Source organism: Eriocheir sinensis, chromosome 3, assembly GCF_024679095.1.
Source record: "Eriocheir sinensis breed Jianghai 21 chromosome 3, ASM2467909v1, whole genome shotgun sequence".
Lineage (NCBI taxonomy): Eukaryota > Metazoa > Arthropoda > Malacostraca > Decapoda > Varunidae > Eriocheir > Eriocheir sinensis.
The window spans coordinates 10,708,265-10,772,352 of record NC_066511.1 but is presented as its reverse complement, the minus strand read 5'-3'; the positions used below and the strand labels follow the sequence as shown (position 1 = coordinate 10,772,352).

Genomic DNA, 64,088 nt, shown 5'->3' with positions numbered 1-64,088 from the left:
TACAACCAAGTAACCAAACTTTCCTTTCCTCAGGTGTTCCAATAGGTAAGGCACTTACCGACATCCTGCCAAAGAAAATTAAGATTTGAGTTAGTGAACTTTGCCGCGACCTAAACTTGAAATTAGATGAGCAGATTATCCCTACGACCCCACCGTGCCCCGAGGAGCCGATGATGATGTCCAGGACTCAGGTTAGACGAAATTGCGTCAGACGGTGTCCTCTGTGATTAGCCGGAATTTTCCATGAAGCCTAGATCACAGGGTTTTTTTTCCCTTTGGGAGTGAAAGGAAAGATACAACCACCGCTGGCAAGGATCAACATCACATGACAAATACGGTCAGCTCAGAGGAAATACCAATCTCTTTCTCTATCTTTTTTTCCTCTCTCCTTCGTTTGCTCTCACACCGGAATACCAAGAAGAGAGAGAGAGAGAGAGAGAGAGAGAGAGAGAGAGAGAGAGAGAGAGAGAGAGAGAGAGAGAGAGAGAGAGAGAGAGAGAGAGAGAGAGAGAGAGAGAGAGAGAGAGAGAGAGAGAGAGAGAGAGAGAGAGAGAGAGAGAGAGAGAGAGAGAGAGAGAGAGAGAGAGAGAGAGAGAGAGAGAGAGAGAGAGAGAGAGAGAGAGAGAGAGAGAGAGAGAGAGAGAGAGAGAGAGAGAGAGAGAGAGAGAACAAGATAAAACTAGAAAGACAAAAAAAAATCTCCCTTATAATTATTCATCTCTCCCTTTCTTCACTCACCTTCTTCTTTGTTCTGTTTTTATTTTTTAACATTACGATCTTTTCTTATCTCATAGTGCATGTTCTATAGTACACGTGTAGTTTATTTAGGTTTAGTATGTTTGTTGTTGTAGTATAAAAGCCATTACCCATTAAGTGTATATTATTTTCGCTTTCGGTAAACACTTCTCCTTGGGGTGTCATCGTGCTTAACTAAGGTGTGGAAGATTTAGTGGTAGCGGACCTTATCTCCCTCGCATTACCTCTGTAAATTCAAATTCTTCATAGATCATGCGGATAAGCGTCAACCCTTTGTTTTTGCGTCCACTGGTGTGTTGAAAAAAAGTGTACTCTATAATACTGAGCGTTTTCTTTGTGAAGGTCAGCTCGATGAATACTGTTAACTTACGTTTACATAAATTGAAGTTGTTTATGAGCCTTAGGGCCATAAGCACATACATTTGCCAAGGCTTTCGCAGGAGTTATATGTCCATGATGGGTAGTTTTATGACCCTTGTGGTAGGATGACAAAGTTTCTGTACCATGAACGAGTTAAAACACTCATGAGAACGCGTTAAACTTTTTTTTTTTTTGGGGGGGGGCGTAGTATTAATTGATGTGAGAACCGGAAGCATCTAAGAAAACCGACCTTATATTATAGTTTCCATGACACGCTTAGTTATCCCCGCTCCCCGCTCACATTCCTAAACATTTCCTCACCCACATTTCTTACTTACTTTACGACACTTAAAGAAACTGTTCTCATTAGTACTGCGAGTCTGAATGAAAATCTCCGTGCTGTCGTCATCCCGAGCCATAAAATGTTCCCTCGAGCACTCAAGGCAGTGTTGTAATTCGTGCGTTTTCGTTCCCACATTTTATTTTAATTAGGACCCGATTGCCTTGATAAGAGTAATAGGGAAGAGAGTCATCACGGCACGGAGAGGTGGAACGATGGCCTTGCAGTCACGTGGCCTTGCTGACACCCATATCAGTGAGTGCGCATGTCATCCTTCTCGTAAACTCTGAGCCTAATGATGGTCACGTAGCTACCCCCAGTGACGCCTACAAGGACTACATAGTGGCTTATTCTTAAACACTTAGGCGCCCAAGCACAACTATTCGACAAGGATTTCTTAAAAGTTTGGGGCATTTTCAGGGGTAGTTTTATGACCCTGATGGTAGTTTGACCCTTCTTCTGTCTCTTGGACCTATAGAACACTCTTTAGAACGCGATTGATCTCCTTTTCGGCAATTTGAAAGAGTTGATGTAAGAGGAGGAAGCGTCTGAGATTAGCGACTTACATATCCTCGCTTACTCTACTGGCAGGAAGCTTGAAGGCCCATTTACCTCCTTCTGACCAACTTCTATAAACTCTGAGCGTATAGGGGATTTTACATTCACGTATACCCCCATTAAGTCTTGCAATGATTACCTCTCCTGCTGACCTCCACTGCCAGGAAGCGTGAAGGTTGATTTACTGTGTCAGGGCAAACTTTAGAAACCTGTAAGCATGAAGGGGGTCTTAGCCTTAGAGTCACGTACCTTTATAGTGACGCCCATTGACCGCTCCTCTTGTCGTCCTCCTCTCTCAAGCAGCGTGAAGGTTCATTTATTGTTTCTGATTTCACACAGCCTCTCGTGAAATCTAATTGCTCTGTGTTGTAATTACTTGTACCGTATTCTCTTTCTTCTCCTTAATGGCAAACCGGGAAATATTTAATGGTTGTTTAGTTCGTTTATTTTTCCTCCCACCCCAGTCTCTTCATTCGTCACCCCTCCTCGTCCCATCTCGGCGCCATATGGCCATGATAGTTCCGGCTCCATGACTGAAAGCTTTAATCAGTCAATCAATCTTCGTCCCACGCCCCTCGCCTACCCATTCTCCCTTCTTCTTTTATCTCTCCCTTACTTTCATCCTTCCACATCTTACTTCTACTCTCCCTTCCTTTCCTTTCAACACCTTTCATCAGATATCTGCTATCCATCTCCCCACCTATCTCTTTCTTAATTTATACCATTTCTCTTCCTCAGCACCTCCATCGTTCCCTCCCTTCCCTCCCTCCCTCCCTCCTCGCTTAGTCATGCCCTCATCTCTTCCTAATACAGTTTCTTCAACCTTTAATCCTTCTGTGAACTTCCGGGAAATATCTTCGTTCTTGTCACGACCAGATTTCTTCCGGGGAGGAAAATGTCACGCGCGCGCACACACGCACATTCCTTGGTGCGCGCATACACACACACACACACACACCATTCTTCTCTTTTTCCTTCTTATTTTTCTTCTTCTTTCTTCTTCTTCTTATTATTATTATTATTATTATTATTATTATTATTATTATTATTATTATTATTATTATTATTATTATTATTATTATTATTATTATTATTATTATCATTATTATTTTTTTTATTATTATTATTATTATTATTATTATTATTGTTGTTGTTGTTGTTGTTGTTGTTTTGTTGTTGTTATTATTATTATTGTTATAATTATATCATCATCATCACCATCGTGGTATCCGACTTTACCTACAACTCCTGAGCTGCCACTCTACTACTTTGTTTATCCATCTCCTGCATTATATGACCTGCCAAAGAAAGAACTGAGCCATTTAGAACAGCGCACGCAAACCCACTCCGTAACAAAAACGGTTCCACAACTAAGTGTAGGCGAGGAGCTGCTTCATGTTGATATTTACTCCAGAGGATCCGTCTTCATCACCGGAAGTCGATCAGATATTCAGGGGGCTGGAGATGAGACGAGATGTTAGCGATGTTTGTATGACTAAATGGATAGATAAACTCAAAACAGCAAGGTCACGTGGATCGGCTTATATTTTCCCGCATGTTCAAAAGAATGATAGAGATATAATTCCAATAACCCTGATCCGCATTTCAGGAAGCTGCCACGACGACAGAGTGGTACCGGCAATAGTGAAAAAGCCCAATTTTGTTGCGATATTAGAAAAAGGGGATGAATCAGTAATGTCAGATTACCCGCCGATGAGTTGACGTCGGTTGTAGGAATATTGATGAGTCTATCAAAACTCAAAATATTCGTAGCAGTCTAAGAGGAACGCTTTATTTTATGACTCCCAGCATGTATTTATTGAAGGTAAATCTTGTCTGACTAACCTTTTGTCGTATTAGAAAGAAGTGTATGAAGTGATAGAGTAAAATATTCAACAAGTTAACCCACCTAATATTTTTTTTAAGGAAAATAAAAGACCTTGGGATGGAGGACAAAATTTTAAGGTGGCTCAAGGCGTGGCTTGCTGACAGGATACAGAGAGTTCAAGTAAACTGTGAAAAATCATATTGGACTCGCGTTACCAGGGGCGTCCCACAGGCATCGGTCTTGGCTATATTACTGTATTATATCCATCAATGATCTTGACAGCGTTATAACCAGTGAAATCAGGAAATCTGCTGAAGACACAAAAATAGTAATCTAAATATCTTCAACTTCTGCCTATTCTCTAATCCATGATACTCGCTTCCTGTATCTCCGTGTGCCTAATGTTTTTCGCTCCATTCCTCTTCCTGCACTACCTCGTTTTATCCTCCCCCCCAAAAAAAATTGAGGCACCAAGTTTCTAACCCGCATGTTAGGACTTGTAGGACACATTCAGTTTACACCTTTCTCTTCAGGGAGAGCGCACGTTGCTATTCATGACACCATCGTTTACCAAAAGCGCTATTAATATAACACTAACAATAACAGACAGTTTCAAAATCGTGTCAAGTTATTTGTTGTCTTTTTACACTTTTTACCCCTCTTTTGGGTAACGGTGTTTCGGAAGTAAACAAAACACAACTCACGGCCGCACAACACCAAGGAAACCTCTCCCTTTTCCCTTTGTTATGGACCACTTTCTTCTTCCCGCGCTGACCTCAGACCTTGCTTACCGTCAGTCGTGTTAGCCTTGCCACCACGTGCACGCCTTACCTTCACCTGCACCTCGCCTGACACGCCCCGCCGCTGACTACATACTCACCTGCCCGCCTGTCCGCCTACCTGGATGGGGGTGGAGGCGGGTGGGCTGGGCTGGGTGGGCTCCTTCCTCTCGCCACTTCTCTTGCCTCGTCGTGACTTCGGCTCGTCCCGCCAAAGTGTGTCTTCCACGGTTCCACCCATACGTGGCTTACCTGCCGAAACGCTGTCTTATTTTGTTTCCTTCGTCATCGTGGGCGTCCTTCTTCCTCCTTTTTCTTCTTTTTCTTCTTCTTCTTTTTCTTCTTCTTCTCCTTCTTCTTCATTAAAATAAACTTTTTATTCAAGAATAAAGATGTAATACTTCCACTCTCCAATAGTTTAGTCAGACCCCACTTGGAATAGGCGGTACAGTTTTGGTCTCCCCACCATGCAAAGGACATTGCTAAATTAGAAGGTGTTCAGCGTCGGACAACAAAAATTATCCCTTCCTTGCGCAACAAATCTTACGAAGAAAGGCTTTCCACCCTTAACATGTTCTCTCTTGAGAAACGTCGCCTCCAAGGAAAACTTTAACTTTAAAATACTTAATGGTTTCACGAATGTAGACAGATCAACATTGTTTATGATCGATGACACTTTGCGTAAGAGGAACAATGGCGTAAAACTCAAATGTAGACAAGTAAATTCAGACTGCACCAAATTTTTCTTCACCAACGTTGTAGTGCGAGAATGGAATAAGCTCCCACCGTCAGTGGTCCAGTGTAACACGATTGACTCCATCAAAAACAAGCTCGATCGTCACTTCCTTCAACTTAATATTAACTAGAGTTGAAATGCAACGTTTTGGAGCCATCTGATTAATGTAGAATCACTTAGGTTTAACGACAGACCACCTTGTCTGGACCATGGGGTCTGTGTGGTCTGATTTTCTATGTAAATCTTCTTCGTCTTCGTCATCATCTCTTAATGTTATTGTTTTTATTGTCATTAGTGTTATTATATATTTTTTACTCATATTGACATTACTACTACTACTACTACTACTACTACATCTATAAGAAATCTTTTAGTGTACGAATATATGTATATACAAAGTAAAACATATGGTTGACGTAACCAGCCACGCGGACCCAGGCCTGCACGAGACAAACTCAGAATTTTCGGACGTTGCTTTTGGTGTATATTATATCTTCCTGCTTCATGGTGACCGCAAGAATCAGATTCATACAGATCCCCTAGTATTCTTTTTCCTTTTCTTTCCAAGTCATGAAATAGTTTAAGACCCTTTACACAATCGTCTGTTCGTCGTGACCAGGACCTCAACTCGGGTTAAACGGAATTTCGAGATGAAGTGAAGACCCTGAACACTATCGTAAGAGTACCATTTGTTCGTGACGAAACATACAGTTTTCATTCGAATTGTTAGCTGAAGGCGCCTAAGATGGGGATCCAGACACGAGGAGAATGCAAGGCCTCAGAAAATGGAAGACGACACTTTTATGATACACAGAGTAAAAAAAAAAAAAAAAAAAAGGAGAGAGAGAGAGAGATAGAGAGAGAGAGAGAGAGAGAAGAGAGAAGAGAGAGAGAGAGAGAGAGAGAGAGAGAGAGAGAGAGAGAGAGAGAGAGAGAGAGATTTACATAGATTTACATAGAAAATCAGACCACACAGACCCCATGGTCCAGACTTGGTGGTCTGTCCTTAAACCTAAGTGATTTTACATTAATCAGAAGACTCCAAAACGTTGCATTTCTAATCTAGTTGATATTAAGTTGAAGGAAGTGACGGTCGAGATTATTTTTGAAGTAGTCAATCTTGTTACACTGGACCACTGATGATGTGAGCTTATTCCATTCTCTCACTACAACGTTGGTGAAGAAAATTTGGTGCAGTCTGAATTTACTTGTTCACATCTGAGTTTTACGCCATTGTTCCTCGTGCGCAAAGTGTCATCGATCATAAACAATGTTGATCTGTCTACATTCGTGAAACCATTAAGTATTTTAAAACATTCGATCAGTTTTCCTCGGAGGCGACGTTTCAAGAGAGAACATGTTGGGTAGAAAGACTTTCTTCGTAGGTTTTGTTGCGCAAGGAAGGGATCATTTTCGTTGCCCGACGCTGAACACCTTCTAATTTAGCAATATCCTTTGCATGGTGGGGAGACCAAAACTGTACCGCATATTCCAAGTGGGGTCTGACTAAACTGTTGTAGAGCGGGAGTATTACATCTTTATTCTTGAATACAAAGTTTCTTTTAACGAAGCCCAACATTCTGTTCGCTTTATTTGCTGCATCGATGCATTGCTGTGAGAATTTGAGGTTTGACGCGATTTTGACCCCCAAGTCTTTGACGCATTGAACGCTTTTGAGTTTAACGCCGCGCATTTCGTATTCGAACTTCTTATTCCTCGTTCCAACTTGAAGGACCTGGCACTTGTCTACGTTAAGGGCATCTCCCATCTATCCGACCAAGCTGTAATTTTGCAAATCCTCTTGGAGGCTTGCCTGTCTTCGTCAGTGAGAACCGAGTTACCAATCTTGTGTCGTCTGCAAATTTACTAATGCGGTTATTGAGTCCAACATCCACGTCGTTGATGTAAATAATGAAGAGCACTGGGCCAAGGACCGAGCCCTGACGGACGCCACTAGTGACAGGCGCCCACTCTGAGTTAAATCCGTCAATCACTACTCTTTGTTGTCTGTTGCTCAAACAATTCGCGATCCATTGGTTTACTTGACCGTCAATACCTATTTGCTTTAATTTGTAAAGTAATTTATGATGTGGGACTTTATCAAGAGAGAGAGAGAGAGAGAGAGAGAGAGAGAGAGAGAGAGAGAGAGAGAAGAGAGAGAGAGAGAGAGGAGAGAGAGAGAGAGAGAGAGAGAGAGGGAGAGAGAGCTTTCTGGAAAGAGAGAGAGAGAGAGAGATTTGAGTTACGTCATAAAGAGAGAGAGGTCGTTATAAAGAGAGAGAGAGAGAGAGAGAGAGAGAGAGAGAGAGAGATTCATAATGTGAGTTACGAAGCGATATACTGGGCGGCCTCCAGCCCTGCTCTACCAGCCCCTCACGCTTACCGACTCTGGCGAAGTGCTCAGCGTGACGGGATGCGTAAGATGAGTCCGGGCTGAGGTGAATCCGGAGCACTGAAGGATGCGGAAATCGTCAGGTGTTGAAAACTTGAATGGTAAAATAGCGAAAAGATTTTATGAAGGAGGAATCCAGCCCCATATTGTTAAAGTAGGATTTGTCTCTGGTGTGGTTTTCCAGGAATTAATGTCTTATGCTTATTTAAGGAAAGCGGACAACCACATCAAGGTTAATCATCCGTTGGCGGTTGTGGAAGGGCTCAATGAGTAATGGGGGAAGATGATGGTTAATTATTCCGCTTATTTATACTTGTTCAGCAGGATTTGTCTCGAGTGAACTTGCACGGAAGTAATAATTATTCGTCTGCCGAAAGATTCAGTAACCGTTTGTAGATGTTGAAAGTCTGTGGAAGGGTAAAGGAGTGGGATTATCTGATGAATGGAAACGTGACAACGTCCCCTCTAAACTTGTGCTGGTTGTTCGTGCGGCTGAATCTGCCTCTGCTGGGCTTCGCAGGGATGTAATAATTGCAGGTGAAGTTCAAGTATTAAAAGGGTTAGAAAGTGTGATTAAGGATAAAGTTTTCATGACTAATGAATGAAAGTGACAACGAAAAAAATCAGCTGTTTGTTCATACTGGGGGAGGCGGTGGCCGAGTGGTCAGCGTGTGAGCGTGGTGAGCCCGTGTTCGAGTCCGAGCAAAACACGCTGATTTTTCAAACAATCGCCGAGTGGCGGAGGATTCCCCACATGCCCAGATCTTCACTCAACCCTAACTTCAGCGACTTTAGTCAAGAGGAGCCCCGGGCGTCAGCATGGGCTAAGCAAGTCATATACCACGGCAACCACTATAAATAAATTTCGCCTGCGCCACCAATGGGCTGGGTCGTCGAAGAGACCCCTGAAGAAAGCCTACCTACCTACCTACCTGAAGAAAAAAAAAATGCTTTTGCCTCTAGTATTTAGGGAATTTATAATTGTTGCTTCATGGCTGGGGAAAACTGCAGATGTTTTTTTTTATTATTATTTTCAAAGGGTGTGGGGGGGGGGGATTATAATTAAGATACTACACAAAATGCTAGAACGAAAGAAGTGGATGGAGGATTATTGGAGAAATAAATTGTTTCGTACTCTTAGTGCATGCGCACATCAAACGGTGGCTCTTGGGGCCTGTAGTGGGAGACTCAGCCCGGGATACAGGGACAGTGCATCATCCGGGTTACCACAGTTTACCTTTCCAAGGTTTCCCCTAGTACCCATTTCTTGACCAATCCGAAAGGAAGAATGAACAGTTGAGTGGGCTGCGCGCAGACTGTCCAGGCTGGCATTCGAACCCAGACCCGTGGTTAGGCATTCTTACCATTGCACCACGGAGACGCCTAATAAGTACCTATAGCCAGCATTTATATCCGTGTTTATTCATTTATCAACATAAGTCAAATGAAGCTGTGGAATGAATCCCTTATCTTTGCCTAAGAAAACGTGAAGATTATATGAAACTTACATTAATATTCCACAACTTTGCTTATTAATTTTGTCATAATTTCCAGATACATTCGCTTACATCTTACCTCAATGAAACGTGAATATAACAGAGAAGGTTTGGTTTATTTCCACACCTAGATAGCCTGCACCCTCAGGCACACTGCACCAAAGATGGTCTACGATTTTGCCCCATGCTAGTTTGGAGATGCATATGCCTTGTTGTTACATCAATTGAACCTGAATATAGATATATAGCCATGATTTGTTTTCCTTACCATGATAACCTTTACTGTCAGACTACTTTGAACGATTGTGTCAAACCACGAGCACTTTCATCATTTGTGACGTCAAGGAATTATTCTAGGACTTTAAGACCGTGGATGACCCTGCTAGCATGCCGATTGGTCTTAAGTTCAAAAGTAGAAGCTATATTTAGAAGTGGGAGTGTGGCAAGAAAGGTATGTTTTACATATAAAGATTAACCTTGCAAAAAGACAATAGAAATAATAATAATGGAAGTAACAATGATAGTAACACTAATAATAACAGCAATAAGATAATGATGAACAACGGTATAAATCAAATAAATATAAGAATCCCGCCATATCTCCATTCTCCGCGTGCTGCCGCTCCCCTTGGCTTCACTGTGCGCAGCGCCTCTCACTGACGTCTTCAGTAAGTCGCTTGTAAACCTTTACCTTTGAAGACAAGAGCGGGCCGTGAGGAGGGGATCTGGCCAGCCATACAACATGTTGGCCTTGGGTGACGGTCCACTGCCATTTGGGTTCATCGAGTTGCTATTACCGAGGAACACGACGAGCCAGCCAGCCAGCCAGTAGCGAAATAGCCGTTGTTTTAACATGAAAATTGGAATGGTCTTTACCATGGATACAATTGTCTTTGCCATGGATAAATGAGTTGTCTTTAGCATGGAAATAGTTGTCGTCTTTACCATGGATATAGGAGTTGTCTTTACCATGGAAATATGAGTTGTCTTTACCTTGGAAATAAGAGCTGTCTTTATCTTGGAAATAGGGGTTGTCTTTACTGTGGAAATAATATTCTTTTTTACTATGGAAATAGAAGTTGTCTTTGACTCTTTACCATGGAAATAGGAGTTGTCTTTATCTTGGAAATAGGGGTTGTCTTTACCGTGGAAATAATAGTCGTCTTTACTGTGGAAAAAGAAGTTGTCTTTACCATGGAAATAGGATTTGTCTTTACCTTGGAAATAGGAGTTGTCTTTCCCATGAAAATAGGAGTTGTCTTTACCATGGAAATAGGAGTTGTCTTTACCTTGGAAATAGGAGTTGTCTTTACCATGGAAACAGGAGTTGTCTTTACCATGGAAATAAGAGTTGTCTTTATCATGGAAATAGAAGTTCTCTTTATCATGGAAATAGGAGTTGTCTTTACCTTGGAAATAGGAGTTGTCTTTACTGCATGGAAATAGGAGTTGTCTTTACCATGGAAATATGAGTTGTCTTTACCATGGAAATAGAATTGTCTTTACCATGGAAATAGAGTTGTCTTTACCATGGAAATAGTTGTCTTTACCATGGAAATAGGAGTTGTCTTTACCTTGGAAATAGGAGTTGTCTTTACCATGGAAATAGGAGTTGTCTTTACCATGGAAATTTGAGTTGTCTTTACCTTGAAAATGGAGTTGTCTTTACTGTGGAAATAATATTGTCTTTACTATGGAAATAAAAGTTGTCTTTACCATGGAAATAGAGTTGTCTTTACCTTGGAAATAGGAGTTGTCTTTACCTTAAAAATAGGAGTTGTCTTTACCGTGGAAATAATAGAAGTTGTCTTTACCATGGAAATAGGAGTTGTCTTTACCATGGATAATGGAGTTGTCTTTACCTTGGAAATAGGAGTTGTCTTTACATGGAAATAGGTTGTCTTTACCTTGAAATAGGAGTTGTCTTTACCATGGAATAGAGTTATCTCTACCTTGGAAGCGTTTTCTTTACCATGGAAATAGGAGTTGTCTTTACCATGGAAATGGGAGTTGTCTTTACCTTGGAAATACAAGTTGTCCTTACCTTGGATATTGGAGTTGTCTTTACCATGGAAATTGGAGTTGTCTTTACCTTGGAAATAGAAGGTGTCTTTGCCATGAAAATAGGAGTTGTCTTTACCATGGAAATAGGAATTGCCCTTACCTTGGATATTGGAGTTGTCTTTACCATGGAAATAGGAGTTGTCTTTACCATGGAAATAGGGTTGTCTTTACCTTGGATATTGGGTTGTCTTTCCCATGGAAACAGGAGTTGGCCTTACCTTGGATATAGGAGTTGTCTTTACCATGGAAATAAGAGTTGTCTTTATCATGGAAATAGAAGTTCTCTTTATCATGGAAATAGGAGTTGTCTTTACCTTGGAAATAGGAGTTGTCTTTACCTTGGAAATAGGAGTTGTCTTTACCCTGGAAACAGGAGTTGTCTTTACCATGGAAACAGGAGTTGTCTTTACCTTGGAAATAGGAGTTGTCTTTACCATGGAAACAGGAGTTGTCTTTACCATGGAAATAGGAGTTGTCTTTACCATGGAAACAGGAGTTGTCTTTACCATGGAAATAGGAGTTGTCTTTACCATGGAAACAGGAGTTGTCTTTACCATGGAAATAGGAGTTGTTTTTACCTTAGAAATAGGAGTTGTCTGTACCATGGAAATAGGAGTTGTCTTTACCATGGAAACAGGAGTTGTCTTTACCATGGAAATAGGAGTTGTTTTTACCTTAGAAATAGGAGTTGTCTTTACCATGGAAATAGGAGTTGTCTTTACCATGGAAATAGGAGTTGTTTTTACCTTAGAAATAGGAGTTGTCTGTACCATGGAAATAGGAGTTGTCTTTACCTTGGAAATAGAAGTTATCTTTACCTTGGATATTGGAGTTGTCTTTACCATGGAAATAGGAGTTGTCTTTACCTTAGAAATAGAGTCGTCTTAACCTTGGAAATAGGAGTTGTCTTTACCATGGAAATAGGAGTTGTCTTTACCTTAGAAATAGGAGTCGTCTTAACCTTGGAAATAGGAGTTGTCTTTACCATGGAAATAGGAGTTGTCTTTACCGTGGAAGTAGTTGTCATCTTTACCTTTGAAATAGGGGTTGTCTTTACCGTGGAAATAGGAACTGTCTTTACCATGGAAATTGAAGTTGTCTTTACCTTGGATATTGGAGTTGTTTTTACCATGGATATTTTATTTATTTATTTATTTTATTTTTTTACAGCAAGGGAGGCAGTTCAAGGGCAAAAAACAAAAACATAAACAAAGAATCCACTAAACGCTGTTCCAAAGTTGTTTAGTTGTCTTTTCCATGTATCAGGATTATTCTAGACTAGTAGTGGAAAGAAGTTTAGTTTTTATTGTAGAGAAACATAAAGGGGCGAAGTGTTAGTCAGCCAGCCGGCCAGTCAGTAGCGAAATAGGCAAATAGCATTCATAATTATCACTCATCATATTGCTGTGTTGTTATAAAGGGCATTTTAAATAACGGAAGATCATATTTACATACTCGTAGTCTTTCTTTAAAATATAAGGTCGTAAATTCACACTTCGATAAGTCGTTAGTCAAGTGTTTTGTTTCTATTTGTATTCTATGCATGTCAAATAAAGGTGAGAATGTTATAAATAGCTGTGATGTGTGTTGTCTTTTTTTTAAATATTTATACGCGATAAGAATGGCTTTTGATGCTATTTGTAGTCGCTCACCTCCACTGTGTGTGTGTGTGTGTGTGTGTGTGTGTAATTCACCTTCGTCTGATCACGCGCAGGACTCGCGATCCCAAGCCAGCACCAAGGAGTCCTCCAACACTTTGGTCAAGTGAATAGGCTGTTCTAAACCTACGATTTATTTCTTTTATACATACTATAACAAACTCTGTACATTCTTTTAACTACAGTTACTACTTCTACTACAACACACACACACACACACACACACACTCACACACACTCAATAGCCATTCAGTAATCTTATCCCAAGTGTCTCATTCACCTATTCGAGACTCGTAACGCGCTTCGAGTCATGGTGCAGAAGACAAGTTGTTCAGTTTCGCCTTGGACGTGGTGGTGGAGTGGTGGAGAGTGTGGTGGTGGTGGATGATGCGGAGGAGGTGAGTTTATCAGTAATGTACGCGTGGTAATGAGGTCTGGACGCTGGAGGAGGAGAGCTCTTCACACGCACGACAGGAGTTTATAGTATAACGCCAGATTTTTTTCAAACGTCGTATTAGTATTTATGAACAACTCAGTAGCTAGTTTGGCTTTTTAATACCATTCCAAGATCGATATAATTCAGCATAATAATAATGATTTTTTTTCTTTTTCAAATGTGGCATAAGTGGTAGACCGCCTCCTTACACTCAAGGCCTAAGTCAATTCATGCATTCTTTCCTGTTTCTTCATGCCAGTCACCACCGCCTCATTTTGCTCAGGTTCACCAGCACTTCCATCTACATTGGTCTGCCTTACTATGCCTCGACACTGGGAGGGACAACTACATCATCTTCTTGGCGGAGGTCACTGAGCTTCCTGTTGCCCGTCATGGAGGATTGGGACCACCATTGAACCCTTAGCTTCTCATTGGTGGTGGGCGGCAGTGCATGTGTCGCCACGGTGGTCACCCAGGAAGGTATGTGGAGGGGGTGGTAATGGTGCAAGAAATGGAAGATATACTGGGAATTATGTGAATCTGGAGAAGCATTAGTTAAAGGAATTATCGTCAGATCTTCCATTTATCTTCAATGTCTCTTTCATTCTTTCCATTCTTCTACAGTGATCATCCAGGAAGGTGTGTAGAGAGGGTGGAGGATGATAAATTATGCAGTTTACTGTGTTTCTATTGAGGCAGTATTAAGAGCGATATCAAGTTTTTGTGTTGCCACTTTGGTCAGCCTAGAAGATTAGTGGAGGGGGTATTGGAAGATTTGTTAGGTTTGGTGTGTATCTGTAGAAGAAATACTGGAAGGGGTGTTGGAAGATTTGTAAGGTTTGGTGTGGATCTGTAGAAGAAATACTGGAAGGGGTGTTGGAAGATTTATAAGGTTTGGTGTGGATCTGTAGAAGAAATACTGGAAGGGGTAGTGAAAGATTTGTTAGGTTTGGTGTGTATCTGACTATCTGTCGAAGAAATACTGGAAGGGGTGGTGGAAGATTTGTAAGGTTTGGTGCGTATCTGTAGAAGAAATACTGGAAGGGGTATTGGAAGTTTTGTAAGGTTTGGTGTGTATCTGTAGAAGAAATACTGGAAGGGGTATTGGAAGTTTTGTAAGGTTTGGTGTGTATCTGTAGAAGAAATACTGGAAGGGGTATTGGAAGATTTGTTAGGTTTGGTGTGTATCTGTAGAAGAAATACTGGAAGGGTTGTTGGAAGATTTGTAAGGTTTGGTGTGTATCTGTGGAAGAAATACTGGAAGGGTTGTTGGAAGATTTGTAAGGTTTGGTGTGTATCTGTGGAAGAAATACTGGAAGGGTTGTTGGAAGATTTGTAAGGTTTGGTGTGTATCTGTAGAAGAAATACTGGAAGGGGTGTTGGAAGATTCATAAGGTTTGGTGTGTATCTGTAGAAGAAATACTGGAAGGGGTGTTGGAAGATTCATAAGGTTTGGTGTGTATCTGTAGAAGAAATACTGGAAGGGGTGTTGGAAGATTCATAAGGTTTGGTGTGTATCTGTAGAAGAAATACTGGAAGGGGTGTTGGAAGATTCATAAGGTTTGGTGTGTATCTGTGGAAGAAATACTGGAAGGGGTAGTGGAAGATTTGTAAGGTTTGGTGTGTATCTGTAGAAGAAATACTGGAATGGGTGGTGGAAGTTTTGTAAGGTTTGGTGTGTATCTGTAGAAGAAATACTGGAAGGGGTGGTGGAAGATTTGTAAGGTTTGGTGTGTATCTGTAGAAGAAATACTGGAAGGTTGGAAGATTTATTTGGTGTGTATCTGTAGAAGAAATACTGGAAGGAGTAGTGAAAGATTTGTAAGGTTTGGTGTGTATCTGTCGAAGAAATACTGGAAGGGATAGTGGAAGATTTGTAAGGTTTGGTGTGTATCTGTAGAAGAAATACTGGAAGGGGTGTTGGAAGATTTGTAAGGTTTGGTGTGTATCTGTAGAAGAAATACTGGAAGGGGTAGTGGAAGATTTATAAGGTTTGGTGTGTATCTGTAGAAGAAATACTGGAAGGGGTAGTGGAAGATTTGTAAGGTTTGGTGTGTATCTGTAGAAGAAATACTGGAAGGGGTAGTGGAAGATTTGTAAGGTTTGGCATGTATCTGTAGAAGTAGTGCTGAAAGATGTATAATTGTTTAGCTACCTTTGCATTTGATGGTTTGGGAGAGGCTCTTGGTGGCAGTGATTTGGGCAAGTGACGGAGAGAGCACAATAGAAAACATTAAACAGAATCATGCCAGATAATGGTAGGCTTTAGTCCCTTGCAATCATTACTGAAAAGGGAGCTACTGGTGGCTGTAACTACATTGTTGGGGCCCAAGCACTGATGGGTATTCATGCAGGATTTCAGGCTCATATCAAAGAAAAATGTTCTTTTATTATCACAAGACTATGGCCTGTATTCAGAAACATTCCAGTGCCACAAAGTACACCAGTTTAGTAAGGTTCTTGCACAAGTTAGCATTTTCATGGGTGGTGTCTGACCATAGTGATTGTGTAACAAGGCATATATACAATGAAGGTAAATAACACTTCATTATAATTGGACTACCTTCGTCTGTGGCCTTGGAAAATATTGGTATTGAGAACTCGGGCTGCTCTTAATCAGTGCCCAGTAATTCAATGTGAGACTGTGAGTGAAGGAAAGAATGAAGTGAGTGCGACGAGGGCATTTTTTGGCAAACTGTACTCAAAGGTTTGCATTTTTTATGTACCTGTTACTCATCATTATGAATAACAACTTGCCCCTCTCCCTGAAGAGACAGGTGTACAATCAATGTATCTTGCCAGTCCTAACATAAGGTTTAGAAATGTTGTAAAGTTAGGGAAAATTACTAAAGCTCCATGTGGCCTCGATGGTCATGTGTCACATTGGCTCCAGAGCCTTTGGTGGGTCCCATTATCCCAGGACACATTCACAAACATTGCTCACACAAGATATTTAGAGAGAAACCCAAAAAGTCCACAGAGAGGAATAGAGTAAAAATTACTTGGTATAAAATGAAGAGATAGGAAGTGAGCATCATAGAGTACATACAGACAAAGGTCGGAGATATTTTTTATGATAATTAGTAATAAGTATTGAACTTGGACAAGTCATATCATTCATATAACTGATGACAAATGGACAACAAAGTACAAACTAGCATCATATGGATTGTAAAAGTGAGGGCAGGTAGAGTGGAGAGATGAAGTTAGAGCATTTGCCAAAGCAGGATGGAGTACACCAACATTAAACAGAAATATAGAGAATGTTGGAAGGCCATTGTCTTGATGATCATGTACTCAGCAACCAGCCATATAATTTATTTCATTTTGGTGTCAAATGATGGAAAAATTAATGTATTTTCAGAAAATTAGTTTTAAATGCATACATTCCACGCACACACCTGGTAAGCCTGCTAAGACCCCTGTGAAGTCACACATGTCAAACAGTCTATGGCCCTGACAAGAAAATTTTCATCTGTGAGTCTTACAGTGAAGCAGTGCAGTGTTGTCTGTAATGACCACACAGTTCTGTAGACACAAGGATATAAACTTGAGGGGCACAGAAGACAAATGACTGCACAGTTAATTTATGCATAATTTCTTCCTCTGCCTTGTGTGTATTGGGGATTTTTTTTACACAAGAGGCAATGCTGTCAACCACAATGTTCAAAACATTCTGTAAAGAAGTTTGATCAGATTTTTCCATACTGCTGCACCACACACAGGCAAATAATATTTGAGTGGTAACCCTGAAGTGAAGGCACACGCACATATGTATACATGAATATATGTATTATATTACTAAGTAGATGTAGAAGGGCATAATAGCTGCTGATACTAATAAATAATAGTAGTAATGGCTGTTGGTAGTGTGTAGTATGTGACCCTAATCAACCAGGTATCAGTATCAAATCAAATTAGTGCATGTCATTGATACAAAAGAGAACTGACATTTTGGAAAATTGTAATGTCTAGTGAGCCTCATATTCAGGGCCTGGCCTTTTTTTCAGATTCTGCCTGGAGCCAGCAACCAAGGAAGGGAGGAAGGAATTGCCAAGTAGGGAAGCAAGGAAGGACAAATATGCATTACTAAGTAGGTATACATGTGTGTTTAGTCTAATTCAAACAAGAAAATTAAGCATTAAATGAGGGAAGGTTGACTAAAGAGATGGAAGCACTAAAAAGAGGAGCAATGAAGGAGACAAACAATAGTCAGGAGCATATGCTAATGCTGTACTTGGCCTCAGTGCTCATCTGTCATATTATCCCTTGAGCCTGTGGCAAAAAATAACTCAATATCCAGGACGGAGGGCAGTGTGACATCCAGGTTACCACAGTCTACTTCCCCAGGTTTCCCCAGGTACCCATTCATTGACCAGCCTGATAGGGAGGATGAGCAGCTATCTGGGTTGCACACCGACTTCCTGTTCTGAGATATGAACCCAGGCCTGCGTATTCACAGCAAGGCGTGATAACCACTTCACCATGGAGGTGCTTGGTAGTAATGGTAGTAGGTATATTCTGTGTTAAAAGAAAAATTCAGCAAGAAATGTAATTAGGAAGAAAGGAATGTTAACAGCTATAAAATGGATTAATACATGAAACGTACTCTCAATAGTTATAGCAGTGTCACTTTCAGCGACTGCATAAGAACATGGTCACAATATGGCAATCACACCAGCTGCATCGATTCTCCCTTTAGGCTAGATTATGAGAGGTTATCTTTGTATGTTTACCCCCACCTGGGGATAAAAAATGCAATCAGTTATGTATACTTTATGCATCAACACTTTATAACAGCTTGAACACAGCAGACACATCAATTTAACACCAATGTCCCTTTTTGCCTTGGAATTTTACTCACCGATGTTTTGTGTCTTTTATCTGTCTGTCTTTGTATGTGTCCGTCAGTCTCTTTGCTTGTCTGTCTATCACTGCTTGTATCTCTGTCTGTCTCTGCCTCTTATCTGTCTTTCTGTCTCTGTGTGTTTGTCTTTTTGTTCATCTCTTTATGGTATGTATCTGTCTGCCTCTTTGCATCAGTGTCTGTCTCATGTGTCCACCTGTATGTGTTTCTGACTCTCTTTGTGTCTGTCTGTCTTTTGTTTGTCAGTCTGTTGGTCTGAATGTGTCTGTCTGTTTTTCCATCAGTCTCTGTGTCTGTCTGTTTGTCTCTGTCTCAGTATGTGACTGTCTGTCTTTCCTACTCTGTGTGTGTGTCTGTCCATCTGGCTTTGATTATCTTTCTATCTCTGTGTCTTGCCATATTTGTCTCTGGCTGGCTGTATGTCTTGCTCTTAGTCTGTTGGTTTTCTGGTTGTCTGTCTACTTCTCTCATTTAACAATGTTTTTGCAGCATTGTGTGTGTCGGTCAGGCAGCCCATCCTCATGCCTGGCCCTCAAAACTTCAACCATTAAGGTAGAAGCTGCTGCACTCTTCCTGTCTCCTGTCAGCACACTGTTGGCCATGCACACGTTGGTCAGCCCTCCCCACCAGGCAGCCCTCCATCCATTACTTGAGGTACACTAAAGCTCTCAGTCACGCTGTTATATCAAAGAGTCAGTGGTTGTAATAGTTGATGTTTAAGAGGAAGATTATTATAGTATGTCTCTCTCTCATCTATCTATTTCCTTTCCTTTCTGTATATCTATTTGTCTGTATCTGTGTCTTTCTGTTTCTCCTCTACTTCATCTAGTGGCATGTGAAAGTGTAGCAAATAAAAATTTTGCAGAGGGTCGTGTGCCAGTCAAACCAGCCCGTTGTGATGTCTGGCCCTTAGAACCCCATCATCAAAGTAGAAGCGTGGCACTCCTCATGCCTCTCCTGTCAACATGCTGTTCATGCATCATCTCTCTTCCCATAGCTCTCCTGACCTCGAGGGTATATTCAGAAACTTAGCATATCTTGCAATTGGTGATCCTCTTACCATACATGGGGTTTAAAGTAATAGAAATTAGCAATAGCAAGAGACTAATTAGTTGATACAGGGGTTTGAGTCATAGTGTCAGGATGGAATGGAAAAAGCAATGAAAGCATGAATGAGAGATTTGACATGGGTGCGTAACGGCAAAGTGTGTAAATTGTGGAATGGTTGAATGGGCGAAGTATGATGTTCTGAGATGTTTCGGAAATGTGACGAAAATGAATGAGAATTAGTTGTGAAGAGTTTATGGGGGCAGGACTGATATCGAGGGACAGGGTGTCAGTGAGAGTCCATCAGTGAAATAGATTAATAACTAACGAGTATTGGAGAGAGAAAGAGTTGGTAGGTGAGGTATTGAGAGGAAGTGCCAGAGCAGGGAAAACTGGGGACACATGCCTTTGCCATCTCCTTGAGGGAGGTACCCTTGAGGGAACAGAACATTAAGAGATATTGTCATATAGATAAACAAATAATAATATTGATGGTTATGATGGCTTATGTGGAGGCTGTCTGGTTCCAGTATAATGCTCTAGATATAACAGACCACCAATTATTATCTTTATCCAGTAAAAGCATTTAGGATTTAAAAGAAAAAAATGAAAATTTTGATAAATACTTTATCCAATAATATTAATTTTACTATATACTCCACTATATACTTTCCAAAGGCAGAACCACAAGTTTAAAATATTTAATATTTATTAGTACAGTTTTTATTCATTTGATACATATTATAGCTTTATTGCTGTATTTGCAAGTTTTCAGCTGCAGAAACCACTAGAAATGCATAATTATAGGCTGTACTACTATGGGCTTCAGAGGCAGTGTTATATAATTATTTGGGAATAACTTTTTTACGAAGTGTTGGGTAAGGATGAAAATCTGCCACAGTATGTATCAGACCTTGCCCTAATTTATTCAATATGTATTCTTAACAAGATGTGGATGATTAAAGCATTTATATGAGTGACATAATGGTAACCTCAGCCAAATGTAGTGGGTCGCAATGCGAGGCTAGCGTGACGTAGTCACGAGAGAGAGAATCACCCTTGCTTCTGTTGCCTTAGCTCGAACAAAACTCATAATGCAACCCCCCTCTGTTTCTGTGTCACATTAACCCGCATCTCGGCCCTCCATGTGACCGAGTTTACCACTGTCACTCTTATAAATGCATTAATTATCCACACCTTGTTAAATAAACATGATGAGTAAATTAGGGCACGGTCTGAAACATGCTACACCAGATTATCATCCTTGCCAGGCTTTATTAAAAAGTTATTCCTGAAAACAATAGAACACTGCCACTGAAACCCATACTAAGTCAAAAATACTTCTAGAAGTGTCAGTAGAGAGTCTGTGAAATATGCAAATCTTCCTTATCAATCAGTCCATCAGGGCATTTGCTAGGGGGTGCATCACCTCACCCACCCTACGATGCCAAACCTGGGGGTTCCTCTAGGCAAGTCTCCATGCAGGCCCCCTTCTCATTCAAGGTACTTCATGGTAGGAACTGTCGACTTGCTCAAGCCATATACTCTGTGGACATCCCCTTGGTCTCCCCCACTTAGGGTTGTCTCCTACAGAAATAACCCGGTGTCTCCACCTCAATCTGGATGGCGTGCCACATTCCCATATACGTAGCTGGTGTTGGTAATGACTGACTATGCAGGTAAAATGCCACAAATCAGTTCTCATTCTCATGGAGTAATTGCCAGTTTGACAGTCATTCCTCCAATATCCCATAAATCTGCATAGGCACTTGTTACCACAGCCATAGAGTAAGACAGGGAGAACATGCAATTTTTGAAGATCCGGATCTTTGACCTTCTGTACAGCTATCGACAATGCCATACACTCGTGCTGAGCGAGTTCCAACACCATGTGTAGGGTCAATCCGCCTTAAGACTTCCTGACAAGACCTTCTGTTATTCTGATCTATGCTACCATAGTATTTGAAATTTTCTAAGATATCAACAATGTCCTTACCACATGCATGAACAGACTGTACCGTTTCATCTAGCAGTCCTCCAAACACCTGTACCTTGGTCTTCGTAAAGGAAACCTGGAGTCCCAGTGGCTTCGCCACCTCATGCAGTGCCTTGAGAATCATCACCAGAACCTCCAGCAACTTTTCAAGGATTACTGCATCAATGGTAAAAACAAGGTCAGTGACCATGGTATTGGCAACAGATACTCCACAATGACTCAAGTCTACATTATTGTGCTTTGGCAATCTGCTGTCACATGGCGTGTGGGTACCCTGTGCGTTGAAAATAGTTGTCAGTATCAGTAATATGTAGGCAACTATGACAAGTACTGTCAGTTATATAGTCTATTTTGAGTTCCAATTTATTAATTCAGTCACAATCAGCTGTTTTGTTCATTTATAATGTCACTGATTATAATCATTAAATAGTTCACCATAAAGGAAAGTAACAAAACAGCAGACTACAACAGTATTAACAATTTGAAACCAAAAAGTTACTATAATTGATGATATTCCTCATTATTGCCTTCATATACTGATGCATACAACTATTTTGTATTCTTAGGCTATCCAATATTATCCACAAAATCGGACGTGCTATGTGACAGCAGGTTACTAAAGCATGCTAATGCACACCTCAAGACTCAGGCATTGCAACTATAGTACCCAGCTCAAACAAGTGTTGAAAAGCTTTGGACCAAGAACACAGCTCTGCCTCACCCCTCTATTCACAGGCAAGAAGCTGGACACACCCACACGTACACTTCACAGCACTCATAGACTACAGGCCAGTCAGTAGAATAACAGTCCTTGTAGGAATTTCATGGAATTGCAAGAGATCCCATAATGCCTCATGATGCACTGCATCAAACGACTTCATGAGATCGACATAGAGTGCAAGCATCCTCTGTCGCAGCTCACGTCAGCACTCCACCAGTACACAAAGTGCTACGATATGATCAGTTTCAACTTACCAGGCAGTAACCCAGCCTGCTCAAGTCTCTGCAGCTGCTTTAGTAAGGTTGTGAATCCACAGCAGCAATAGATGAGCAAGCACCTTGCCTGGCACACTGAGCAGCATAATATCACAGTAGTTTTTTCAGTTCTGGTGGTCCCCTTTCCCTTTCTGAATGGAGACGACCAACCCCCTTTTCCAGTCGCGAGGAATGGTACCAAACTGCTATATGGCAGTCAAGACTGCATGCCGCCCATGGATCATGGCCTTACCACTAGCAGATTTGCATTTATGTTACAAATAACAGGTGCCTATTTACCTCTCAGCTTTGCCACTGCCTCTCTGACCTCATCCAGAGAGGAAGGGCTTTCATCAATTGGTGGATCAGCATCTTCCACCTGCAACCCAGCAGCTAGAAGCTGCCCACTTGAAGGGTCCACCATGTACAACTGCTCAAAGTACTCAACCCTACAAGCCCTCTGCCCATCCTTGTCCAACACAGCCATCTACTGTTTGGATAGCACTCACCTGGGAGGGAGGCTTGAAGCTGACATTCTCCAGCATTTCCTCCAAAGTCCATCCAAGACAGCTTGTTGAGCTGAGTACTTTGAGCATTTGTGAAGGGCGTACCCTCTGAGTGGGCAGCTTCCAGTTGCTGGTGGCAGATGCTGATTCACTCATTGACAAAAGCCCACCTTGACAAAGTCAGAGAGACTGTTGCAAAGTTGAGAGGTGGAAAGGCACCTGGCACCTGTAACAGCAGTGCAGAGCTGCTCAAAGCTGGGGGTGAGAGCATGATCTGCAGGTTGCATGCATTCTTGACTGCCGTGTGGCAATCTGGTACCATTCCCGAGGGGGCTGGTCATTCCTATCCAGAAAGAGAAAGGGGACCGCCAGGACTGCAGCAACTAGTATTGTGGTATTGCACTATTCTATGTGCCAGGCAAGGTGCTTGCTTGTCTATTACTGATGCTGATTCACAACCAGGTGCTGAAGCTGCAGAGACCCGCACAGCCCGGGTTCATGTCTGGTAAGTTCTAGCGCTTTATGTAGGTACTGGTGGAACACAGACACGAGTCTCAACAGGCGATGCTTGTAGCCTATGTCGATTTCAATAAGCCATTTGCTTCAGTGCATCATGAGGCACTATGGGATTTCCTGCAATGCCACAGGACTCCTGCAAGGATCATTTGTCTATTGACTGGCCTGCACTTTAGGACAAAGTGCTATGAATTGGGTGGGGGGGCTGTGTCCAGCTTCTTTCCCATGAACGCAGGAGTGAGGCAGGGCTGGGTCCTTGCCCCATCACTTTTCAACACTTGTATGGACTGGGTACTCGGCAGAGTTGTATATCAGTCATTCTAGAGCATCTGTTGGCAATACCAAGGTCACTGACCTTGTTTTTGATGATGATGCAGTAATCTTTGCAGAGTCGACAGAGGTTCTGGTGATGGCTCTCAAGGCACAGCAAGATGAGGCGAAGCACTTGGGACTTCAGGTCTCCTGGGCCAAGACCAAGGTACAGGTGTTTGGAGGCTTGCTAGATGAATCAGTACAGTCTGTTCACATTGAGAATTTGGAAAATTTCACATATCCCGGTGGTGCAGTCCAGAACAACAGTGGGTCTCGCCAGGAAGTCTTACGGTGGATTGGCTTGGCCCACGGTGTTGGGATTCGCATAGCACAAGGATGTGGCATTGTTGATACCTGTGCAAAAAGACAATGCTTCAGATCTTCAAGTCCCTTGTGCTCCCTCTTACTCTATGGCTGTGAGACATGGACACATTAGTGACTTGGAGAGGCAGATTGATACCTTTAGTAATAAGTGTCTATGCAGAATCATGGGATATCTCTGCAATGACTTTTTGTCAAACTAGCAACTACACCATGAAACTGATTTAACATCTATTACCTGCATTGTCTGTCAAGGCCAAGTCTAGCTGTACAGGCATGTGGCATACTACCCAGAAGCCAACCCTGCTCATTGGGTTATTTCTGTAGGAGACAACCCTAAGTGGAGGAGGCCAAGGGGACGCCCACGGAGTTAGTAGCTTGAGCAAGTCGATAGATCCTGCCGTGAGTTTTTTTATGGGAAGGGGGCCTGCATGAAGACATCCTGAGGAACGCCCAGGGTTGGCATTGAAGGGTGGGTAAGGCAATGTGCCCCCCGGTGTGTATGCCTCATCAACTGACTACACAGTACATGGTTCATACAGGAATGTTTTGTGAGGTAACAAAACTAGACATTTTCTCAGGGACTTGGTTTTAAGCCAACAGGTAATTCTTCAGAGTTGATGAACATTTTTCTTCCTACAGAATGGAACGGACAGCTCCTGCAGACTGACTGGCGGGTGCCTGCATCCCCCTGCTGTATCTAAAAGGTTTAGTCTCTTTCCATGGCCACAACTCCTGATGTAGACCACAGTTCACCCCACAACTGGAAGAAGCAACAACACTAAAATAAGACAAGTTTCTGCTCCATCATCATTCACTCTTCTGAAAGGAACATAAATGATGATCATTCTAGAAAAAATGGAGCTCAACTGTTGTATTAGTGATTATTACGGGGTTTTCTGTAAAGCATTCTGTAATAATGTTGTAAGGCTATTCAATAAATATATACTGATGTGCAGGTAATTTTCTTTAATAATAATATCAAAGCTTCTAGTTAATCTCCGGAGAGTCTTTCGGGTATTTTCGACTTAAGGGCACTTTTAGATATATTTTAGGCCTAATTCTGCATATTTTTGGTAAAATTCTGGTTATTCAAACCAATTTTAGGCTTATATAGAGAACTGAATATACAAAAATATATATACTTTACTGTTGGAGAGACTGAGAGAAGGCTTAAAAAGTAGAGTGGTATGAGCAGTGATAGACGTGGGTGCAATATTGAGTCCCCCAAGATCATGGGCATTGACGTGAGATAGGTATTGTAAAGTTTGCATGGGTGTGTGCATATGTCCCAGTCAATGAAAAGTGAAAGGCAAGATTGGAATAGAAAGATCTTGGGAGAAACTATTTTAGTATGAAAATTAGGTATAAGAAAAGTATACTTGTTATGGGACATAAATGCAAAAGCTGGAAGCAAGGAGAAGTGTTGTGGTTGGGTGTTGGATGTGAGTGGAGTGAATGAAAATGAGCAATTTCTTGTGGATGTCTGTACTGAAAGGAGTCTGTTCCTGCCAAACACCTTCAAGCACAAGTTAATCTGCAGGTCCACATGGGCAAGATAGAATAAAAGGAGCTTGATATCTTTAACTAGATTATAGCTGTGACTATAAATGAACCAGAATGTATTAGATCTAAAAATTTTGAGATGTCTGATAGTTGATTCTGACCACTTTGCAGTGCATTCTTTGGTGCCAGGCGTTTTTGTGATGTTGATGGAGGATTGTGGATGAATTTGACAGGGTGTGTAAAAGAAAGTTGAAAGTAAATATTGAAAAAGATTAAGCTTATGGTGTTTCAGAGGGCAACAGGGCAGACTATCAAGTTTGCAGCATCAATACTAAGTAAGAGCAGAGAGCACAATAAGAATGTAAGACCTGGTTGGGAAAAGATGGGGAAGTTTACGTAAATACTTATGGACAGTTCTATGGAAGCAAGAAGGAAGAGGTGAGGGAGAGAGATGAGAGGCAGACAGATGATAAGTGCTTTGGAGAGTCACAAAAGGAAGTGTAAGCATAGAGGTATAAGAGGGTGCAAGAAATAGTATTATCTTTTACTCTTGTCACATGCATCCGAGACATGGACATGAAATGTAGCACAGCAATCACAAATACGCACAGTGAAAATGAGGTATATAAGAGGTGCATGTGGTGTGTCAGGATATCGATGGAATGGAGAAAGCAATGAAAGCATGTACGTGGTATTTGCAAAGGGTGTGAAGTGTGGAATGGTGGGGTGAGGGAGGCATGGTGGGGTGAGATGGTTTGGACATGTGATGAGAATGAAGGAAGTATATGTGGGCAAGACGGGGGAGTCTGTTTTTTTCCATTTCTTATTTTTAGGTAATATAATACTTTTCCTTACATTATCTGGCCCTTCATTAATGAGGTTTGTTAATGTCCTACCCAATGTGGAAAGTGCCTAAAAACCCACTTGGCTAGTGGGGAGACTTTTGCTGAATGGTAAGCACTGGCTTCTCATCTGGCTGGTCGTGGGTTCAATCTGAAACACCATAAGCTTAATCTTTTTCAATATTTACTTTCAACTTTCTTTTACACACCCTGTCAAATTCATCCATTGTAAATTTATATTTCCTCCTTTCTGGATTAGATAAGTTTCTCATATTTTCTTGTGACACTGAGATGTGTTTGATTCATGTTAGATTCTTACATATCTTCTGAGTGTACAGTCAGTTGCATACTTTGGGGCATCAAAAAGTTTTTGCCATATGCTTATATTATTTTTAAAGTTTCAAAATTTGCTTCTGTAAATTTAGGATGGATGATAGTGCAATAAGTTCCAGTATGTTTTACTTATTAATAGTTTGTGACGGCTTTTGGCAATACCTTTCATCGTGGAAGTTACTTACCTGGCGCTTTCTAGCTAACAATTCCTACAGGCTTGGGCTCAAATCCTGGCCTAAGCAGTCACAAAAGTACGCAGCTCACCCTCTGCTGTTCATCTTCTTTGTAGGCTGGTCAATAACAAAGGGTAGCTGGGAAAATCTGGGGAAGGTAAACTCAGGGGTATCTTTTGGAAAGTTAAGATCATTCCCAAAGTCTTGGGGTAATGGGTTATTTTCCACCAGAGACCTGCAAAAAGGCCATTGTGATGGAGATGAGCCTCAGAGAATCAATGTGAGCACTGAGTTTAGTACATATATGCAATATATGTCTTCAAAGCTCTTCACCTTTTGGCAATGACTGATTAAGTAGTAAAAAGTTTGCATGTAGCTTTTGTGGGACCCTCAATGGTCTTTGTTTGATGTAGTTCATCTTCCAATAACTGTATATTACTCTCCTAAGCTTGTTTATTGTAAAAGCCATGCAGCCATTCTTTACTTATTTTTATCATTATGTGCATTTTTTCTTCTTCTTTGATAGTGTGACAACAGAGTCCATCATCAGCAGTAATACAATACTCTTGTTTTAGTCGATGGTATATTTTGAGGGGAAACTCTCTTGTGAGGGAAGTCTCTGTAATTATAAATCACTGTAACTTTCGAGTAGGTCTGCTTCCTCTTGATCTTCTTCTAGCTATAATCACACTTTTGCTTTTTCAGTTTCATCACTCAACTAGTTCTTTCCAGAGTACTCCAGAAAGTACCATCACTAAATTCAAATATTTATATATTTTCGTGCTCAATTCACCATCTAGTCTTCTTCTTGGTTCTTTTCAACTTATTAAAATGTGCCTGTAGTCTTCCTACCAAAAGCACTTGTGTAATTAACCTCTAGTAGCTCAGGGATCATGTGTTTCTAATGGTCCCTCCAAGCGAGAAAAATGAGAAAAAATCACCTCTCACACGAACCATTTCATAATATATATCAACGCATTTCTGTGATCAGGGGATTAGGTATCATCTATTTTTGGGGTTTATATCATGGCACCTTCTGGCGAAGGTTGAAATTTGGCTAATGTTGCTACAGTAAAGAGCCAATAAATTTGCCTGTCGCCGTTGTTAACGCCTTTTTTAATCTTTTAACGCCGCACAGTCTATAGTCCCCTTCTTATGCTTTCTAGATCCAACTCTACAGAATCTGGCACTTGTTTATATTAAAAGGCATTCTCATTTTACTGCCTGTTACATTCCGTAAGTACTGCAAATGTTGATTTTCGTGTCGTCCGCAAATTTCATTTGCAATGAAATTATTGAGACCATTCGGTCAATGTCGTCGATGGGGATGACGAAGAGAACGGCCTCCCTGGACAAGAGCCTTGGGAGACACCACTAGTGACTGGCATCCACTTCACAGATCACTCCATTTATTATAACTCTTTGCTTTTCATTGCTGTAGCCAGTGCTTGATCACCATCGTAGTTTACCCCTGACGCCACCTATTTTCCTTGATTTTATGAAGCAACCTTGTAGTGTGGGACTTTATCAAACGCCTTCTGGAAGTCCAAATAAATAATATCAAGTGGGATTTAGAAACATCATAGACTTGCAAAAAGCTCGTTGTAGAACGTTAATAGATCTTCGGACAAACAAGATATGTTGTTACGGAAACCATGTTGCGTGAGTCCAGGATTAGCGAATTACACTCTAAGCTGAAGTTAACTTATGTATCTCGGGAGATAATTGTCTCAAATAATTCTTTACCAATAATTGAAGTTAAGCCGGACTGGCTCTGTAATTATCCGGTACTTCTTATCGGTTGCCTTTTTGAAAATGGGTTTTACGTTAGCCATTTTCCAATCACTAGGAACGATACCATGGGTGCAAAGACATTATATTAAAACAGCATTGTTAAAGGTCTGAGTATCTCTCTTGATATTTCTTTCAGTAATTTTGGATATATTTTATCAGGTCCTGGACTTTTTGTTAAGCCAGTTTATGACTGCAGCGTTTTGAGAACCTTTCATCTGGTACTGGGATTCTCAAAATCAGCGAGGGTATAACTGGGATTTTCAACAGTGTTATGAACATTGCGTGTAGCGCATCGGTAGGATTACTATTAAAAACCGAGGCGAAATAAGAATTTATGTAAGTCGTTGCGTGTTGGCTTTCGTCTGGTCACGGTATTCCCCCGAATTATCTGTTAAATAGTGGCCAATCCACTTCTTGAATCTCTTTTTTGTTGTTTATATATTCAAAAAAACTTTAGGATCTGACTTGCAATTTCACCGCAGTAAATACCGTTTACTTGTAGGTACTTCCGTTGCTCGCTCATAAGGGTTTGATTAAACTTTGACTTGTCGCCTGTACCGGAAAAGCACAATGTACTGTTTTTTGGTAGAGTTATCGGTTTTCTTTTGCCTTATATAACAAGTTCCTTTCTTTGAGAGTGTAAGTTTGATTTCGCTTTATCAAACCACGGAGAATTCTTAACTCTTTTCAAGGCGCTTTTTCACAACATTGCACGGATTTAATTTTGTTAACCAGTTAGTAATCAGTTTTAAAAAATTCTGCCAAGATTCTTCGACGTTAATGTTGGATACTAATTGAAAGTTCGTTAACGACTGTCTTTATCTCTTTCAAAATCCGCCTCTTTAAAACTGGGAACCAATACCTTTATTCGCAATCCTTGCTTGAGCTCTTATGTCGAGACGCACCAGTCTATGATCGCATGATCCGAGGTGTTTCACAACGCTAACATTGCTCACCAAAGTTCTCGGTTAAATGCGGCAAGCATCAAGAATATTACCATCGCGCGTTGGTTTAAAACCATTTGGCTAAGGCAGTTATTTTCAACGAGTTTAACATCCCAGTGCGATTCCCCTCGATCCTTAGAGTGTCTGCCAGTCTCATATGGTGATTAAAAATCGCCCAAATCACGCCGTAGATTAAACGCCCAAAATGCATCACTGTTTCGGAGAGTTCTTGAGAGAGAGAGAGAGAGAGAGAGAGGAGAGGAGAGAGAGAGAGAGAGAGAGAGAGAGGTAGAGAGAATCACGTGGTGGCTTTCAGACGGGCTTTTTACTTTCCCCACCTCAACTCGGCATTCCTGCCTTCCGTTACGTTCTCTCATTCCCGGTAACTATTAATGCATGCCAGATGTCATACCTGCAGCTTGTCTGCAATTTTCCTTCAGCTTCTCAGTTTTTATCTATTCCTGAGTGTAATGTACGCTTGCCCCACAAGAGAAGTTTTTTTTTTCCATTAATTTTAGTGCACTGATTTTGTGTTGGTGCACAGAGCAACGGTAAAAGGTATCAATTCTGATCTGTCAATCAACGGTAAAAGGGTATAAATCGATCTGTCAGATCCTGTGTCTGTTCTCTCTTACGTCAACCAATGAACGCGTTTCTCTCACCACAAAATAATGAACCTAACCCTATCTTCCTCGTTCATGGTTTCAAATCAGTCCCTGTTCATGCATCGAAATCTCGGTTCTCCTCCGGTATCAACTATCTCTCGCCTCACCACACATAAATAACAACGCTGAATTAAGAGAGGTTCAGAAGTTTTGAGCGCGCAGGTGTTCATGAGAGGCGCGAGTCAATTTGCCGGTCAGTGAGCACAACACCGGGCAGAAGGAACGACTGCCCGGGGTAAAGAAGCTACGTACACGCTCTCTCTTCTGTACACACACACACACAGCCATTAACATTACCAATAATACCACAAGGCTATCTTCTATGACATTTGTGGACGAAACTATTATCGAAGAAAACTCAACTATTTGCAAGACTTTTCAAATCACACGTGTCCCAATTGTCTCTGAAGCTAGTTTGGTTATTAAATGCCAGTTCTGAGAAGATTAAGTGAGAGAAAAGAGACTTTCGCCTCCCAGAGGTGAACGATCAGCATCTGCTCATGCCACAAATGAATTCTGGCAGATGCCGAAGATGAAAAAAAAAAAATCCTTCTGGCAAGCATCGACAACAATGAAATAAGAGGCTCCCATTAGCTTCTTTATTCCTAATGATCATTTAACCTATTTCGCATCGTCTTGTAGTCTGTTCTTCGTGCTCTCTCTTCTCTTCTATATATATATATATATATATATATATATATATATAGAACGTCTGTTCTCTTATAACCCCTTCAGTGGTAGAGGCAAAGGTAAAATTTCGTCGCCCTCTATTCTGTAAGGTTATACGAAGACAACCAATCAGCTTATGAGCGACTCCACAGTTTATCTACGCCTGGTTGAAGCTCTGTGAAAGCAACGCGCCATGAATAATAAGTTAAAAAATACTAAACATTACAGGATCAGTTCCGCCACTGGTCGTTGGTTTAGTTATTAAGCCCATAACGGGACCGTGTAAAGCAATGCTTTATATTAGTAAGATAGTATTAAATTGGGACGATGATGCTAATGCATCATTATCGATTAATGATAATTATAATAATAATAATAATAATAATAATAATATATATATAATAATAATAATAATAATAATACACATTAATAATAATAATAATAATAATAATAATAATAATAATAATAAAATAATAATAATAATATAATGTTCATGCTATTGGGCAATAGAATAAACTATTAATAAGTATATTACAAGACACAGAAATATAACAGAATTCTTTGGAATCACCTTCATGGGAATGTTCATTGGCGTTAGATGGCCGTTTGGCGTTAGGTCAATTACAGCTGCTGTCAGCCCGACATGCTCTAAGTTCTTCCACCGTCAATGAATTATCACTATCACCGACCTCCCTATCATCTCCATCCACTACTGCCACCGCTCATCACTGCGGTTTCCACCATCGTTACCAACACCCGCCTTCCCACCATTAATGCAAACACCAGTCGTCACCACAAACATCGCCAAATTCCACCACTGTCAGCATCATCACAGGCTCTAAGCGGCCTCACGAGGAGAAAAACGTAACCTATTACATTCCAAGGTGCCATCTGTCATGGCGTCTGGTTACGATCACAACAATTAAGAAGTAATAACTCAAGATTGCATAGTTAATAGTTAATACATAATACATATGCATTTCATTAAATACAATGACGATACATACATAATACAGATTGTCAATAAAAAATGTCACACATATAAATTCACGTTTCCGTATTCTAGTAAAACATCTTGAACATTAAACGGCTTCTTTGCAGCTTCAAGCTTAACTTAGATAAAACGTTTCGAGGAAATTTAATATATATATATATATATATATATATATATATATATATATATATATATATATATATATATATATATATATATATATATATATATATATATATATATATATATATATATATATATATATATATATATATATACACACACACACACACACACACACACACACACACACACACACACAGAAATGCCCAACCGACGGTCAGGAGGATATGGATGACGGTGAGGAAAGAGGGTAAACCTCTCTCTCAGGTTTCAGCGCCACAATATATCATCACCATTTCGCTTTCTTTCTCTCTCTGTATTGCTGCCCTATAACCAGAATGCTCTCTCTCTCTCTCGTTTTTCTTTGCGTTGTCGTTTTACGGAAGAGAGTTCGCACCGTCACGGTCCGGCAAGCGAAAGAGACAGACTGTTCGTTAGTGATATTGTCCGCTCCCTCGCTCGCCTCTACTTCGATGGCGAAATAACTTAGATAATGGAGCGCTGAATGACATGACATCTCGATCCGTCTTGCATGCATGGGCTAACCTGTAATATATAGTGACCCTCCCTCCCCCCAACACACACACACACACACACACACACACACACACACACACACACACACACTTAGCCATAAAGACTGGAAGAACACATCTACTATTAGCGTCTACATCAGAAAGACATCCACGTTCCTGGGGTCACTCTGAACTCCAGCGACTCAAGGTGGACTCTGCCTTTCCAAGAATTATAGGCAGTTGAGGCCTGACAGCTATCCTGGGGCGGATTATTATATTGCCAAATCGCTAGTCCTACGCATCACCCAAACAGTACCACATCAGGATCGAAGCTGAAATTTTGAAAAACTGTGGGAAGGAAATAAACGATTGCCAGAATGAGGAATTTAACAATCTTTATTTAACAAGCTTAAAGAACGATTAGAATGAGGAATCTTGACCAATCTTTATTTTAACAAATTTAGTTTTGATCAAGAAGAACGATTGCCCGAATGAGGAATCTTGACCAATCTTTATTTTAACAAGTTTAGTATTGAGGAAGAACGATTGCTAGAATGAGGAATCTTGACCAATCTTTATTGTTTGATTTGCTAAAGAACGATTGCTTAAATGGCGAATCTTGACCAATTCCTTATTTTAACAAATTTAGTTTTGATCAAGAAGAACGATTGCCAGAATGAGGAATCTTGACCAATCTTTTACTAACAAGTTTAGTCTTTTGACTAAGCAGCTTGAACGATTGCTGAATGAGGAATCTTGACCTCATTTTTAACAAGTTTAGTTTTGGATCATGAGGAACGATCAGTTAAGAATGAGGAATCTTGAATTCACCATTTTAATGTTTAGTTTGAGGAAGAAGAACGATTGCCAGAATGAGGAATCTGTAATTCAATCTTTATTTTAATGCTGTTTATAACTCAGATTCAGTCTCCAGATAAGTTTATACCTGATGGTACTAATCAGAACGAGGCGTACGAAACAGCGTAGATACCCAACAAGAGGAAATTTTTCACCTGTATTCAATTTTGCCCGGCTGAAGCTCCAAGACACAGCTGGGGTCTTCCGCCGTCCGGTCCTCTCACTCTCTATGGACAAGTAACTAGAGTGACTCTCAAACTATTGTTCTATTACAGCCGTGTGGCTGCTTTCCTAAACCAGCCACTCGTCATATACTCTACTACCTTTGCTTTCCTCCCGCCGGGCCAATGCAAGAGTATGCACAGAAGAAATTAACAGTATCACAACACACCCCTTCCTCCTTCATCACCGTCGCTTAAAAATAAAAATAAATCATTACCGACGGCAGTAAGTGCTTTCCTGTGCTCGAAATCTTTTCCAGTAACTCAATTAAAGTATGACGAGGAGAGATGGTGATCTGAGGAGGAAAAGGAGGGGGAAGAGGAGGAGAGGAAAATGGAAGACAGAAGGCTTACATGAGGCTGCCTGCTTTAGTGGTTTCATCAATCTGTTAGCCACTTTATCCTCCTGGTGAACACTTCAGCACCCTGTTCTGCACGTGGGGGTGTCTACTTCACTCCTGACGCAACCGTGACGATTAATTGATTCTTTATAGAGTTGATCGTTTCCGCACCGACTACTTCTGCAGGAAGGCTATTCTTGTGGCGGGTGACTCTTCGATAAATAATTCTGCCGATGTCTGCACTGGATCCTGAGTCTGAATTGAAAATTGTTAGTCTAGTTCTTGGATATGCTTGGAGTGCAAAAAGTCTGGAGTGGTTGATATTTCTGACCTTGTTTGGGTATTTGAAAACATGCATCAAATCTCTCCGCGGTTGTCTCTTTTCCAACGAAAGAAGCCGAGTCGTTTGAGTCGTTCTTCATGAGCCTGTGTCTTCAACGATATCATTTTCGTAGAACGTCGCTGTACTTTTGCGTAATTAAGGTTCTTCTTGTAATTAGGGAACCAGACTATATAGCACCCCGTATTCCAGGTGAGGTCTTACCATTTAGTTATACAAAGACGACATTACTCTTATAATACATACGTCTTATATTCGAAGTTCCTCACTATAAACCCGAGCACAGTATTAGTAGCTTTTTTTGCAAGGCGGACTTACGGTGTTGTGTGTTTTTCCAGTTTCCAGTCACTGCTGATAGTGACCCCGATGTCGGTCATCCTTTTTTCCTTCTTTTCTTTTCTTTTCTTTACAAGGGAGGCAACTCAAGGGCAAGAAACAAACAGGAACAAAATGGCCCGCTAGACATTGTGATTTGTAGAGGCTTTCCACACATGTTGTATGTATGACTGAGAAGAAAATGACGGAGATAGAAGAGATAGATGGAGGTGGTGATGAAATGGTGATTTAGAGGGAAGAGGAGGAGGAGGAGGAGGAGGAGGAGGAGGAGGAGGAGGAGGAGGAGAAGAAGGAGAAAGAAAAATTGAGACGGAAGAGATTGAGGTAGTGGTGATGTGATGGTGATTTAGAGGGAGGAGGAGGAGGACGAAAGAGGAGGAAGAAAGGTTGAGACAAGAGATTGAGGTGGTCGTGATGTGGTGGGGAGTCGAAGGGCGGGAGAGGAAAAGCTGGAGGAGGAGGAGGAGGCGGAGGAGGCAGTGATGGTGGTGTGAAGACGATCCAGAGGGAGAAGAGCAAGAGTAGGCGGAGGAGGAGGCGGAGGAGAGGGGGGCGTAACAGGTGTCGTGGTTGGTCAGATGGTTTTCACCTCTCAGTACTTACAGGAGAGTCGGTGGCGCTGGTGGCTGCTCCTGTGCGTTGGACGAGGTGTGCCACTGCTGAACGTTCACGCTCTTTCGCACTCAATCCTCCGTACTCCACACGCTTTCGCTCTCAGTTCGTGTGTCAGTGGCTCCAGTAGCGGCTGAGTCTGTGCTGGAAGTGGTTTCAGCGCTCGGTGGCGGCAGCGGTATTGTTGCTTTCTGTTGAGAATGGTAAGTATGTTGAGTAACTTGAAAATTGTGAGTTGTTATCAAATTCGTGCACTGAGTAGGTATCCTTATGAATATGTAATGGAGAAAGAACGCTAAACTGATGATATGGTAATAGGCACCAGCTCTTGTTACGTTACTTTTCCCTGTAAAATCAAACTGAGTTGAGATACCATATACTTGTTTACAGGGGCACAGGTTTAGCGTTTTTCTCAGTCTACATTTCAACGTGATACAACTTTGTTTGCAAGAAGAATGAAAGCCTCAAAAGAGCACAACATAGTCAATATTAATAATGAACAAGTCGATCCACATAATTAAGTATAAATGAGATGCAAGTCAGTCTATTTAAGGGATGGCTTCACGGATAATTGGAGTGTAAGGTCCCTCTTTGATCTGTCACCTTCACGACTATTTCCAGTCAGCAAATTTATTGAACTTACAAGGTCCATATCATGCATTCCAACATTAGTGGTAGAGAGGGTACTTGTCACAGTTATTTATTTAGTTAGTTAGTTTTATCACACTGGTAAGGGTTTGACATTCTACTCGTTGTGAAAATATATACATACACTACTGATAACTGAAAACTGTCCACCAGGTAATTGTAAGCACGAGTATTATTATAAACGTCTATGAGCATAAAATAAGGTACGTGTTGCTATGTTACTTCTTGAATTCCAGGATACAGTTCACAACCTTCGCAACACAAACCTACGAAAAAAAAAAAATGGACTTGATCAATACGACTCCATCACAACCTCAGCCCACTTATCAATATTCAAGAGTGTATAATTATATGATGGTGTTTATTATCATTACTGTTATTTCGGGGATAAGAGACAAACGAGGGAAATAATTCTCTGTCTCTCTCTCTCTCTCTCTCATCACCTGCCTAACACACCTCTAAAGCGTACGACAGCTGGTGGGGGTGGGGAGAGGGGGTGTTATGAGAGTTTCACACCTCAATGAAGTCAGCAAGTAAATAACACCTCACTTTTTTTATTGTTTGGGACTTTCTTTGAACTTCTGACCGCTTGTTGCGCACTGCCTCAAATGATGCCACTGATGATGATGCTAATGGTAGTGGTGGTGGTGGTAGCGGGAGTGATGATGGTGATGAAGATGATTAGGAAGAGGATGGTGAGGAGGACAAAGATTAGGACTGATTATTTGGCGTTCTCTCTTGGCGCCGCAACTGTGTGGTCATATGGGACTGATTATGTTCTCTTGCAACTGAGTAGTCATATGGCACAAAGATGAGGAGGTGGAGGAGAGGAGGAGAAAGATTAGCTGAGGAGGAGGAGGAGAAAGGAAAGAAGTGGGGAGAAAAGGTGGAAGCATTGTGGAAAATAAATTTGAGGATAACAGGGAAACAACGTGAAGATCATAGACGTCATTCAATTAATATGGTTCTCATCATCATTCGTATCAGCATCATCCAAATCATTATCATCATTTTTATCTCATCATGATCATTACTGTTACTTTTATTTATATTATCATTTCATTATTATTATCATTTCATTATTATTATTATTTTATTAGCACTATTACTATTATTATCAGTTGTATGTACGTATTTCCACAGCGAGTAGAAAGCCAAATCCCTACCAATGTGGAAAAACTATAAAAAAGTGGAAAAAATATAAATAAAAAACAAAAAGTGTGACAAGCGCCCTCTTCCCCCACTAATCTTCCACCTGCCTGCCCCACCTGCCGTCATGGTTGAATTAGCATCTCGGCTCTCCACTGATCAACACAAACAACACAGCGGTAAATAGTTTCTCTCGAGCCTCGTTCAAGGTTTGCCCGGCCCACATACGTTCAGTGACTTTCATCTTCCTCGAGGCCCAACTTTCCTTTCTTCTCCGCCCTTCCTCTTCTCTCTCTCTTTCTCTCTCTCTCTGGACGATCTTCTAGCTTAATAAATGGGTGCTTTATCATGTGAGTAAACGCGCGCCTGTAAACACACACACACACACACACACACACACACACACACACACACACACACAACACACAAACACACCAAATATGGCTGATTTTTTTATATAACCCTTTACTGTTATGGTTGTTATAAACTGCTGGATGTGACGAGAGAGAGAGAGAGAGAGAGAGAGAGAGAGAGAGAGAGAGAGAGAGAGAGAGAGAGAGAGAGAGAGAGAGAGAGAGAGAGAGAGAGAGAGAGAGAGAGAGAGAGAGAGAGAGAGTTTTTTTATCGGTTATATGATTATAGTCGAATTATTGCGTATTATTTGTATGCATACATGCATGCATACATACGTACATAAATACATACGTGCGTATACATACATATAAACGTGTACATAAATTCATACCGTACATACATATATACGTGTACGTACATAAATTCATACCGTACATACATATATACGTGTACATACATTCATACCGTACACACATATATACGTGTACGTACATAAATTCATACCGTACATACATATATACGTGTACGTACATAAATTCATACCGTACATACATATATACGTGTATATACATACAATCATACCGTACATACATATATACGTGTACGTACATAAATTCATAGCGTACAAACATATATACGTGTACATAAATTCATACCGTACATACATATATACGTGTACATAAATTCATAGCGTACAAACATATATACGTGTACATAAATTCATACCGTACATACATATATACGTGTACATAAATTCATACCGTACATACATATATACGTGTACATAAATTCATACCGTACATACATATATACGTGTACATAAATTCATACCGTACATACATATATACGTGTACATAAATTCATACCGTACATACATATATAAGTGTACATAAATTCATAACGTACATACATGCATCGAATGGAAGAGAAAATCGCACTTTCCCCGGAGGAAATGAACGGTCATTAGTAACTGTCTGTATGTGTGTGTGTGTGTGTGTGTGTGTGTGTGTGTGTGTGTGTGTGTGTGTGTGTGTGTGTGTGTGTGTGTGTGTGTGTGTGTGTGTGTGTGTGTGTGTGTGTGAGACTGTGTGTGTGTGTGTGTGTGTGTGTGTGTGTGTGACTGTGTGTGTGTGTGTGTGTGTGTGTGTGTGTGTGTGTGTGTGTGTGTGTGTGTTCACATTAACAACTCTTTGCATTTTATTTGCTATATGTATATGCTGTGATAGTACTAACTTATGAATGCCCAGAAATGATTTCTTTATGAAAATTTTGTTTATTTTATCCTTTCGACAAGTGAACCTTATCGACATATTGCTGCCATTCTTTTCTATCATTTCGCTCAGTAGTTGCATGAATTCGCTATTCTTTCTGTATAATGATTTACTTGTATAATCTTTACATTACTGTATCCTTTCAATACATTTATCCTTACTTTGGTGACATTTTCATATTTTCCTTTTTTTTTCAGGCGAGCAGGAGGTCGCAGGAAACGTGGGGCGGCGCCTGGTGGTGGTGGCGGCAGCGGTGGTGGTGGCGGCACTCAGCCTTGGCCAGCGACCAATACGACTGTGGCTACAAACGGTGTGGCTGGAAAAACGGAGACAGGCCGGTGCCCTACTACAACGGAGGGTGAGCAAGACATACCTGTGCAGCGGCGTAAGGGATGAGCGAGTGGCACAGACACTGACCGAAGCGCTACTTTAAAGAATAGTAGTCACCTCAGAACAGTTGCATGACCGTTTAGTCAGTCGCTCATTGAAAATAAGCCTAATATAAACAGTCATTGATGGAAAATAATTCATACTCTCGCTATGGCGTGTGATAAAAACAAATGATTCCCATGGATTCCTCTCTTTCTACACCTTTCTTGCGTCTATCTCATGTGATTTTTCCCGCCATGACACGTACTTAGTTTCTTCCGGATGAGGCAGTTACAGACGCTTCTACTTTCCCTCACGCTCCACTGAGGTAAGGCATTTACCGTGTCTAGCTACAAATCCGCAAACCCAATTCGATTCAGTGCCGGGGTAGAGTGGCTGCAGAAAAACATGGGGTACCTGGGGAGGGTACTATACTACCCCTAATGCGATCGAGGGCGTAAAATTCTCACTCATCACAGGTTCCAGGGCGAAGTTACGGAGATGAGCACCGAGGAAACGAACTGCACTGACTATGCCAACGACTTCATCTTCACTTAAAACATTTTTCCCAGTCATATGAAATAGCATGCATGACAATGACCCATATCAACATCTTACGATCTCAAAGCAAGACAACACGTCTGTCCGTTAGGCTTGAGCATATCATCCAAGGTTCCGGGTGTTCTGTAGAACCAGTGCGAAAAAACACTACTCTAATTATTTCCTTCCCTTACTCTATGATTTTCCTCCATCTAACGAGATATTTCCCTACTTTTTTAACTGATCATTCCTGTACAAAGAGGTCCATATTTAAGAATTTCTTTCAATCCATGCACAGAATCAACGTTGTCCACCCATCCTGGAATTTTATACCACCATTCGTTACTGTCTCTTCCTCCTCCCCCTTGCAGCAAGGCTGTGGAGAACACGTACGAGCCCGTCTACCTCACCACAACGGTGCTCAACAAACAGTCCGTGCCATACTTCATCACGCAGACCCAGAACGAGAGAGAGAGAGAGAGAGAGAGAGAGAGAGAGAGACTCTCTCTCTCTCTCTCTGATGAAGCAGAGAGAGTCTCTCTCTCTCTCTCTGATGAGCAGAGAGAGTCTCTCTCTCTCTCTCTCTCTGATGAAGCAGAGAGTCTCTCTGCTTAACCACTGCATCAATTTCCCCTTCACCATTACATCCATACCATCATTATATATTATAGCATTCAACTCCATCACCACCACCAAGGAAAACTGCTTCATCACCATCATCATATCCCCAACAGTGCCACATTGTCATCATCACTATCACCGTAACCTCTCATTCACCATCATCACAAGCCATCTTCACAAGCACCGCAGCCTATTCTCTCTCACCACCGACTAACAAGTCACCATCATCACTACAGTCACTAACTATTTCCTTGTCACCACCGCTCACATGCGACAGCAAATGATACCATAAATCAAAACAATAGCAAAAAAAAAAAAAAAATTGCAGCATTCACTCTATCGCCATCTTTCTATACAATCCACACTTTTATCAACAACCCAGTCACACACCTGTTATACTTTTAAGTACGTGCAGTCTGCTGAAAAATATAGATCTCATTCCAACTCGTAAATTAACATGAAATCTACTTAAGATATACAACGCCTACCGTCATCAGCGTTCATTCTCCGTAAAGTTTCGCCTTTTGTCCATCACCATTCAAAAAGACTACCGATAATTTTTGAAAGGGTAACCACACTAACTCAATCTAAATACACACCTTTGCTATTAACAACCCAAATCCGCACCTTCATATAATACAGACACTGAGCCGCCATGACGCCTCTACATCCTCCCTCAGGTGCCGCAGTTCGTGACGAAGAAGGCCACGCTGCCGCAGTACATCACCCACACCGTCATCAACACGCGCCCCAAGTATATCACCGTCACTGAGAAGTCCTACGTCACCGTGTACGCCACCAGGACACGCAAGGCCTACGAGACCATCTGCCCGAAAGGCTATGGCCACGGCGGGGACCACGGAGGCCACGGGGGACATGGGGGACACGGGGGCGGGTACCACCGCTAAGGCGCCCAGCAAGATGATGTAGTGATGTCCAAGGCTATGAAAAGTTGCGTAAGGGGAGGAGGGGAAGGGAGAATGATTATATGCAAACACTAAATGAAGAGGTGAAGGAGTAGGTAAATAAGGGGAGGGATTCGGAACTGGAAAAAATAGGCTACAGTTTTTGCATCGTTCAAACTTTAACCTCCACTTTCATATTGTTGTTTTCTTTATCTTTTTGTTGACTGTAGATAAAGAAATCTTTGAACCAAAGCAACACCTCCTCCTCCTTTCCCTCCTCCCGGTATGCCATTTTATTGTTACTGTTACTGTTGTTATTTTGGTTGTTAAAAATATTATTTTTATAAGTCAAGAATTCCGCCCATGTAACATGTTATCTAGTCCCTGAAAGACTTTTCTTTCCCCCGATAACGTTACGCACGCCCTTTCATTTCCAGGGAAAAAAAGATAATGATATATATATATATATATATATATATATATATATATATATATATATATATATATATATATATATATATATATATATATATATATATATATATATATATATATATATATATATATATATATATATATATATATATATATATATATATTGTGTGTGTGTGTGTGTGTGTGTGTGTGTGTGTCTCGAGGGCTAGCCGAGACAGTAAATATCACTGACAGCCAGTCCGGCCATTCGCCACTTACCCTCGCCGGCAGTGCCAGCCTGCACCGCCACCACCACTTAACTCCCGCACCACAGCTGGCGTACTTTACAGCCTCTCAGCTCGCTTGACCAGTCAACTGTTTGTTCGTTTGGCTTATTATGACTAAATCGTTACATGACTGTTTTAAAATAAAGCGACTGACCGGTACGGGTAAATATCCGTTTGATGTTCTTTATGACAGCCTCATCAATGGCGTGCTTCATGGTAACAAAAGTTCGTCAGTCCCAGAGCGGCACGAGGTACTACGTCCATAGGGAAAAATGGTAATTGTGGAGAGTCACTCCGCGCCTCCAAAATACGATATTACGCCTCCATATTATAGTTAAGGGACGAAATACATGTCCCTCATATGGTTGAGGGACAAGTACTTAAAAGTAAAGAAAAAGGTCTAATCCCTTTCCCCTAACGATCTTGGGGTACCCGTACTGGGAAATCGGGTTTTTGGGTGGGGGAGCATATTTAAACTACCCCAACCAAACTTTATATAACCTAACCTCTGACGGGGGGGGCATCGCCCCCTCGACTCCCCTCCTAACAAGGGGGGCGGACCTCCCCACATTATAACCTCCTAGGGAGTATACGCATGATGCGCCGGTAAAACTAGAGAAGTACAACAGTATGCGAGGCATTGGAAAGATTATTATTCTCGTGGGGGCAATATTGAAGGCACGTAGTGACTCTCCATATTTACCGTAATCCAAACACGTGGTGGTGAAGGCAGTGATCGTGTGGTGGGGGCGCTAGTTGAGGGTTATCTTTTAATCAAGGGCTCAGTGGGTTATTCAGCCCATCCTGCCTGACGTCCTACCGGCGACTGACTCGTGCAGGGGGAACTCACGTGACCCCAAGACTGCTATGCATATCAGACCCTACGACAGGGTTCCGTTTTTCGCAAATATCTTTCAAACGAAGACTCGGATCAGCATGGTGCTTTGGCACAGATTGTTTCACACACCGCTAATTTTTGACGCTATTGTGCATTGCAAGATGCGGTTAATTATGGCGTTTACTCTTGACTGTGATGGCAAAACCTGCGTGAGCCACTTACACATTAGAAAAGGTGAAGCGTGACGTATTTGTGACGTGTATCCACCAACTACCTCCAGCCCTGGCTTCCCCTACTTCTATCCCTCCCTTTCCCTCCCTCCTACCCTCATCCTTTTCCCCCGCATTCCCTCTTTCTCTCCCGCCCTCTTTCTCTCGTTTACCTCCTTTTCCCTCCATCCCCCTCTCCTCTCCTCTCTCTCTCTCTCTTCCACTTGCGCTGTAAACGAGATATGAATCCAAACACACGTATGACTTGAATTACTGGCAGATAAATAGAAATTATATGCCGAGTAAGGTTGAATAGTTAATGCAAGCAATCGTAATCGATTTTATTGCTTGTTTCTCGTTTTTCCTCTGCAATGAATTCCCGCTTCAATTCCTATAAATGATCAAGCGTCGGCTACGTACTTCATCCCATTCTACGCTCAACGTAACGTGTGGGAAGGAGGGTCATATACTCGTACAACTTTCAATGGTTCTATAATTGCCAAACAAACTTCATACAGCACTTAAGCAACATTCAGTTACGCTGGAACAGGAATCAGGGTCGTGTGCATAAAACACCCTACCATACTTAGCATATAGCCTCGAGTTACCCGCCATTACACGACTCACCTGTTCGAATGTGTAAGTGGTTCACGCAGGTTTTGCCATCACAGTCGAGTCTTCTTCTTCGTCGTCAGCTGATTAGCCCGTCTTTATACGGGGTCGCTGTTTTTGATGAGTCACAGTCAAGAGTAAACGCAATAATTAACCGCATCTGGCAATGCACAAAAGCGTCATAAATTAGCGGAGTATGTGAAACAATCTGTGCCAAAGAACCATGCTGATCTGAGTCTTCGTTTGAAAGATATTTGCGAAAAACGGTATATCACAGGGTCTGATATGGATAGTAAACGCTTAACGATCTTGCTCTAGTTACCTGTTGGAAAAGAACGGTAGGTAAAATATAAATTAGCTTACTAACATTGAAGTCACATTATCCCACTGACAGATACGCAGTGTCAAGAAAGAGTAGAATAGTCTAGCGCTAACTAAGACCCTCGGAGCTTGGCGTACCTGTAATATGCCCAATCAAAAAACTCATTACCTTCACGAGTGGCCTATTCTTGTGTATGTGTGAAGCAGGCGGTGTGTTCGATTAAAAATGATGTACAACAAATACACACTCACTTGTCAACACAACACACCAACACTAACAATTACACTTGATTCACTTCCCTCCCCTGTACACTCGGCTCCCCCGTCCCCCCAACAGCCAACACAAATATGCGTGATATGCACCTGGTAGGGGCCCTGCGCATTAGCATCCAGATCCAGATATACGTGAAAACAAGGAAGGTACTCACCCTCGGACAACTGAAGTCAACTGGCAGGTTTGGATCTTCATCTTGGTTTGGACGTGAGATTCATCAAACAGCCGCAAGAGGGAAGGCCATGTGAGCGGGTGGTTTGAATTACATTGTCGGTCAGAGAAGGATCTACTGTCACACAATTTTCTTATGCTTATGATGACGAATCTCTCTCTCTCTCTCAACTACGTTCAAAGATAGAAAAGGAAACTCAAGCGTCATGAAGCTCTGTTAGGCTGCGTTAGAAGTGTCGGCGTTGAAACACAAAGCAAGATATAAATGCAGGTTCTTGTAGTGGCTGATGGCTTGACATAAAGATCCTACTGACGGAGAGATGCGACACCTCCTATCGGAAGTAGCCTGTGACCGGCTGGCGCTCGTGGGCATCATTGTGTGGACAGAGGAGGCCTTGCTTCCCTATAAGTAAAGGTGAATGCCAGCAGTTCTTAGGGCTTTAATGCTCAATATGGGCTCATGCTCCGTGTTGGGCTCTAGTAATATAACAAGATGTTACTTCACATGTTATAGATTCCACATGAGCCAGCAAGAAGATAGGAATGGGAAGAAAAACTCCAAGGAAAAACTGACTACCCAACGACTACTCCTTGAAATGTATGGCGCGGGTTACGTTTTTCCGGTGAAATATATTGTCAGCCCTGTACCAGATTGCATCATAAGTTGGTGGAAGTGACGTAAGCATGTTCTTAGTAGAGAAAACATGTATTATATCAGTAACATCAGAATGATGGTGTAGAGTTAGCAGATGTTTGTCGTTTCACACCCTTAGATCTACATTACTGCATGCAATATTTGCGTATTAGTACTTGTTTAAGTACAGGTAGAGATCCTGTAGTGAGAGATATGACACTGGTCCTACCGGAAGCCACATGTGCGCCGTTGAGTAATTCACTCTGTTTGACATGACCATTGCAGGTTTTGTAAATGGTTCATAAGAGAAAAATAAATAAGGGATGTAAAAAGATGTGTAACATGTAGATAGTCTTCACGGAGAGGTTAATCTGCCCAGCAATCTGTCAAAAAAAATATCATCTGGTAACGTCGGGCAGTGAAAATGTCATCCCCATGGGCCACATCACGGCGGGTTGTCGCATTTCTCCATTTAAAGGATCTCCGGCTTGATGGACTAGAAAGACAGACGCTGAAGGACTGGTTCTCATGAGCTGACATAGGAAGATTGTGTATATATATGCCTTAGCGAAAATCTACGGGATTTGCGTCATATGTTATAGGATGTTTCAATATTTATAGAGAACTAAAATTTTACGGCTGACTATAATATTTATCACCGGAGCTTATCTTTGATTTATTATATGAGATCTGGCGTGCCGGATTAGCGCTGAGGCATATACGGCAGCTGCATCATGGTCTCTGAAGCAGACCTTTCTCACGTCACATTTTCCTTCGTGAAATTGGAGTCTGACGCACCCTGGCTTCAGAGCTGCTCTCTTGTTGCTGTGTACCCTCCCGATGAAATGTGGGAAACCGAAGAAAAAGAGCTGTTCTGCGCCAAACTCGACTCCGTATTAGAACAGTGCCCCCCCTCAGGACACACTCTTTGTCATAGGCGACTTCAATGCTACTATTAGCATTGATAGAGTTGGCTACGAGTTATGTGCTGGTTCCCATGGCACTAGCACCAGGAACACCAAAAACTCTTTCCTGAATTTTGCAAGATCCAGGAGGCTGAGAATTGCAGGTTCTTGGTACCAGAAACTAGAGCTGCACCGCTGGACTTGGTATACGTAGCAGTGCCGGAGGGGTAGCCAAGAAAATTAACTACATCCTTGTATGCATTCGTTGGAGGATACTTATAACTGCAAGATGTTTCGGAGTGCTGAGTTCTTTGTAACTGATCCTAGGCTTGTTGTTGCAACACTCAAGCTTCATGTCAGGTCAAGAAGAATCCCAAGATGTAACCAAACTATACTCGATCTCGAGAGACTGAGACTTGTCATGTGCTCATGAGTGTACAGCTTCAGTCACAAATCGGTTCAGTGTACTCAGCACCCTTGAGGATCCTGTGGAACTGCGGGATACATTCAAACATAAAACTCCTCAAGCTGTGAAGGGGTGAACTGGAACGCCCCCAAGATCGGGGACTGGTTTTGCCTCGGGGGAGACGCTGGAGAACATTTTCTGTGCTTTCTTGATCCACTTGAGACTCCGAGACTGCAGTGAGTGGCAGTGTGCGAGGAAGAGGAGGAGGAGAAGGAGGAGGAGGAGGAGGAGAAGAGTAGGAGGAGGAGGAGGAGGAAGAAGAGGAGGAAGGGGAGTGGTGCAGTTGAAATTGAGGACTCGAGCGAATGGTTTCGTAGAGACAAAGTGGCTCCCTCACGAAAACTCTATCACAGTTTCATAATAGGTTTGAGGCGTCACCCTTGGCATCACTGACTCTCATACTAAAATGAATATAAAGAAAGAAAAAGGAATATGGAGAGGCAGGAGTGGGCAATAGGGCTTAGGAAAGAGATGTGGTTTGAGTAAAAGGGATTAGAAAAGAAACTTGGGATGAGAAATAAGAATTTTAAAAGGAGACAGGGGTGAGGCATAGGGCTTGGAAAGGAGACGGGGGTGAGGAATAGGACATAATAAGGAGGCAGAGTTGGGAAATAGGGCTTAGGAAGGAGACAGGGGTGAGGAATAGGAATTAGGAAAGTGACACTTGTGAAGAATAGGGCTTGGAAGGAGACGGGGGTGAGGAATATAACATAAGAAGAAGCAGACTTGGGAAATAGGGCTTAGGAAGGAGACAGGGGTGAGGAATAGGGTTTGAGGAGGAGACGGGGGTGAGGAATATGGCTTAGAAAGGAGGTAGGGGTGAGGAATAAGACTTTAAAGGGAGACAGGGGTGATGAATGGGAATTAGGAAGGAGACAGGTGTGAGAAACAGGGCTTAGGAAAGAGAAAGAGGTAAGGAATATAGAGCTTAGGAAGGAGACAGGGGAAAGGAAAGGGCTTAGGAAGGAGACAGGGGTAAGGAATTGGGCCTAAGGAGGACACAGGGGTGAGGAATAGGGCGTGGGAAGGAGACAGGAGTGAGGAATAGGTCTACCGGGTCCTTCACTGAGTTCGACCTGCCATCTGGTGGCCCTGGTGGAGCTAATAAAAATATTATGCATACGGCGTATGTCCAAATAGTTTTCCTTACTAGTTTTTCGCTAGTATTTAGAAGTCACATTTTTCTCATAGCTACGGTATAGACACTTGACTTACTTGTAGTATTTAAGAAACGGGGAAATACAAGAAATAGGAAATTAAAATATATATATTTTTCCCACATAAACAATCATCACATGCTATATGCCGCTCTTTTAAAGTTCTATATAGTGAATGTAATATTATAAGATGCTAAAGATGTATGTATTATGATTAAAATTTGAAATATGAGATAGGTATAATACTTGCTGCCGGCAGCTTACGATATGTTTAGTAGCAGTGTAAACAACCTCCAGCGCTCTGATTGGAGAGAGGGAGGAATGCATCTCTATAGAATTTTGAGAGAATGACACCATGCTGGACTTGTTTGAGTTCTCTTTTCTTGCATGAAAGAAATATTTACCCATGAGGCCGCATTGATGCATTCCTATTAAGCACGGGAAGGAGTGTTGAAGGATATATCGTTGAATGCTCTATTTTGCCAACAACGTTCATTATAACGACATGAATAATGTACAGCACTCAGATTATTTGGTATAAACATGATAATGACCATTACAGCTTTGATGTATTGCTAGATTGGTACAGAGATATGTTAATTAAGCCTCGCTGGACCCCAGCTCGCCGCAGGTTTGGCTCTGGCAGAGGCTCCAGCAGGGCCACCAGATGGGAGGTCGAGCTCAGTGAAGGAACCCAATAGGTCTTGGGAAGGAGACAAAGACTAAGTTTAGTGAAATTTTGTGGAAAAGGTGAAGCATGGGCCAAGAAAAAAATCACTCAATTTTGGGGAATGTCCGATATTAAGAAGATTCAATGATGGCGAATGATGAGCGAATAAAGATGGTGAGTGATGACGAATGAATAAAGATGAATGATAAAAAGTGAATGGAGCAATAATATAAGGCAACCATATCGAAATACCCGGCCAGTGCCTTGAGAACAGAGCATGAGTGCTTCACAAGGTCACCGGAAATGATTGGTAGGCGGCCCAGCCCCGAGCCTGAATGCCACCAGCGGATATGAAATACCAGACCAAAAGTGTTTCAAGAGTGTGGCGAAGTGTCCTACTTCCCAGGAATGGGTCCGGCCCTTTCCGATGGAATACAATAAAAACTGATAATGAATGATGGAGGTCACCTTTACGATAACATTTTTGCTGATATAGAGGTCAAAGTCAATTTTTTTCTTTGAGGAGACAAACATAATTGGTGTTATGATTATTATAAGAAAATAATGTCCTTGGTGGATGTCTGTTGTCTCCGAACGCTCTTATTAATATTATAATATTTATTAGTTTTTATTATTATTAGTTTTTACAACAAAGGAGACGTCTCAAGGGCAACAAAAAGGGTGTAGAAAAAAAGCCCGCTACTCACTTCTTCCACAACAGACAAAAGTAAAGAGTGGCCAAAAGAGAGGTCAATTGTCTGTGGAGAGGTGTCTTGATACTCTCCTTTTGAAAGAGGTCAAGTCATAGGCAGGAGGAAATACAGACAAAGGAGGGCTGTTCCAGAGTTTACTGCAGTGTAAGGGATGAAAGAGGAAGATGCTGGTTAATTCTACATAAGGGGCCTGGACAGTATAGGATGAGCTAGAGGATAGTCGAGTGCAGCGGGGCCGCGGGAGGGGGAGGCATGCAGTTAGCAAGTTCAGAAGAGCAGTCAGCGTAAAAATATCGATAGAAGATAGAAAGAGAGGCAACATGGCGGCGGAATTTAAGAGGTAGAAGACTATCAGTAAGAGGAGGAGAGTTGATGAGACGAAGAGCCTCAGACTCCACTCTGTCCAGGAGAGTTGTGTCCCCCCACACGTGAGATGCATACTCCATACGAGGGCGGACAAGGCCCCTGTATATGGCTAACAACTGTGCAGGGGAGAAGAACTGGCGGATACGATACAGAACGCCAAACCTCGATGAAGCTGCTATAGAAAGAGATATAAAGTTTCCAGTTAAGATTTTGGGTTAAGGATAGACCGAGGATGTTTAGTGTTGAAGAAGGTGACAGCTGAGTGTTGTTGAAAATAGGGGATAGTTGTTTGGAAGATTGTGTCGAGTTGATAGGTGGAGATATTGGGTTTTTGAGGCATTGAAAGACATAAGGTTCCTTTTACCCCAATCGGAAATGATAGCAAGGTCTGAGGTTGTTGTTCTGCAGCCTCCACTCTGGAGTCTTGTAATTCCTGTTGAGAGGGTCTTCTGTTGAAAGAAGTTGAATAATGCAGAGAGGAGTCATCAGCGTATGTGTGGATAGAACAGTTTGTTATGGAAAGAAGATCATTGATGAATAACAGGAAGAGAGTGGGTGATATGACAGAGCCCTGTGGATCATCACTGTTGATAGGTTTAGGGGAAAAACAGTGACCGTCTACCACAGCGGAGATAGAACGGCCGGGAAGGAAACTGGAGATAAGGTTACAGAGAGAAGAATAAAACCGTAAGAGGGAAGTTTAGGAAGCAAAGACTCGTGCCAGACTCTATCGAAAGCTTTCGATATGTCTAGCGCAACTGAGAAAGTTTCACCGAAACGGTTAAGAGAGGATGACCAAGAGTCAGTTAAGAGAGCAAGAAGATCGCCAATAAAACGCCCCTTGCTGAACCCATACTGGCGATCAGAAGTGGAAAGGTGCTTTTGAATCTTCCGATTAAGGATTGATTCAAAAGCTTTACATAGACAGGAAAGTAAAGCTATAGGGCGGTAGTTTGAGCGATTGGAACGGTCACCCTTTTTAGGGACAGGCTGTATGAAGGCGTACTTCCAGCAGGAAGGAAATATAGATGTTGACAGGCAGAGATGAAAGAGTTTGACCGGGCAGTGTGTCAGCACAGAAGCACAGTTTTTGAGAAAAAAAGGAGGCAGTCCATCAGGTCCATAAGCCTTCTGAAAGTAGAGGCCAGAGAGGGCATAGAAAACATCGTTCTTAAGAATCTTAATAACAGGCATAAAGGAGCCAGAGTGGGGATGAGTAGGAGGAATATGCCCAGAATCGTCCAGAGTGGAGTTTTTACAGAAAGTTTGAGAGAAGAGTTCAGCCTTAGAGATATATGATACGGCGGTGCTGCCGTCTGGGTTAAGGAGGAGGAGGAAGATGAAGAAGTGAAATTAGAGATGTTTTTGGCTAGGTGCCATAAGTCCTGAGAAGAATTAGAAAGCAAGGTTTTGACATTTTGGCTGATGAAAGAGCTTTGGTAAGTCGAAGAACAGATCTGGCACGATTCCGGGAAGATAATGATTGGCAGGAGTGCAAAGGCTCTGGTACATTTTGTGAGCTGCCTCTCTATCTTTGATAACATGAGAACAAGCGTGATTAAACCAAGATTTTTAGCGTGAAGAGTAGAGAAAGTACGTGGAATGATTGCCTCCATTCCAGAGACAGTCACCTCAGTAATGCGCTGGACGCACACAGAGGGGTCTCTGTCCTAGAAGCCGTAATTATTCCACTGGAAATTGTAAAGTACTTCCTCAGGTCGCCCCACCGAGCTAAGTCAAAATGCCAGATGCATCGCCTCTTCAGTGTGTACAGAGGGTATACAGGATCGATAGGACAGGATACAGAAATAAGGTTGTGGATTGGAGGAGCCCAACGGAGAGAACAGTTTGACAGAGTAAATAGAAGGGTAATTAGAGGTAAGGAAGAAATCTAGTATGTTTGGCCTGTCTCCAAGACGGTCGGAATATGTAGGTGGAAAAGGAACCAACTGCTCTTGATCACTGAGGAGAGCAAAATTGCAGGTTTGTTTACCATAATAAACACGTGATAGGACTTCCATTGATGTATATTTAGGGCTGCCTGGTACGAAATAAACCGTTTATTATTATTATTATTATTATAACCCCCGCCTGACACGGCATCCGTTCACTGCTGGTGGGACACCGGGCATGGATTAAAGGAGACTGCCCATCCGTCTCAACTCCGCCTAGGACTCGAAGCTGGGTCCTTCGGTCGTGAAGAAGGAGGTCGCTAGCCACTGCACAACGGAAATCCGTGTGTGTGTGTGTGTGTGTGTGTGTGTGTGTGTCGTACCAATAGGAGGGCATTTAATTTTCTTCGTCACGCACATGTACTTTTTTTTTCCTTTCATGTAAATTGCTTGGCATACTTACAAAAAGGCAACTCTTATCATAATAATATGTTTTGTTTTGAGGATGCACGAGAGAGAGAGAGAGAGAGAGAGAGAGAGAGAGAGAGAGAGAGAGAGAGAGAGAGAGAGAGAGAGAGAGAGAGAGAGAGAGAGAGCGAGCATGTAACACTTCTCATCCGGGGAAAGCAGAGCGGGTTGGGGGGAGGGGAGGAAAAGGTGAAACAAGGTATGTGGGTCGCATAGAAGTGAATGGAGGCACCTGGCAACACTCCATGAAGTCATAGCCAAGGTTACCACCAGCGAGGAGCCGCGGACGAGCCATGCAGCCGGGGAGGGAATGGTTACACATGTTCTCTCTCTCTCTTATGTGGCAGCTTAATTTTTACTTGTCTCCGTCTTTTTGCATGCAGTGAACTTAAAAGAGCCGCGGTTAGAGGAGGCAGGATGAAGGGACGTCTTGTAAGGTTCTTGGTATGGTCAGAAAGCGAAGAAGGAAGTCTCGCTCAACGCTCCTTCTAATCACACTGGAGTGGAGTCGTGCTGTGCTCTCTCTCTCTCAGAAAGATAACGTCGCTCTGTCCCTTATCGGTGATGTTCTAAGAATCTAAGTTAAGTGTTTTGATAGGGCGAAACACCAGCTCATAGAAGCTAATTTATGTAACTGCGATATTTTTTGTAATATTACTATCACCCTTTCTTATCTTATTCCTCCTCCTCTTCCTTGTCATCACACTCTACTCTTCAGTAATAAAAAAACAGATCATATCAACAACAACAACTATAACAATAATAACTACTATTGCCACCACTACTATATACTACTACTACTACTACTACTACTACTATTATGACTACTACTACTACTACTACTATTTTTACTTCTACTACTACTACTACTACTACTACTATTACTAATAATAATAATAATTATAATAATAACAATAATAATAATAATAATAATAATAATAATAATAATAATAATAATAATAATAATAATAATAATAATAATAATAATAATAATAATAATAATAATAATAATAACACTAATAATAATAATAATAATAATAATAATAATAATAATAATAATAACACTAATAATAATAATAATAATAATAATAATAATAATAATAATAATAATAATAATAATAATAATAATAATGATAAATAATAATAATAAGAATAAATAATAATAATAATGAGATGATGATGATGACATGATGATAATAATAATGATAATAAAATAATACCATTACGATGAGTCACCATGGATGATGATGCCACACACACACACACACACACACACACACACACACACACACACACACACACACACACACACACACACACACACACACACACACACACACACACACACACACACACACACACACACACACACACACACACACACACACACACACACACACACACACACACACACACACACACACACATGACATCTTACACACACACACACACACACACACACACACACACACACACACACACACACACACACACACACACACACACACACACACACACACACACACACACACACACACACACACACACACACACACACACACACACACACACACACATGACATCTTTCACACACACACACACACACACACACACACACACACACACACACACACACACACACACACACACACACACACACACACACACACACACACACACACACACACACACACACACACACACATGACATCTTACACACACACACACACACACACACACTCACACACACACATAAGATAATGTTTCCAACCACACAGCCACACCCACACACACCAACCCAACCATACACACACACACACACACACACACACACACACACACACACACACACACACACATGACCAGACTCCTCGGAACTGGTTCAAGCACGCCCAAGTGAGTATGGTATCGTGACAGTTTGTAAGGACCAACCTGGGACCAATATGGGAAGGATTTTCGACCTAAGACGCCACTCATACTGTATGCTGTGGGTGGGAAGTGGTGATGGTGCTGGTGGTGGTGCTGGCGAGGGTGGTGGCGTTGGATGTTAAGATGCCAGATACACAAAAGCACCTCCATCGAGTGTGTCATTTATTGGTGTTTTGACAGTTCTTTACCTGAACAATGATGTATTACCTTGGAGGATCATGTAGCTGTTTATTACCTGACCCTGTGTGATGTTGTTTACATGAATTTAATGTGAAAAATGTTATGAAACGTCCCAGGACTCGTCTCCGTGCGAGTAATTGTGTTCATTAGCCAGACGATTCTTATGTAATGTAACAAAATAGGCCGTTTCGTCTGTCACGCATGTTTTATGACTGCCATTCACAAAAAAAAGAAGAGATGCGTTGCGTTGAAGTCCCTTAAGTCCCTCCTAGACGATGCCTTTCAGGAGTTGTGAAATTCTATGATTTTATTATTGACATTCTTTTGATTGCTTTGATATTTTGTTTCATCGGCGTAACCACCTTGTGTGTGTACAATAAATAATCTATTGGCTAGAACCACAAGCATCCCGTGTTAACACAAACATATTCCCTGAAAGGATAGTTGCCAAACGGTGAGATAGGAGCGATATATCCAGAAAACTTCGACTGCGAGCCAGTGTTTCATCGCCCGTGGTGCGGTGAGGAGTGTGGTCGGTCTCAGCTGTAGGGACCGCACTGGAATTACGTGGGAACATCAAGTGATTGGGAGTCTTCAGAATGAATGATTGAAAGAGAACGTTGGTGAGGTCTTTTGTATAAGTGTGTGTGTGGTTGACAGACGTGAATGATCGAGTAAAATTTTGGAGCGTTTTCGTTGACTTCACGGTGATAAGGCGAGGTGCATTACTTTGTGAATTCCTGCCCACTTCGAGAGTATGGAATATTTTTGTTACCTCAAATATTGGAAAATGTGTCTGGCAGATTTCATAGTTGGTAAAGTGTGACAGTGAAGTCAAGCACGCTTACACACACACACACACACACACACACACACACACCTCCCGGGTATAATTATGTGGGTGGGATGAGAGGTTCCAGCCGTTCCCAAAGATCCGCCACCAGAGCTTCACACACACACACACACACACACACACACACACACACACACACACCTCCCGGTATAATTATGTGGGTGGATGAGAGGTTCCAGCTGTTCCCAAAGATCCGCCACCAGAGCAAACACACACACACACACACACACACACACACACACACACACACACACACACTCTCACACACACACACATGCCCGTTCAAATAGAGCCGCCACCAGACATTCAAACACACACACACACACACACACACACACACACACATGCCCGTTCCCAAAGATCCGCCACCAGAGCTTCAAACACACACACACACACACACACACACACACACACACACACACACACACACACACTACATTCGGTCTTTTAACCACAATGTAAAGCTGAATGACATTACGTACTTTCCCATTTTAGTGTAATGATAAAAGTATGTACAACGGAAACGTGAGAAATGAATGACGAAAAAGAGGAGAAGGAGGAGGTGGAGGAGGAGGAGAGGGAAAAGACGAGGGGGGGGGGGGAGGAGATGAAGGACGAGAGAGAGAGAGAGAGAGAGAGAGAGAGAGAGAGAGAGAGAGAGAGAGAGAGAGAGAGAGCAAGGGTCACATTACGTCACTCCCATGAATCCACGGGGAGAGTTCCGGTGCACGTTTTGGTCTCGGTCTGGGTCTGAGAGATGTCGCTTGTGTCACCAAAGTAAATAATAGAGACATTTGTAACGGTGCTCTTCTCTAGTAGGTACCAAACCGTATATGGGGGCTTGACATGAAGGAAAGAACGGTGACGAGGCAGTGACTTTCTGTATAATGAAGGTAATGGGAGGCGGGGGGTAAATCATATATCGATAGAATTAGTTTTATTTTTCTCGCTGGTATTATTATTATTATTATTATTATTATTATTGTTATTGTTATTGTTATTGTTATTGTTATTGTTATTATTATTATTATTATTATTATTATTATTATTATTATTATTATTATTATTATTATTATCATTGTCTTCGTTGCTGTAGTAAATAAAATATCTCTAAAAGAAGCACACCAGACTACGAATTGAGAGAGAGAGAGAGAGAGAGAGAGAGAGAGAGAGAGAGAGAGAGAGAGAGAGAGAGAGAGAGAGAGAGAGAGAGAGAGAGAGAGAGGAGAGAGAGAGAGAGACTAAAGATCATGCACTTCGAAGACACAATTCATCTTCTCTTTTGTCGGCGGTTAAAAGGATTTATTAATGTGAATAATGACAGTCTTTTGTGACAAGCTTAAGTTGAAGGGAACGGCAACATCAGTGAACAGAGAGAGAGAGAGAGAGAGAGAGAGAGAGAGAGAGAGAGAGAGAGAGAGAGAGAGAGAGAGAGAGAGAGAGAGAGAGAGGCTGCAGGTTGGCTGGCTCGCACACGTTATCAACAACACTCGCCTGACTCACCCAAATAGTAGACAATGTTCGGACAGTTGACATAATATGATTAGAAGATATTTAAACGATAGCATGGATTTAAAAAAGTGTCAGGAAACATTTTGTAACCTTGGACATTAAAGTTCTGTGCAGCACTAAATGACCTGGAGAAAGAAACGTGTGGTGAGACTCGAGAAACACCAAGATAAGCCGTTTCGTTTTTAATCACGGTGCGTCTGAACGAGGCCCCGCTGACCTATTTCTACACTGGAGGGTAGTTGGGGGGGAGGGAGCTCGAGCGTCTTATCGTGTTTCCTGTGGCCGAGTGTAGGCGTTACCGCTTTCAGTCAGCGGAGGGAAGGATATTGCGAGTTTTCTTTTTGGTACAGACTACGTTGGGTATTTCCCCTTACAGTTAATTCTTCGTAGTGCGCTTATTGTGAGAAGGGTATTTCATATTTTTTTTTTTTTAACCTTTTAAATAAAGAAGTGAATAAGCTGTATGTATCCGCTGAGTTGGTCACCCGAGACGAGCTAGCCTTCAGTAAGCAAGCGGCTCGCCTCAGGTAGCGTGTGGTAATGAATTCTCCGCTGCATCCCTGCTGAGTGTGAATAGATGTGTAGATCTTGAAAATAGCTACGGCGGGAGGTAAGGGAGCGCACGGCTGTCACCACTTAACGAGTTGAGGATAACACATTAACCAAAGGAGAAATGTGAAGTTCTAGTGGTACTTTGTCACATGAATAAGTAAACACTACAATGATACCTGCGTCGAAATTTGTGTATAGATTATTTTATTGTTGTTGAAAATTACGAGTTACGAAGAAAAAACGAAACAAGAAGTTCAAATGGTGCTTAGTCAATGAGAAAAGTCAACACTACCGTAATTCCTGCGTTGAAAAAACAGGTAAAGACTAATTAGTATACATGTTGAAAATAACGCGGTTCCTGGTGGTGGTTACTCAAATGGTAGGTAAATAGTCTTGCATTACTCGCGTTGAAATACAATACCAGTCTATTTAGTTCCATATGTGTGTAATACTACGTAGTTTCAAGTGTTGCTGTCAGCTGTGACCATTCCTTGTGTCCGAAATATTCAGGTGTTTTAACATACCTTATCAATCTTATCATCGAGTTGACGACAGCGAAATTAAATATTATAATTACCACTTGTGAAGAAGAGTAAATACAGCAGAAAGAGGGATGCGTGAAGGTCAGTGTGAGGTTGTGGCCCGCCAGTGTGGGTGTGGGTGGGTGTGGAAGTGGAGGCGGCGGTGCGCTGGCTGGCTGAGAAGAGGAATGCTTACTGTTCCCCCATATTTGCTGGCTAAATCGTAAACAACTGGGAGGTTTGTGTATCATCATTATCAGTGTTAGTAGTATTAGTAATAGTATGATTATTTTTATTTCCACCGCCAAGGAGATTATGAATATATATATTTTTGAGGGGTTCGGTTTGTAGGGTAATGCAAGGAGTTTTGGTTGGGTAATGGGGCGGCTTTTAAAAGCTCACGGGTTCGACTGAATATCCTTGGAACTCTAGGCCTCGGATATACGATTATCTGGGTATCATTTCTATGGTTCAGAATGGATTTCCGAATGGTTTCAAGAGAAATGGGAACAACTGATAACTTTTACACGCCAAAGAGTAATATGAAAATTAAGTAAATGAATAAACGAGTGAATGATGGCACTGAACGAGAAAATGAACGAAAAAATGATGCTATTTCCAGTTCCTCACAGGCAGGCAGTTATAATCCGGAATACTGATTTAATTTTCTTATTCATGTCTATAATAACGGTGAATCAGATGTCTCACTGTTAAATCGGGAGGATAAATAAATGTCGTGATGTGCCCGAAGTTTGCCCATGGTCCGAAACGATAAAGACTATCTGAAAGACACCAGTCTGCCATAAATCATTACTTACTATTTCCAAGGGAGACAAGGAGAAGCAGATTGTGTCACGATCGCCCGATAATTTCATTATATCTAATTTTTTTTGTGGAAGCAAAATATAACGTATAGTATCTTTCTTAAATGATTTTTTTTAATTATGTATTATGTATTTCTGATTAAATTTATTCTTATCAGTCATACAGAGATAATTTAATTTTTATATGTAAATCTTTAAAAAAAAAAGATTAGTTAGTGCAAACATTTAGATAAGAAAGAAAACGTTTGCTCGGGTATTCTTGTATAATCGTGTTTCAGAATGAGACTTCGGGTAAGACCATATAGGCGTACGAGCCGGGGGGGCTGGGGGGCTGCAGTCCCCCAGATTTGGGCAGACAAACAATTTTTCGGGCCGAGTGGCCATCTTAGCACCCAACAGGACTGTTGAAGTTTGAACTGGCGGCTCGTGAGCCAAATCCGGCCCTTGAGTACGTGTTTTTTCATGTCATTTTAATACTTTTAATTTCCCTTATACCTCTGTAACATTTCAGTAACAGCTATTATCTATTTAGTATCATTTTGAAAAGTATAGCTCATACTCATTACTCAGTTCAATTTGATACTTTATGCTTTACGTAATAGGCTACTTGTACAGTTTCGGTACGGAGGAGGTGTGTGTGTGTGTGTGTGAGAGAGAGAGAGAGAGAGAGAGAGAGAGAGAGAGAGAGAGAGAGAGAGAGAGAGAGAGAGAGAGAGTAATGATCAAGAAAGTAAAGTAAGTTGAGTAAGTAAAGAATGTGTTTGTTCTGGCTGTGTCTTGTAGTGAGCTTGGCTGTTGTGATGAAGGTTCGTGAAAGTCGTTGTGTCCTCAGGTAAGACTAACCCTGAGTGTGATGGCGTTAAGGTCTAAAGGTGATGTGTATTATTTTTCTCCTTTTCCTGTGTTATGTGTTGTTACGGATGAGTCTCATTCACCCCAGATAAGACTCGCCCTTAATTTTGATGGTGTTGTGGTCTAAAAGTGATGGTGTATTATTTTTTTTCCTCTATCCTTGCTGTCTGTTGGTATGGATGAGTCTTATTCACCCCAGATAAGACTCACCCATAATTTCAAGGGCGTTATTCTTCCTTGACGAAAGATACAACTTTCACAACAACCTTTTATTCTAATTCGGAGGGAACGACTTTATAAACAGCCTTCTCTTATTTTCAATCTTAAGAGTCATTTCAAATCTTTGTTTGCGTTCAAACCAAAGTTGAGTCAACGTTTCTGTCCCACCCTGACTGTTCAGTCAGGGTCAGCATCACATCCCGACAGGTTGGTCAGGGTCTGCATCCCACCCCGACAGTTGAGTCTGTGTCAGCATCCCACCCCGACACTTTGGTCAGGGTCAGAATCCCACCCCATCACTTAGGTCAGGGTCAGAATCCCACCCCATCACTTAGGTCAGGGTCAGCATCCCACCCAGACATTTGTCAAGGTCAGCATCCCACCCCGACATTTAAATAAGGGTCAGCATCCCACCCCCACAGTAAAGTCAGGATCAGCATCCCACCCCGACAGTTGAGTCAGGGTCAGCATCCCACCCCGACACTTGGTCAGATAAGACTCATCCATAATTTGAGGATTAGTCTTCTTACTGACAACACAACTCTCATAACAACCGTTTCATCAAGGCTGGGGCACCAGAATGTTTCAGCCATTTAGGTTTCCTGCCTCGAGCGTTTGCAGTGGTCGGGGACCTTCTTAAGGCCCCTCGGTAACTTCGAGGCTGTGAGGGGGCGCAAGGCCCCCCGGTAACCTCGCTTAGGCCGTGAGGGGGTCCGAGGCTTCCATCTCGGCCCCAGGCCCCTACAGGAAAATTGTCAGACTTTCAGAAATGTCTAGATTAATATAAAGTTAATATTGTGTTGCTGCTGAAAAACCGACTTTATCAGTTCTAGGATAGTGGCTCGAGTGGACTTCCGACCGCGAATACGACATGGGAAAAACCTCTCGCGACGCCTTCCGGCAGTCCGTTTTGTAAGAGGGAGCTTCGGGTAAACCGAGAGAGAGAGAGAGAGAGAGAGAGAGAGAGAGAGAGAGAGAGAGAGAGAGAGAGAGAGAGAGAGAGAGAGAGAGAGAGAGAGTCTTTATTTAAAGATACGTTTTCTACATTAGTATGCATACCAGTGTTTCTTCCTACGCTAAAGTTCCCCCGTACGATGGGAACTATTCTAAAGCGAAGTGCCCAATTTCATTGTAACATTCACTCCCGTCGACTCGGCTGACGTCAGCTGGTCTGTCGGCATCCTCCTTTCATTGGCCGTCACCCGACAAGGGCCCAAGGTCCCTCCACGGAAGAGCAAATCCGCATGACCCTGACGGATCTAAAAGCCCGTGTCCTCTCCTTGAGATGGCGACAAAAAAAAAAAAAAAAAAGCAGACCAAAAAAGAGGGTAAATGCGTTCTAATGTGTGTGGGTTTTTTTCACGTTCATGGCACAGAGCCATTGTCAGACTACTACCAGGGCCATAAAGCTACCCATGGAAGGACCCACAACTCGTGTCACAACGCCTTGTCAAATGTGTGTGCTTGGCCGACGAAGTGACTAATATTATGGCCCCATGACACACTCACGGTAAGACAGATGAACGAACTGATGGCGGACGTGGTGATGGTGGTGGGAAGGGGAGGGTGGCAGAAGCGTGGGGTGGGTAGGATGGGTGGGTTTGAAGCAGTAGGGGTGTAAGAGAACTGGGGTGGATGCACCATGGGGAGGGAGGGAGTCGAAAGGGGTGGAGGAGACTGCAGTGGAGGTTTGAAGAGTGGATTGTATGGTAGGGATAAACTGGAATCTGGAAGTAGGGTGCAAGGAGGTGATGGAAAATGTGGAGAGGTGAGGTAAGGTAAAGGGGAGGAATCTGGGGTTGCTCAAGGGTAGTGGAGGAAGGGGCCGGAGGAGGGGGAAGGGGTTAGGAGTGTGATGGTGGGATGGAGTGGGGTGTGGGTGTGATGTTGATGTTTCCGTGGCATCAAATATTTTCTTTTTCATAATGTGTGTGTGTGTGTGTGTGTTTGTGTGTGTGTGTGTGTGTTTGTGTGTGTGTGTGTGTGTGTGTGTGTGTGTGTGTGTGTGTGTGTGTGTGTGTGTGTGTGTGTGTGTGTGTGTGTGTGTGTGTGTGTGTGTGTGTGTGTGTGTGTGTGTGTGTGTGTGTGTGTGTGTGTGTGTGTGTGTGTGTGATATACGCACATGGGTGACCTTGTCCTCAACACAATACATAGACCTTTATACATAATGGCTTGCACAATTATCTCTCTCTCTCAGACACGGTTTCAGGTGTACTACGTGGGTGTGCATTCCGTTCTTGCTCTCCCCAGGGGTTAGGGGCTCACCGCCGGAACACCTGCTTAATGACATACCACACAGCCTAGTTCGTACACCTGCCGCCGCTGCCTGCTCACCCCCTGGTTATTACGAGCACTTTTTTGTTACACTTAGACGCTCCGGTTTGTCTGGGTGTTTTTATTTTGGTGCATTACAGAAGACCGTCTAAGAGTGATTTTTTTTTCTCTTTTGTAGAGGCCCACCTGAAGGCCACCAACTAGTGTCTCCTCTGTTTCCGCCTCCTGATCACGGCAAGATGGACACTACCAGCGATCGAGGAGCAAGAGCCCAACCCAAGCGATGACGAGTATTATGACGCATTTGGGGGAGTGATGAGAGTGACGTCGTTGATACCACCATGCGTACTGCCACGTCTAGTCCCCTTGTCACTTGTCGGAGCGGGCCTGCAGGTGAGCGGGAGGGCGTGGGAAGGCGAGGCGACTGGAAAGAGTGGTTCTGTCTTTGCGGAAGAAATGGAGGAAGAAATATCGAAGGACACAGCTGATTGCTCTTCAGCCGAGCCAACTGATTTATTCTCTGTCCACCCAGTCCCGCTTTGAAAGACAGGGATACTGACTCACCAACACCCACGTCATCTTCCCTCCTACTGGGCATCTCTCTACGCTTAGTGATTTGGTTCTTGCTCGATAAGCGACTCCCCTTATAGTGTTCTCCATTAGTGCTGCTTCTACTGACCCAGTGATTACCTCCTCCTCTTCCCTGTTGTTCCTGTGGACGACCCACCCAACAGTGCCAACACTACCCGAAGCCCCACGGAATCGACAACAGAAAATAAAATCAACTCAGCCTCTGACCTCCCTCCGCCAATGCCTCATCCGGATCCTGTTCCTCTTTCCCTAAAAGATTAACAAAGAAACAGTCAAGGCTGAAATGGTCCGCCGCAGAGGGAGGTGGTGCAATCGGACGGAGAGGATGGCAGTTTTCGACGATCCTCATCGTCCTCCAGCAACTCTTCCGGATCCGATAGGAAAATATCCACCTCAAGCATGTTGGACGACATAGCGCAGGTAAGATGATGAGGCTTCGGTGAGTGATATAATGAGATTACCAGCATAACATTAGATAATGAAATGAAGAAAAGTGATAGAGCAGGGAGAAACATATGTGATAAACTCAAAAGCCACGCCCGAAATTCCTAAATCTCATTCTTTACCAATCTGTGTCATTTGAATCCCTTAAAATTAAAACCCTTAAAATGTTGAACAGCTCTTGACTTTGCTTTACTTTTGTAACAGCATCAGAGAGGATTTTCATGATACTCAAATCATCACCAAACTTCACTTGTGTAATTAAGAAGTGTGTTTTTGCTCATCATCTCCCCCATTTCCTCTGCATTCTTTAAACTTAAACATTTTAGTCTGCCACATAACATAATACACTCTCTCTCTCTCAACAGGGTAACATCGCCAGTTGGGATGCAGAAACGGCCGTAACACTTCTTCGATGTCCCAGCGTGTCCAACTACTCGGGACTCAAGAAGCTCATGGAAATGGTACGTCTTCTCTCTTTTCAGGGGACTGCGGGTTAATGAGGTGCTTTATCATTTTTCTTGTGGTGCTGCCTATTGCGCCGGTAGACTATCCTGAGGGGCCTCTTGGACTCTGGTCCGTTAGTGACGCAGGCGAATTTTATAGAAGCTGTGACCCTTTCTTATTTTGAATATGTAATGGCTATCAAAGAAGCTACGGGGCAAAACCACTGTTATTAGGGTTATCGTGTGTGTGTGTGTGTGTGTGTGTGTGTGTGTGTGTGTGTGTGTGTGTGTGTGTGTGTGTGTGTGTGTGTGTGTGTGTGTTGTTGTTTTTTTAATGTAGGTGGCGCTATAGGGAGGACGTAGAGTTGCGAAGGTAATGTATAGTGAAGCTTGCGAGACTTTTTGCTTTTCATTGCCTTGGATATTGAATTTTAAGTCTGCTAGCAAAAAGTGATATTGGTCGCCCGCAGAGTTCTTGAATAGTCATCACCTATTCAAACCTGATATGAATGCAAGTGTATCGTTAAGAAGAGAGAAACATAATGGACGCTGTAATCTCGTCCACACGCTTGTACACGCTCTGCTGCTCTAGTTTCCGGAATGGCATTGTTGATTATGTGACAAGAACTTACTAATTGAGCGTCGAGAGGGCGTGACATCCGGCAGGTCCATAAACAATGGTAACAATAACCTGTTTTCATTCAACTTTTCTACTTTTCTGTAAGTGTTAAGTAGTTGTGGTAGCAGTTAAAAAGGTAAATTATTAGTGCAATATTAAGCAATGAAGTTAAAAAAGTATGCGATTTTCCTTCCCGGATACAATTAAGCCTTTTTTCACTGGACTAAAACGGAGCGTCACACACATGATTTGTTCACAAGTTAATAAATACAGCTGGCAACGGTCTTAACGCGAGGCTGAAAAAGAGTAAAGGATGCATTTAATCTCTTCATGGACTACATACATTTGCAGTGATAAAGAATCGTCACCTCTTGTTTCCTAGCAGTCAAGGAAGATTGAAATGTTCTTTTTTCTTTCTTACACATTATACTAAGGACGACAGTCACTCCTTGCATGTACACTGGCAGCTACGAAGAATAAAGGTATCTGAGACGCATGTCCAACTTTTCTAGCAGACTGCACGGGGCAGCCAACACATCTCAAGGCTTCCCATCCCCACAGGCCCAGCAAGGGGGCGACTGGCTCGAGGACTTCTTGAGCCTCGACGGTCTCTGAGGTTCTGTTCGAGTCGCTAGAACGGCTCAGGGGAGCGCAGGTTCTCCTCCATCGCTTGGACGCCCCATTTCTGCAGCTCGAGTGCGTCCCCACTCTGCATCAAGGCCGTCATAGAACTCCACCACCGGGACTCCAACTACATCACCTAACGACTCGAGCTACGTCCGGAAACTGCCAAGGGGTGAGTGGGGATCTTT

General features: G+C 42.1%; 1 protein-coding gene and 1 long non-coding RNA gene across 3 annotated transcripts; both read left to right on the top strand.

Moving 5' to 3' along the window:
* Positions 1 to 13,311: 13,311 nt before the first annotated feature.
* On the top strand, positions 13,312 to 24,898 carry LOC127004968 (uncharacterized). 2 transcript variants are annotated; one of them, XR_007758152.1, is made up of 7 exons: positions 13,312 to 13,365; positions 13,687 to 13,883; positions 17,414 to 17,496; positions 17,754 to 17,913; positions 18,760 to 18,924; positions 19,136 to 19,284; positions 24,586 to 24,898. It is a non-coding gene; the product is annotated as an uncharacterized LOC127004968 (long non-coding RNA). The 2 variants fall into 2 exon arrangements; XR_007758141.1 differs by lacking the exon at positions 13,312 to 13,365 and adding an exon at positions 13,383 to 13,450.
* A 15,922-nt stretch (positions 24,899 to 40,820) lies between these two features.
* LOC127003252 (chorion protein S38-like) lies at positions 40,821 to 41,456 on the top strand (the record flags this gene model as incomplete). Its single annotated transcript, XM_050869668.1, has 1 exon — positions 40,821 to 41,456. A coding segment is annotated over one exon (249 nt), but the record flags the coding sequence as incomplete, so codon positions are not given.
* Between the last annotated feature and the right edge of the window lie 22,632 nt (positions 41,457 to 64,088).